This window comes from Sinocyclocheilus grahami, unplaced genomic scaffold, assembly GCF_001515645.1.
Source record: "Sinocyclocheilus grahami isolate Dianchi unplaced genomic scaffold, SAMN03320097.WGS_v1.1 scaffold1130.1, whole genome shotgun sequence".
NCBI classification, from domain to species: domain Eukaryota; kingdom Metazoa; phylum Chordata; class Actinopteri; order Cypriniformes; family Cyprinidae; genus Sinocyclocheilus; species Sinocyclocheilus grahami.
The window spans coordinates 1,882-73,970 of NW_015506309.1; the positions used below are offsets into that span (position 1 = coordinate 1,882).

Genomic DNA, 72,089 nt, shown 5'->3' on the forward strand with positions numbered 1-72,089 from the left:
CACGGTGAAAGCCGATACGGCGATCCACAGCGCGAAGTTGATGTATTCCCTCAGCGACCAGCACGGATCAGCTCCAGGCATGACGAAGCAGATATCGTCCTCTTTTGGAAGGCCAAACAAAGTAGTTTCACTTTCACAACGAAACACACAGCGCCTTCACGACAAGGCAGCAGCAACAATACTACAGCGAGAATAAAAGTTACACCTTCTTTCTTTGCGTGAACATTTGGGCGGCGTTATGCAAATCTTCCCACATCGTGACGTATACATGTGGGGGCGTGTTAGAACGAGCCGTTTTAGGTAGGCCTGGTTGACTCTTAACTTTTATAAAGAATATCTCTTTGGATTTGAGACTTTAGTCTTTGCAACTTTACAGATCTTCTTTATGCACCAAGAGCTTGTAACACTTCAAAGAGAAAGGAAAAATTGAAATAGCATCATATGACCCCTTTAAATTTAGTTGTGTCATATTTAAGGCCACAAAAAGTTTTAAATGGTACAAGAAAGTCTTAATTATGATTTCAAGAGGTCTTAAATTTGGGGAGGGAAAGACAAGAATTGCAATATGGCTTAATGTGACGATTTAACTTCAAAAGGCCATGATTTCATCGAATAAATATGAGAGCTGACTGTTTCAAAGTCAGCTGCTGCACTGCTTTGTTTACAGTCCGAGAAACCGCTATTTCTGCCGTTCATACAGCGCCATCTGCTGGCAGGGAATGAATTTGCATTTTCAACCTGTCTGCTGTTTTTGTTCAGACCAATGCGAACATCCACCCATGTTTTTATGCAGCAAACACATAGTTGTAAATGTGAACTGGTAGATCGATAAGAAGATAATGCATTATAAAAATCTAAACAATTAAGCCAGTAAAATATAGTTATATGTTATTTAATTAATATAATAATAATTAATTGATAATAATTGTTTAAACTAATATAATAGCCTAATTGATACTTTTGACTTTTGATTCAATTTCTTAAAAATGGTTTAAAGAACTTTTTGTTTTTGTGAAAAGCTGTAGGCTATCTGAATTCTTTATGCTCTATGTTGAGTATGGTTTCACTAATAATAAACATACATTTGCATAAAGCCTCCATATTTGTCCATGCCCATGTTGATTAGAGTATTAAAAACTTGAAAAGTATTAATTTAAGGTACATTTAGAACAGATAAAAATGTGTGATTAAGTTGCGATTAATTACGAGTTAACTCATAACAATCATGCTAATTGCGATTAAAAATGTTAGTCGATTGCCCTAATAATCGCATGATTGTTAAATCGTCACATTAAGCCATATCGCAATTCTTGTCTTTCCCTCCCCAAATTTAAGGAAATCATTATTAAGACTTTCTTGTACCATTTAAGACTTTTTATGGCCTTAAATATGATACAACTAAATTTAAAGGAGCCATAGAACGCAATGATACAATATTTAAACATTTTCTCTGATATCTACATAGAAGGTATGTGGCTTATGTAAGGGCAAAAAAATCTCCAGAAACGGTTTTACATGTCCATTTACAACCCCAGGATTTGTCCCTAGAATGAAATGGTCTGTTTTTACCTTATTTGGAAGGGTCATGAATAATAATGTTGAGCTCTGCTCTGATTGGCTGTTTCACAGTGCGGCTCATTTCAGTAGCTCACACAGCAGGAAGGAAACACAGGGAAAATATATATTTCAATACTTTTTCTCGCAGTTATATAGTTGGCTAATTATACTGTATATAAAATGCGGACATCAGGGAGCCGCTATTAATATGTGGGGCATTGAAACTGCTTTCGAATGCACTATCGCGTTTTACTTTCACTTTCGAGATTTGCGATCGCACGTGATCTGTGTAAAGTACAGCGGCAGTACTTACCACACATTTTACAAGATCAGATGCTTGTCAGTGGTGCTCAGGATCTGTAAATCATTCGCCATCATCCTCAGTCATCTCTCCTTACTCTGTTTATGTGGTAAGTGAAATCTTATGTACTGTAATGTAACAGGCTACCACTAGCAAGCAGCAAACCATGTCCCTTTAGTGGCTCGAGTTATTTTATTAGAACGCATTATTTGTCTTCCGTGCCTTTCTGAATACAGACACCAACCATCCCTGCACATCACATCCCCTGCACAGCCTGGAACATAAAATTTATTTCCATGATTTGCCATTTTCGCTATTATCCTCACTTGTTTCTTCACAATACCTGCAGAAGTTCTGATGATTCGGCTGTGCAGGTTTGGCTGGCAGCTGGCATAGACCATGGGCGTGTATATGCAAATGTCGGAATGGTGTTTGAGGCTCACGATATGTCATTTCCATGTACAGAACTCTTATTATTCAACTATGCCAAGGTAAATACAGTTTTCCATTCTATGGCACCTTTAAGACCTCTTAAGACTTTTAAGGACCCGCGGAAACCCTGAAACAGAAAATACGCATTAATAAAATGAGTGCCGTTAAAATTATGCAATAACAAAAAAATGTATGTCATTAACGCGTTAATTTTGACAGCCCCAAGATATTAGTCTCTCTCTCTCTCTCTCTCTCTCCATATATATATATATATATATATAAATGGCAATTTCTGTCATTTAGAAAATCACACCTTGACACAAATTCATCTTGAAAAGACTTTCATTGAGCAATCATTCACCTCCCTGCACTGCCCTGCTCCGAGTCTTACAGGCACTACAAAACACTACCTTTGACTTTACTATTTATTAATGTGAAGTCATACTTTGGGCAAAGTTTTTACCCTATGCACTGTATCAAATCTGATGCACTTGGAAGTACTGATGGCTTAAAGGGGATATATGACACCACCTCATCCCTTTATGGGACCTTATTTTTGTAATTTTGTGGAAAACTATTAGTGGTCAACAAATAGTGAGTCATAAATCATCTACTTATGTTATTCTGTATGTTATATCCTCTAATCATTTGTGTGTATACATTTCTTATAGTCTCTACCCCAGTGATACTGAGAAAAATATATACGTTCTGCATATGATAGAAAACAACTACGTAGCATTAAAATATTTAAAACTTTCATGGCACACTTAAGATTTCTGAAACAAAATCCTGTTTACATAACAAACGCATACAATATATATATTTACATTAGCCATAGGCTCAAACGAAGATACAAAACTGAAGTACAGCAAAGAGAAGTTCAATTTGAAACACCTCCATAAAACCCCAGACACTTTTGGCCACGTGACCAGTTCTACAAAATTGGAGGAAAAAGATACAGAGAACTTGATATCGGCATCTGTTTCATACAAGGCAATATCATTTCTTGTAAGTAGCTCAGATCCTCACTTTCACATCCACACTTACAGCGGACGTTCAGAAATCTGCTTTTGCAGGAATTTAATATACAAGAGAGCGAGAAAGAAAGCAAATCTCTTTGAACTATACAAATGTTCAATTATAATACCACTACTTAATTGTAGTATTAAAAAAAAATGATGAGAACTTAACCATAACAAATATCAGGAAAAAACATGAAACAAATTCAATCATTCATCTTCTAATAATGGAAAAGCAGCATGGTTCAAACAACATAAATCTACTTTAACACTGAAGTTTGTTGTATAAAAACATGCTCGCTAAAATGCCCGTACAAGAACTTTGCGTTTTTACAATATTAGGTATAATTAATCAAACAAAAATGAAGGCCGATCAATTGAAATAAGACCAATAAATACCCAGTGTGTACATTCGAGTACAGTGTATTGCGGTCAATAGCATTATTTTTAAGATAATTTATTTTGCCCAAATTTCTAAATGAATGGTGAAAACAGTATAAATAACAAAATACCAATAAATAAAAAAGATATATGGTTAGTACAAGAGCATATAAAAGACCTTCAGTAAGCAGGCTGTTTTTACTTGAACTGCTCCGGTATGTGTCCGATTTGCGACTGCATGCTGGTGGGCGGGCTGGAAATACCCTCCGACCAGTCAGACATGTTAGAATGAGGTGATGAACTGGACCACTGGTCCGGTGAACCCGGAGACGGCGTGAGGAATGGGTGGTCAGGCCCTTGGAGTTGGTGGCTGGGGGTGTTGGTGTCCATTGGGGCTGAGTGACTGTGCTGGGAAGGTGGTGTCAGGAACTGCGTTCCCGCCATGCTGGAGCCCAGAGAGGATGGGTTCAGCAGCTGGGTCTCCTGGGGGATGATGGTGTGGATGCTCTGCTGGAGCTCCGGTCCACCCAATTCGCCACCGAGTAAATTTTGGCTCACGCCGCTGGGTGGATTGGAGCTCTGGTGCTGCAGCTGGACGTTCGTCTGCTGCTGTCTCTGTTGCATGTTCTGCTGCATCATTAGATGCGGCTGTGTGGTGAGGTGAGTGTTCTGCAGGCTTTGATAGTTCATCATCTGAGACAGCGTGGCGGGACGGCCGTTGTGAAGAGACGTCATCAGGCCAGATTGGTGAAGGTTGGCCTGACCTGAGGCGTTCCTCATGGCTCCGAATTGATTTTGCAGACCCATGCTATTGTGCATCCGCCCGAGCCATTCGCATTGGCCGTTCATGATGTTAGAGCCGTTAGATCCGGTCACTGGAAGATGGGTGAGACGTGGGGGTAAAGGATCGAACTGTATATGGGCCAGTTCTTGCTTGTTGCCCATCCCCAGGTGGTTGACGCCCATGTGGGTGTCTGAGATACCCTGTAAGTGATTAAGCGACATGGAGGGTGATTGCTGGAAAGGTGATGTCATCAGGGGTGGGGAGGCGACGTCAGATATGTACCCGTGAGGTGACTCCAACGAATCGACAGGTGAGAGCACGGCTGAGCTGTCTTGTAAGTTTCCCTTTCCATCCTGTGCCTTCTTCCTTTTGACTTTCATATCTTTGCAACCGATGCCTTTTGTGCTTGGCTTGCGGGTTTTTTTACTATGTACGGAGGGCTTCATGCTACCCATGAAGGTGTTGGGGGAGCAGAGAGGCGGGGAGAGGGTGGTGCAGAGGGGGGCGCTGTGCATGGGAGGGCTGCGGACCAGGTTGTATTCGTCGTTGAGCCGCACGATGTCGTGATGCATTCTGTCCTGAGCGATATCCCGCGGGAGCCGATCCATATGGTCTGTGATCTCCCGATTAGCGAAATGCTCGAGAAGAACTTTAGCAGTCTCGTAACTTCCTTCTCTTGCCGCCAAGAATAGAGGAGTCTCCTCCTGAATGGCAAAATAGTTGGTAAGCCAAAAGCATTTTGAAAACGTCTTTGTACTTATGTTAATACGAATATTATGTGAGGTGTGTTATGTCTAAAATATCATGGCATTATTTGTGATACAAACTAAATAAAGTGCTGCTTACCTTATTGTTCTGCATATCTTTATTTGCCCCGTTCTTAAGCAATACCATCGCTGCATCTACGTTGTTCACAGCTGCTGCCCAGTGAAGTGCAGATTTACCTGTAGCACAAACAGAAACCACTTCAGCATGTGCTCCATTACATTCACTGAGGAAACAACAATAGCAATATATAGTAATAAATGTAATAGTGATAAAACAGTAACTAATCTAAAAATGTATCTAGTATACATTAACAGTAAAATATCACCATATTATACATTACCAGTGAAATGTTTGAACAAATCTACTCATTCTTACTACATTCTACATTCTTACTATTTTCCACATTTTAGAATAATAGTAAAGTCATAAAATTCTATTTCAATATATTCTAAAATGTAATTTACTCCTGTGATGACAAAGCTGAATTTTCAGCAGCCATTTTTTTCAGTATTCATTGTCACATAATTCTTCAGAAATCATTCTAATCTGCTGATTTGGTGCTCAAAAAACATAATGTGCCACCTGATTTACATTGTAAATGTAATAATAATAATTTATTATTAACATTTATTTAAAGAAATCATGGCTTAGGTTTTCTGTCTGCAAAATTATTTTTAAGCATTTAAAAATGATCCTTTAGATCAGATCATCTAGAAAGACGTTTAAACGCGTCTTTCTAGAACGTCTCACAAAAAAAGACGTTGAGAAACATTTGACTGGTAGTGTATGCTGCATTCAAGTGAATCAATGAAGTATGGCAGTGTAATAGTCATACCAGAATCATCTATGGCATTGACATCAGCATGGCAGTTGATGAGTTCCTCCACCATGCCCTCGACTGCAAGTCTTGCTGCCAGTATCAGAGGTGTGGTGCCATCATGCATGCGGGCATCCAGGTCTGTGGCACGGTTCCGTATCAAAATCTGCACAAGGACAAAAGTTAACATGTTTCAGAAAACCGAGATAATGATGCATCGATTGGTGGAAATACACAATATTAAACCTCCTACATATTACTCTGTATTCTCTTATGCAATTGTGGCTCACATACCTGGAAGACCCCTTGTGCATCTGCAGCCACAGCAGCATGTAATGGAGTCCGTCCCATATTGTCCTGGATGTTGGCATCTGCACTGGCCTCCAGGAGCCTTTTTGCAGCATCTGAGCGGGCATAGCGGGCAGCCAGGTGTAGGGAGGTCTCACCCGTACGGTCTGTCTGGTTGTGAAGGTTGGCACCTTGGTAGATGAAGTCATTGATGACGTTGGCTGAAGCATCCTCCTCTTCCTCGCTGTTTCCTGTTTCTAGTCCTCCTCCACTACAGGATGCAATCATTAGTGGAGTAAAGCCATCTAGAGAGGAAAAAGAGAGTGAAGATTTTATGTTTACATTTATGTAGCAGAAGCTTTATGCTAAGAAGACATACGTTTTTCAAATTCTAAATTCCTTTATGACCATTCTTCAGAATTAATTGTAATTCCAAGCATATATATATATTTTAAAAAAAAATCTGTTTTTCATCATTATTTCTGCTACACAATTCGAAGAGAAAACCCTGAGACAAATGAAAGAGCAAAACTTTTCCTTTGAGTAGAACTAGTGTGAGGGCAACCCAAACCTAAAAAAATGTTTTCCTCAAAGTGATGGACCAAAGTAATGACAGAGAAACAAACAAATCGAAGTTGGATTTGACACGCTGCCTTTCTGAATCGCCCCAGATCGCTTCGCTAACGGACTGTAATCAAGCATGGAGGTTTGGTAAATCTCAGGGACGCTGGCCATGCTTTGAAATTTCAACTGCTGGTAAAACAGAGTATTATCACCTCAGAGAAGCTGCTTTCTTTGCTGACTTCGACAGGGGCTTCTCGGCTTCAAAAGAATAGCTATTCCCAGATCAGTCCCGATTTGGTCGATTTTAAAACATCAATCCACACAAAGAGAGAGAAAAAAAAAGGAAAAACAGCTTGCAAAGAGATAGCAAAAGAATGGTGCCTTTGACCATCTTAAAAGTGTTGTCAGGGGTATATTGGTGCTTATAGAAAGAGAGAATGAGCATATCATAAAAAAAAAAAAATCTGTTTTTCATCATTATTTCTGCTACACAATTCGAAGAGAAAACCCTGAGACAAATGAAAGAGCAAAACTTTTCCTTTGAGTAGAACTAGTGTGAGGGCAACCCAAACCTAAAAAAATGTTTTCCTCAAAGTGATGGACCAAAGTAATGCCAGAGAAACAAACAAATCGAAGTTGGATTTGACACGCTGCCTTTCTGAATCGCCCCAGATCGCTTCGCTAACGGACTGTAATCAAGCATGGAGGTTTGGTAAATCTCAGGGACGCTGGCCATGCTTTGAAATTTCAACTGCTGGTAAAACAGAGTATTATCACCTCAGAGAAGCTGCTTTCTTTGCTGACTTCGACAGGGGCTTCTCGGCTTCAAAAGAATAGCTATTCCCAGATCAGTCCCGATTTGGTCGATTTTAAAACATCAATCCACACAAAGAGAGAGAAAAAAAAAGGAAAAACAGCTTGCAAAGAGATAGCAAAAGAATGGTGCCTTTGACCATCTTAAAAGTGTTGTCAGGGGTATATTGGTGCTTATAGAAAGAGAGAATGAGCATATCATAAAGAGTTTTAATTAACAAAACACATATACGCAGAATGATATCACAGGATGAATCAGTAAGACTGGTAAAAATGTGCTCAGTCCCCAGGGTTTACAGCTTTCAGTCAGAGCCTTTGAAGTGGATTCGTTTCCCCACAGGGCCCTGAGCATTAACGCCTACTTAGAGCTCAATTCAGTTCCTCATCCCAGCACTCGACAGCACACACACACACACACACACACACACACACACTGTGTGTAAAACCGGAGAACAGGTGTAATCCATAAGCAAAGAATGCCTTTTACGCTGGCTGAGTTCTCATAAAATCTCCTTATGTCTGTTAACTAGACAAGTAAAATGATTTCCCTGTGTAGATAAATCAAAAATAACATCAGCCAAAATATACTATTTATCTACCTAATAACTATATGGTCAATGAGGCCACATTTTTATATATTAAATTTACATATTAGATTTATATGTGACCCTGAACCGCAAAACCAGTCATAAGGGCCGAGATACAACTATTTGAAAATCTGGAATCTGAGTTATTAATTTAAATGAATAAAATGCATTATTGTATATTTTAATATTAATATTTTAATATAAATTATATAATGAAAAATGAAATTTAAATTTAAAATATTATAATTTACATTTAAATATATAACATTTTTATATTATATTGTAATTTAAAAGTCATCAATAGCCAATAACAAAACCACTACCACAAAAAATGAATACAACAATGCCTAACCTGGTCCTCGGGCATTGACATCCATGCAGTCGTTCTCTATCTCGCCCTGAGGGGGTGTGGGAGCGATGGATGGGATGCGTAGATCGGCTGCGTCCAAGTGCTGCTGCGTCCACTGCCGGTGATCTGGCTGATCGTCTAAATCAAGCATCGCCTGCTCTTCTGACTAAAAATTGAGAATGAGACATTAACAAATTGAAAACACACATTTTAATTAATTGTATTACTTAATGCAAGAATACTAATTGTAAGACGCTTCTATGTGAGTTGCTCTGCTCACCCTGAAGCGTTTCGTGTCTGATGGTTCTTCTTCTCCCCATTCATTCTGGTTGTCATCCATTAATGAAATGTCTGAACAGTTCTTAAGTGGCCTGTTTTCAAAAAAATAACCCATTAGACATGCCAAAATAACTTTTTTATCACCCAGCTAAACTACTTTAAAGACTGTTCTCCAACACCAAAAGCCATCATTGATGATCAACCTCCACCTACTTCCTAAAACTCAGTTAATTAATTTAAATGAATTCAAAACAACAGATGATCATTACTTCAAATTAAAACGTTTTCCTCCATCAGTTTGTCCCTTCAAACCCGACACCCAAAGATAACGTGACTGACCTCAGACCAACAGAGTCTTCGCCGACCGGCTCCCTCCTCTTCTTCTTGCTGGGCTCGCTGGTCTTGAAACCCTCCGGAAACCAGAGTTGACCGTGTTCGCGGCGGCGTTTACGGGAGGCGACCATTCCCACGGCGACAAAGGCCAGCAGTGCCAGTCCTGCCAGAACCACGTAGACTGGATAGAGCTCTATGGCCGGCGGTCCATCAATCTTACCTGCCACAGGAAGCACAGTTGACATGTCAAACCCACAGAAAGGACAAGAATATGTTCCTCATGCAACAATGAGGCACAAATTGCTTGAGATGGGCGGACAAACTAAAGCGAGGCACACGTTCGTATTCGTAGTAATCAGAATTGCTAACCACTCCTCATCAAAAAGAAGGAGCTGGCAAATAAGAAAAGGAGGAGGACAGAAAAAAGAAAAGAAAGAACACCTCCTCTCCCCTTTCTCAGCCCAGGGTACCAGGAGACAACTTTACCAGTTCTTCTTTAAGGGGAAAAAAGGGAGGGATTAATGAACTTCAAATTACTGCGCACACTTTAAGCTTTAAAGACGAAGGATTTATTAGGATTTTCGAGATAACAAAGACTCCCAACTTCTAGCACACTCCCGATCAATTTTTCTCCTCTCTTTTTTCATGCTCTCTCCACTAACGATTTTGAAATGATAAACTCTGCTCACCTAAACCCTTGGAGATGCATTAAGTCCTGGTACATTCAACAAGGTTAAGGTTGCAGAAGCCCCCATCATTTTAGATTCAAACCATGAATGGGCTATATGCATGTATGTGAGAGTGTCTTGTTGGGCCAAATGAGTTGACATGATTTGCATCAATTAACTATTTTTGGTGCCTGGAGCCAGTGGATCTGCCCTCAGACTGCTGCATTGATTGTTTAGTCTGTCTAATGCACAAAGAACATTTGCTTCATTGTTATAAGGAAGAAACTTCAAAGTGATCCCTGTAATCCGTGGTGGGGTTAAAGGTTGGGGGGGGGGGGTGCTGAATACATTGAGTAAGATGGGAGGCCTAGTCTTGATTAAGGGCATTATGGGAGAATGTGAGGCACACGACAATGCTCGTGCCAAACACTCACTTGTGACGGCCTCGATTACGTAAGGCATATTCAGACTGCCGCTGGAAGCCAGGGCTCCGAGGAAAGCCGCCACATCGTTTGCACTCTGGAAGCACTCAGAGGTTTGTTGGTAGCATTGGCGGTTGTCAATCTCCAAATATACCACAGAGCTGATGGAAATCAAAAGCATGATTTTTATTCAAACATATTATTAAAGCATACACAGGCTCAACTTTCACATACATACCCTTTGATCTGCATCTCGTCCAGTTCTCTGCGTTTTCTCCCTCCTTCCACCGCTATATTGTAAATGATGCTTTTTACAGAGCTCAAGACGTTGCTAGAAGCATCGCTCCAGCCATCTAGTGATCGTTTGATGTTGTGCTTTCTCAGCTCCTGCTCGTTGCCATAATATGGGTAGATCATTTCCTCTCCCTTGCTGTCGCGCCGGAAAACAACGTTGGTGTGGAGCACTCGGCTGAGCTCCCGCAGAAATCCAAAGGAGTTGTTTTGGAGCTGGTCAGGCAAAATGTGGACCACCAAAACCAGGAGTCCAGCAGCTAACTTCTCGGGTATGTTGCTGGCACAGTCCAGGCCGTCCCATTCACACTCTGCATTATTGCAGCCCTGGTCACAGTGGCCATCTGCATAGTGGTCTTTGCAATACTGGTCGTAGAGTGGACTATGAGAGAGGAAAGCAGAGTTTAGAACTAGCATTCAATCTGGATTAATGGAGCTAAAAAGCTACGGGGAAGTCGTGGCCTAATGGTTAGAGAGTCGGACTCGTAACCCAAAGCTAGAGTTCGAGTCTCAGGTCCGGCAGGAATTGTAGGTGGGCGGAGTGAATGTACAGCGCTCTCTTCCACCTTCGATACCACGACTGAGGTGCCCTTGAGTAAGGCACCGAACCCCCAACTGCTCCCCAGGCGCCGCAGCATAAATGGCTGCCCACTGCTCCGGGTGTGTGTTCACGGTGTGTGTGTGTTCACTGCTGTGTGTGTGCACTAAGGATGGGTTAAATGCGGAGCACTAATTCCTAGTATGGATAACCATACTTGGCCACATGTCACGTCACGAAAATATGGGTTTGTTAACCATCTTGGCCAAGGTACCATCTTCTGGAACTACCCCACAGTGAATTAAGGACCAGTTGCATAAACACATCCATTATGTGCAGTTAGCTAAAAGATAATCGGATAATTTTACTTTTCATTGTCTAATTAGACCAGTCTAGGACCCGTGTATAATTGAGATACTGTTACAGTTGTTATTAATATTATACAATTATGATATTAATATGATAAAATTAACATTCATTTTTCTATTTTCCATTTTCATTTTAGTTAAAGTTTCAGTAATTTTGTTGGTTGTTTTTGTTATTCTCTTTTTTCGTTAAATAAGCCTGTTTTTATTTGTATTTTACATCAAATTTAAAAAGAGAGGTTGCCTGAAATGAAATGTAAAAAAATAAATTTTATTTCAGTAAATGTTTATTTTATTTTAAGTTATGAAAATGTTTTTTTGTTTGTTTTAATCTCAAGCAGTTTATCTAATAGGCGGATTTCATCAATAACAATGTTAAATAAACTATTGCATACTGAATTATAAGCTGAAAGCTAATTACATATTTTTCTACGAAATAATGATGAGTCAAATAATGTTCACTCAGAAATTCTCTAGCTGTGTCAAAATTACAATAGAAATGTTAAATTCTTTAAAAAAAAAACGGGTAAGACTGGAATTTAAATATAATCTAATAAAAACAAATTTAGGGGAAAAAAATCATCACAAGATTCTAGTGAAAATAATACTTAAGAGCTGAGCTTCACTAGAAAATTTTCCATGACTTTTTCAGACCTGCTGAAGAGAAATGGTCTGGGAGTTTAAAAATTGTGATTTCCAATTAAAACTCCCTGAGAATTTCTCTTAAGCTTGGTCATTTTAGCTTCAAACTCTTAGCTATGATTACAAATGTGCAACTTCCCTGAAACTTGTGTAAAAATTCTCAAATAGCACTCACTTGCACTGGCCCTCCAGTCTCTGGCAGTCAAATCCGTCATAGAGGCATCCAGCATTGTGACACTGTTCATCACACTTCCCGTTATTAAAATAGCGCCAGCACTGCAGCGCGGCCGAACAGTTCTGCCACGGGGCATTGAAGTTCAGAGAGCAGTCCCCTCCATCCCAGTCGCAGGCGTAATTATTACATGTGCTGTCACAGATCTTATTGCCTTTCTTGTATTCACACTCTGCTATCTCGCATCTCACTGTCACTTCTGGAGCAGGTGTGATATATCGAGCAGGGCCACCTGGGAAGCTGTAGTCCAGGATGTGGCAGAAGAGGCCATTGAAGCCGGTAGGACAGATGCAGTGGTAGTATGGGGCCTCTGAGATATACTCGCACGTGCCTCCATTGTAGCATGGGTTGGTTGTGCAGTGACCCTCAGTGGGATACTGGCACTCAGGACCAGTGAAGGCAGGGGTGCACAGGCATTTGGGGCTCTTGTAACCAGAAATGCATGTACCGCTATTTTTACAATGGAGACTACCACAGGCATGAGCATCATACTCACAAGTTGAGCCTGTAAAACCCTAAATGAGACATACACAAGTGGTAAAATGTATGCATCGCAGTTTACTGATATATTTAGCAAATCTATAGGTAATGCATTCATTTGAACAAAAATACAGTAAAACAGTATTATTGTTAAAAAATTATTTACAATTTTAAATAACTGTTTTGTACTTTAATATATTTTGAAATGTATTTTATTCCTTTGATGGCAAAGATGAATTTTCAGCAGTCATTACTCCAGGCTTCAGTGTCACATGATCCTTCAGAAATCATTCTAATATGCTGATTTGGTGACAAGAAACACTTATTATTATTATTATCAATGTTGAAAACAGTTTTGCTGCTTAATATTTTTTATATTTTAATATTTAACAAACCACACTACATTTTTTCAGCTTTCTTTGTTGAAAAGAAAATTCAAAAGAACAGATTTTTTTTCATCACTTTGGTGCATCCTTGCTGAATTAAAGTATTATTTTAACATTAGCATGAAAATGATTTTAGAAAATGATATACAATAATTTATATAGACATATAAGAGACATATGTAATTATATAGAATATTTGTGGCCTTGTGACTAAAATGGAAAAGCTAAGGAGAAATAATTGTTTAAAATTCTAAATAATTTATTAGTATTAGTAATAATATATAATTTATTTATTTATTTACCGCATGTATGTAAATGATGTGTATAGAACCTGATTGATTAGTTCATAATCTATGTGATGGAGATGAAATAACACAGAAGAGGTATTGCAAAACAGTAAAAACGATCCAAAGCAGGTTCAGAAAACCATAGCTAAATGTATCAGAGAATATGACTAACCGGTGGACATTTGCAGATGAAGCCATGAGGAGTGTTACTAGCCACAGCGCAGGTGCCTCCATTACGGCAAGGTTTCCCCTTACAGCCATCAAACACTTTGTCACAGCGCTGACCTGTAGGGATACACAAACAAGGTAATTATTACACATTTGACAACATGATCAGAATGTAGCGGTACTCTCTAAATCAAAGCAGAATGGTCCACAGCATCCTGTGCTGTACCTGTGTATCCTGTGCGACAATCGCAGCGGTAGTTGTTAGTGAGCTGGATGCAGCTGTGCGTGCCACGGGGGTCACAAGGGTTGGACAAGCATTCATTGACATCACCCTCACAGCGTTCCCCCACATATCCGGCTAGGCAGATGCAGTGGTACCCGCCCACACGGTCCACACAGCGGCCCTGGTTAAAGCATTTGGGTTCTTGGGTGATGGGGTCGGTAAAGGGTGTGCAGTCGTCAATGTTGATTTCACAGTGCACACCTGAGAGAGAAGCGGAGTGGAAAGGTCATATAAAAGCTACCCTTACTGCAGAGAGGTAAAAATAGGCTCTGTCCAAAACCTAGTGAACTGCCTTGCTAGAATACTGCCTACGTAGACAGCTGTCCTCTAAGGTAGCATAATAGTCATAACTGACTAATTTGGAATGAAGAAACTTGGGACTTAAATAAAATAGAGTGCAACAGCTGGGTTACTGTAAAATTAGAATAAAATTACCATTCATTTTCTCCATAGTTAACAATGACTTTATAAACCTTTAAAAACTGACCTTACTATGAGTTACTATTTGTTGTAGCCATCAGTATGCATTATTTCAACTATTTATATATTTTTTTACGTGTTTAATAGCGGAATTCCTGTTGGAAAAACTACATTACCCATGATTCTGCAAAGAAATCACCACCAATCAGAGAATTTTGCAAAGTGTATTGTGCCAAAAGAGTTTTTTAAACTACTTAAATATTTGTATAGGCTATATATATGCATAATTTAAAATAAACGTAAAATATGGTTGTTTTTATATACATATTGACAACATGAGTTGTATATATATATATATATATATATATATTTATTTATTTTTTTTCATTCATAGTGCTTCATGGGATTGAAGTTCTTGTTGGCCATTCTTGCACCTTTGTCTTTTTTTCAGATTTTCAAATAGTTATTTGCTTCAATCAAGGTTTGTAATGTTGTGATTCATCCTGTAGCTGGATTGTTTAGTTTATGGCTTATAACTCTTTAACTAAGACTTAAAAAAAAAATCCTTCCGGAACCAAGGCCACTGAAAAAGCACTCTACTGACTCTAATAGAGATGGATGTTAGTTGCTAAGCTAGCAATAACATACTCTACTCTAAACATAAAAATACAGAGCAAACATAAACATTTGTTTTATTTAGATTCATTTGAGATAATTCATGATTAATTACATGGGGGAAAAAAATTAAAATTAAATAATTTAAGATCAATAGGAGTGTTCATATGATGCCTTAAAATCATAGAGCTACAGACAAAGAGAAAGGATAGTTAACTTTAATACAACGGGGTAATATAACACTGTTTGAAAGTTTCTGTCCAATTTATAAAATAAGTCCATCTATGAGATGTAATTAAGCATGACTACATCAATCAGAGAGAAACGTCTAAGCCTGCTGATAACAGTTAATACCTAATTAATGAAGCGTGGAATGGGCAAAAAGAGCAAACCAGAGGAGGAAGTGATAGCTGACCTTGTGTTCCCCGGGGACAGGAGCATTTGTAGGTATTGATCAGGTCGATGCATGTGCCTCCGTTCTGGCAGGGCTGAGACAGACACTCATTGATCTCATCAGAGCAGTTCACTCCATGATAACCTGGCACACACTTCAAGAAACGAGAGAAAGAGCGAGGCAAATTAATGCCAAACATAAAACAAGCCTGTTTCTGTTTACTTGGCAGTTTCTTCCTTCTTTACCAAACAAGCAATTCTTTTACAAAGAAGGGAGATTTAGCGGGCATTAACCTAAGTATCTTCTTCTACAGTCACTTCGGTCTCTAACCACCAGATTTTCTTTACTTACTTCACAGGAATAGCCGCCCAGGTAGTCGGTGCAGGTTGCTCCATTCTGGCAAGGATTGGGAATGCATTCATCCACCTGCTCCTCACAGTAGCTGCCTGTGTATCCGGCCTGACAGTGACAATAGTGTGTGTTTCCAGCGTCCAGACACTGGCCAGAGTTACGACACAGCCGGGCCACCTCTACACCTAAAAGCGGAAGAAGCAAACATCACAGCAGATTTGTAAAACACTGAAGAGCCCCAGCAGAAATGTGTGGTAATCTGCAAACATATTTTAGTCACATTACATACAAATAAACCTACCTTGCTGTTTGGCGGCCACCTCGCAGGAAACGCTGGGGACGTCACAGTATAAACCAGTCCAGCCCGTCTGACACTGGCAGCTGTACCTAGTGCCGCTCTGTCTGCAGATACCTCCGTTCTTACAGGGAGACGGCTTACACCAGTTCACCAGCTCCTGCAAGACAAGAATTCATCCAGTGTTCACATTTCAGACTCGTGCATCTAGTTCAAATCTCTTTAAGTGATCATAAATATTTTATTTCAATATTTTTAATATATAATAAATATTTTATTTTATTTGACATAAATTGCTGACATGAATTAGGCATAGATCATTATATCATAATCTGTCTTTAAATTATTGGCATTGGTTTTTATGGTTTATAGCTTATAACTGTTTTACGAAGACTTTTTAAAAATTCACATGCAAAAAATACTTCTGGAACCAAGGCCACTGAAAAAGTGGGTAGGCTAAATTATATTAAGCATTCTATTGACTATAACAGAGTTTGATGTTAGCATGTGATACTCTAAGCATAAAAATACAGAGCAAACATAAACAATGTCTGTTTTAATTAGACTGATTTTAGAAAATGGGAAATGTGTCTATATAATTATAATTGTAATTATATAATTTGAATTAATTATTACAATTAAATATAATTAAAATACATAATATGTAAACTTTTTATAGATTTGTACATTTTATTTATAAATGTTACTAGTATAGTTATTATAATATAAAGAAATTCAGTTAAAATTAAAGAAATTAAGATCAATCTATATTTATTGGGAGTGCGCCTATGATGCCTTAAAATCATAGTTAACTATGAAAATTATAACAGTTAACCTTGATACAATTAGGAAATATAACACACTGTTTGAAAGTTCCTGTGCATTTTCTAAAATAAAAGTCCATCTATGAGATGTGATTAAGCACGACTACTAAGATCCTAAAGTGCTGATGTGAATCAGGTATAGATCAATATATAAATTAATCCGTTTTTAAATGACTGGCATCAACTACTTAAAAGAAGTGGACTTAATAGAAATATATTCAAAACAAATTTAGTATATATCTTTTAGGGAATATTGTGTAAAATAAATGTTCATTTAATTTGAGAATTTTTCAGCAGTTTTTAGAACTATACTACAGAATCAACAAGGAAACACTATAAGCTATATATATGTATGATGGATACATACTAAGTTTTTGTCCATTTCACATTTGTTACCTGGCAGTTAAGGCCATGGTATCCCTGAGGGCAGGTGCACTTGTATGTGCCATAGCTGTCCTGACAGGTGCCTCCATTCATGCAGGGTCTGGAGTCGCACTCGTTGATGTCATGCTGGCAGTAGTTTCCAGTGAACCCCGCTGGGCACAGGCACGTGAAGCTGTTGATGCCATCCACACATGTGCCACCATTAAAACAAGAGCTGTTTGAAAAAATAAAAATAATAATACAAAAAACAAAAATAATAATTAATACATTCATTTAAAATCATTTAGTTTCTTAGGTAATATACAGTATAATGGGTTGTGATGCTTCTCTGATTGCACTGCCATATGTTTACCAGAGGGGGCACTAATGGACAACAGAGGAAGAAGTGCTACATGTGGCAGATCAGTGGACTGGCTAGACTAGCCTTTATCAATAGCCATGTTCTATGAGGCATAACGTTAAATTATCTTTGCATGTCAGAATAACATTACAATGTACACTGGCATTCAAACATGTGAAGTCCATAAGATTTTTTTTTAATGTTTTAGAATTTTTAGTAGTCATTACTCCAGTCTTCAGTGTCAAAAAACTGTTTTCATTATTATCAATGCTGAAAAATTTGAGTGATGCTTAATATTTTAGTGGAAACCATGATACATTTTTTTATGATTCTTTGACAAATATAAAGTTCAAAAGAACAGCATTTATTTGAAATAGAAATATTTTGAAATTATTTAAAAGTCTTTACTGTCACTTCTAATAAAAAGCCTTTTCCTGTCAATTTAATGCATCCTTGCTGAAAAAAAGTATTAATTTCTTTACAAAACAAAAAACGAAAAAAGAAAACTGTCTCCAAACTTCAGAGCAGTAGTGTGCTGTAGTAAGAAATGGTCACAGTGGTCAGGTGTTCTGCCATGTTGCAGTTTTTGAATACAGTACATTTAGGAATAATTTGTTTCTATCCAATGAATTTGGTATTTTATGTTCCCCTGTAGAGTTTCCCTGTTCTTTCTCCCATTTCATGTTCTGTGGTACATATCTGTTACTGATTTGTTGATATGTGTTTTTAAAAGAGTGGAGATGGGTTTGTCTTATTGCCTCTTGATTGTAACAGTTGTCGGTTGCAGCCAAAACAGTGATTTTATTTTGTCAAAGGTCAGTATTTACACTTGAGAACTGATACAAATAAGAGTGCAGCTGTTACCTCTCAGTACAGTCAGGTGTGTTGTTCTCACAGTGAATCCCACTGAATCCAGGTGGACAGGTACAGGTGTAACTGTTCACACAATCAGTGCAGTTCGCACCATGTTTACATGGGTTACTGTCACATTCATTAATGTCCTCCTCACATTTGCTGCCCCGGAAACCTGGTAGGCAGGTGCAAGTGAAGGCATTCACAGCATCTTTACAGAAGCCACCGTTACTGCAAGGGTCTAAAGGAAAAGTATGGGGTTAGACATCAACCAGACCAACTAGACTGAAATGAGGCCGAAATGGGACACTCACTGGGCTTGCAATCGTCAATGTCTGTCTCACAGTTGCGGCCCGTGTAGCCTGATTTGCAGCTGCATTTGTAGCTGCCAATAGAGTTTTGACAGACGGCATCATTTCGGCAAGGGTTTTTGACACATTCGTTGATGTCCACTTCACATGTTTGGCCTACAATTGAGGGAGAGCACGAAGTATGAATATAGTTGTGCATAATACTGAGGCTAGGACAGAATTTCTTGTTAGTTTTGTGAATTTTGTACCTTGCCATCCTTCAGGACACACACAAGAGAAGCTCTCGTAGTCTTCGGACTCCTTACATACGCCTCCATTCTTACAGGGTTTAGGGCTGCACGGGGCCAACAGGGTTTCACAGTTCTCGCCTGGAAGATAAAACATCAAAAAGAAACAAAGCATTAAAACATTACTATTGTTTTTTGCATTCAAGATGTTCTTTGGAGACGTTCATCCTCTAACTTAAGGAGACCTAAATTTAGAAGGTGACACTATGTTTCAGTACAGGTTCTGTACTGATTCCTCTTTTCTCGGTTGGAGATTAGTCTGTCAGTCCTAGCAAAGCAAAGCACATTTGGCCTATCTGTTTCCACGATGGCCGGCCCCTGCAGGAAGCCAGCAGGTTTTCCTGCCATTGTCTGGCCATTTGCGTTTCTGTGAGACAGGAAGTAGGGCCAACAGGAAACATGACAAGCTACTGTTCCCACCCTGAGACGAGTAGTTTTTGTTATTCTTGATATAACGCTGTGTGGATTTTTCCAAAAAGAAAGTCACTGGGAATTAATATGATTTCTGTTCCAGAAGCAGAACATCATTATCTGTTTTGTCAAATAACACATTGAGAGGAAAGAATGTGTCGTCTGTTGAAAACACATTTCCCTGTATTGTCAACAGAGATACTTGCAGGGCCCTTGAGGGGCCACTGTCAACAATTTGGGGCTAGATTGATGGAGGAGGGTCTGTTGTTCCTGACTTTGAAATTGTAACTTCACAAGATACAAACTGCTCATAATTTAAAGTGGTTTAAAAATAGTAAAACTAACAAAAAGTAGCAGCCACACTGAAGCTATTTAAAGACCCCATGAAAAAGGTAAAAAAGCTTAGATTTGTTTTTCAGGCTTTTAAATATTCAACTAATAAATAAATAGGTTTTATGTCTTTTTTAAGCTTTAAGGTCCTACAATTTGTCAAAAGTTACTTTAGAAGATTCAATTAAAAAAACACCCTTTAAAAGGGTTTCTTCATGAAAATGCACAAAAAATATTTACACATCATTTTGCACTTTCAGGCATATCTGAAATTTTGTTAGATAAAATCATCCTAGAATGAGAATCCTTCCTGTAATTAGCGAATCATTGTTCATGTTTGTGTCTTAAACTAAAGGGTATTGGCTATTTAAAAGAAATAGCCCACCACAACTTCCTGTTTCAATGGGAAATACATCAACACAGGAAAGAAAGCTATTGTCATAATGTCATCGTGGTCTCAAAAATATCTTGCATATACAGTATAACCAGTACTTAAAATAGTTTACATCAGGCATTTCTGTCACTCCAATCTCTTTGAAGTAAAATATGTACTTGAAATTCCACCTGAGATTTTGAGTTAATATTTCAATAATTTAACGACATGTTTGCTTGTTCACAGTTTTCTGATGTTGATTAAGGGTAAAATAATAAAATGTTCAATATTCTTTTGAGCATTTATGTATATATGTATTTATTTCTTTTACTTTTGTATGATTTAATTGATTACTGACTTTCTTTAATTCATCAACTCCTAAACTCTCAAATTGGTTTAAAAACCTATACAGTCTAGGGAACTACATGCTAGTGAAAAATATCACAATCAATGTCATGAATAAAGCTAAATTCATACCAGTGTAAGGCAGCAAACAGTTGCATTTGTATCCAGCCACGTCATCAATACAGGTTCCTTGATTCAAGCAAGGGTTGGAGGCACATTCATTGATATTTGTTTGGCAGTTGGGACCTATAATCAAACGTCAGAATCACATGGTGTATTTTGAGTGGTGGTCAAAAAGCATAGCGCATAGTTACAGTTCATTAGCAGAATGAATGATACGAACCGCTGAAGCCAGCGCGGCATGTGCAGACGTAGCCGCTGGTCATGTCCTTACAGGTGCCTCCATTCATACAGGGATTGGACTCACACTCATTGTTATTGACGTCACAGTTGACACCACTCCAGCCGGAGTCACAAATACAGTTATATCTGTAAGAAACAAGATCTGCATTTTACATTTGTTATTTCTCACTGCTGGAAGAACCAATTACAAACATCTTAAAGTGGTTTTACGTGGTTTCTGGCTGGTCCTAGCTGGTCATAAGGTGATCTAGACCAGCTGATGGCCAGCTGAACAAAACATCAGATCTTAACCTGACTTGAGCTGGTTTGCTGGTTTTAGCTGTTATATGCTCCAATCAGGATTTTTACAGACATTCATTCAGGGCCTGAATTTCATTTTTGAAAATGGGGGAATTCCCCTCTTAGGTGACTCTTGTGGGCTTTTTTTTATTATTTGCTGGGTGGAGGGGCATTTTTTAGACACTTTGCAAAAATATATTAATTATCTCACCTTAATGTTTGATCATGCAGTACATTTTTGTTTTTACAATGGGGCACAATAGCTTACACACAGTGCAAGCCTGATTTCGTGAGCTGTATGTGAGTGCGCTTTGAGTGTGCATTGCATATAGTGCAGACATGAAGTGGTGATTTGAAGCCATTTGCGCATTTTGAGAGGGAAAGAGAGAGAGGGAGTGTGCGGTGATTCACTCACACAATTTGTGAAATTACGTCCCACAGAAAGTTTTCAAATGACTTTGTAAGTTATTTAATAAAGGAATATTAATTGTACATTACTTTCAGCATTATAATTATTTTACCTGCACCGGACAGAGATTGAGACGCTGCCGCTGCATGTCATGCCAAACCTCTCACGGCAGGCGCGTCGTCAAATCGGGAGCTGATCAATCGGAGCACCCCTAGTTTGTTTGTTTGTTTTCAGTGGGATTGGACCCAATAGGCCATCTTGATGATGATGCCAAAAACCAACTTTAAACTGTAAACTTAATTTCTTTAAAAAATTGTACTGTCCCCAAACTTTCAAATGGCAGTGTATGTATGTAAATAATACACACCCATTGACTTTGTCTTCACAGTGTCCATGGATACAGGGGTTGCTAAGGCATTCGTTGAGCTGTGATTGGCAGGTGGTGTCACGATACCCCTCTCTGCACAGACATGTAAAGCCATTGACTCCATCAACGCAGGTTCCACCATTGTGACAGGGGTTGATGGCACATTCATCAATGTTAATGTTACACATTTTCCCTACAAAAAAAAAAGCAAGACAGAATTATTAAAATAGTTAGTGTCACATGTTGTGTGGTAGTCAAACTAACTCCTGAATCAACGGCATTCATTTAACCATTCCTTGTTTATCTTGAAATCCTAGCTTTTAGACTCCACTACAGCCAGCACCACCGAACGCAATGCCAGCATAAAGGCAGAGGTTTTATTTGTCACTTGTCTTTAAAGCACCGGCCAACTTCCCCCTTTTAAAAGATCGACTTTCACAAATCTTTTGCAAATCTTTTCTCCTTTCAAACTCCCAGATGTCCTGGAGATCTCTAGCTGAATGAGGGAGTGGGCCGGCTTGTGTGTCTGCTTGGCAGGCAGGGGATTGGGTGAGACTGTAAGCCAACACCACGGCCCAGGCCGAATGTGTGCTCGCTGGCCAGCTGTCTCTCCCCACCCTGCTTTGTTGCCTGTCTCACCTGCTGAACTCTTTGTTGACTCCCCATCTCTTCTACATTGATAAAGACCTGAGCTCAGTATACCACCTAGACTGCCTTAATAAAACCACATACGCAGTGGCTTTTCCAAAGCTTAAATGACTTAGTGGAGTATGTTTCATTTAAGTATCAACTTTGACATGCAGTAAGAGTTATGCAATGAATATGGTTAGTATAGTCATGGAAAAATATATATTTTTGAATTCTTATTGAAATGTTTTTGGTATCTTGGCAAATCAGAGCACAGTTTGAGACATTGTTTAAATCGCTTCTAAACATTCTAGAGGAGACACGTAGAAGAATTGAGAACAAATAATTTAGCAAACCTCTCCATTTGCTCTTTTCATTTGCTAACCTATGCAAGACTTCATGCTAGACCCCACATCCACTCTCCAAAGCCATGCCCTCCCAAGACACATCAGATGATTGTCTGAAAAACAGGTGTTCTTAAACCAGTTAAGCGCAAACCTGGTCTGGTCAGTCACTGTGTTTATTGTTTACACAACCCTGAAATTAATACTAATCCTTAGCCCTAACCTTAACCTCAGTGTAAAGTTGGTAGCACATCCTTATAGACAGCATTACTGTTTGTCCCGATCGGATCCAAATGTGATATTTCTGAACTCTAACCCGAATCCATAAAGTCTGGGCTTTTCTTGGCAGGTGACTGAGTTGATCAAAATAAAAATGGCTGTGGGGTGGGGTTTGTGCTTAAATGATAAAAAAAAAATAGGCACAATTCATGTATATTGCATAAAATCACCTTTATAATCTCATTGCTGTCTGTAAGAAAATATTGAGATTTTTTTGATCTCATTTGTTTTTTCTCTATTAGTAGGCGATACATAAACATCAGAATTAGCAGTTTTACACATATATCTCTTTCTTTAATTGTAACTACTGTGATTTGTAATCGTTAGCTATTTATGCCAAAAACCACATACACAAAACACACACACACAAACAAACAAAAAAACATTTACAGCTGCAATGGAAGTGAAGATTATCAGTGAATAATGATGTAAATTTCAGTCTGTTTTTCACACTTGTCCACTTTTTCTAGTCATTTTATATTTTATAGACCTTTCTGAAGCTTGACATCCCATGGCCACCATTAACTGTTGTTGTATGGAAAATATATTTGTAAAGATTTTATCTTGTGAAGATCTTGAAAAATGAATAGCATACGGGTTTGGAATGACAAGAAGGTGAGGAAATGATGACCAAATTTTCTTTGCTGGGTGAACTATTCAATTAAACCCTCATTTCAAATGAATGAGACTATTTTATATTTTAGCGCAGTTGCCATTTATCGACGTATGAGGCACAAGATCTAAGAACACTCACCTGTGTATCCCGGTTCACAGGCACACTCATAGCCATTTATCTTGTCAATGCATCTTCCAAAATCGCAGGGATTGCTTTGACAGTCGTCTAGGTTAACCTCACAGTTAGCACCTGTTAACACAACATGGAAGTAAAGTAAATGACCAGAAGAGCTTTTGACAAGCAGGAGTTTACATTTCTTGCCATTACTGTAAAAGTAGCACCTGTGGTTCCTTTAGGGCAGATGCATAAGTAGGCATTCTCACGGTCCTGGCAGGTGCCTCCATTTTGGCATGGCTGACTGAGACACTCATTAATGTTGATCTCACACAGACGGCCCATAAAACCCCCACGACATAAACAGGTGAAGGATGCCAGGCCATCTTTACAGGTGCCATAGTGACATGGGTTGGATAGACACTCATCTACATCTGTTTCACAATGCTGCCCTGTGTATCCTAAAAAGGAAAACATATTAATTTATTCTATTTATTATGACACACATTTCCTCACATTTATGCCCTGGAATTTCCATGTTTTTCCATGACTCAGAGATACATTTATAGCCAAATAAATATTTTAGAGCTGTAAAAATGTATAATCACAACAGAAATATGTTTTATGTATTTTTATGACTTTTTTAAAGCTGAATCAAGCAGACGGCGTCTTCATACCTTCAGCGCACTGGCAGGTGTACATGTTGGGCCCATCGATACACTTGGCCCCATTTTTACAGGGGGTGCTAGCGCACTCATCGATGTCGAACTGGCACTGACTCCCCGAGAATCCTGAGAGGGAGACGAGAGGAAAGGGGAGGAAGGTCAATACAAAGATTCCTCTGGTTTGCACCCACTTCCTCCACACTCGTATACAACATGGCCAGCGTTCATTAATACTCGGCTGTAAGCTTTCCCCCTTTCTCTCAGGTTTTCAAGCTGCTTTTCAACAAACCATCACAGTGAGAGGGGGAGAAGAGTGTAAATTTGCGGTAAAAACCTTCCAAGTCCTTCTGACCAAGGGCACCAGACAAAGAGGAACTGTCTATTCAGTGGCACACCAAGCCATGCCGGTTGCCTCCTTTGTCCCGTAGAAGTTTTCCATCACAATGTGCATTCTCCCATCCAGCCTTTGCCCCCCTCTCTGAGTCTGTCTCACCAAAAGTGCCCCACGCAACCCCTGACCTCATGCTATTCAGCAACCCCATTGCTCAGGAACCCCCAACATTTGTGCTTTCTCCCTCAGTTATTTTAATCCCTCGCTAAAGATGTCTGCTGTTCAAATATACAGTCTGAACACATTAAGGGCTACAAATCCATCAGTGTGGAGATTTATTGGACATTTATCATAGTTCTGTCATGACAACTCTTGGAGGGATTGGCATGGTAATGTACATGATTATGTTAATGTATTTGGTCTTGGCGGAATAGATCTTGGTAGCACATCCTTATAGCCAGCATTACTGTTTGTCCCGATCGGATCCAAATGTGATATTTCTGAACTCTAACCCGAATCCATAAAGTCTGGGCTTTTCTTGGCAGGTGACTGAGTTGATCAAAATAAAAATGGCTGTGGGGTGGGGTTTGTGCTTAAATGATAAAAAAAAATAGGCACAATTCATGTATATTGCATAAAATCACCTTTATAATCTCATTGCTGTCTGTAAGAAAATATTGAGATTTTTTTGATCTCATTTGTTTTTTCTCTATTAGTAGGCGATACATAAACATCAGAATTAGCAGTTTTACACATATATCTCTTTCTTTAATTGTAACTACTGTGATTTGTAATCGTTAGCTATTTATGCCAAAAACCACATACACAAAACACACACACACAAACAAACAAAAAAACATTTACAGCTGCAATGGAAGTGAAGATTATCAGTGAATAATGATGTAAATTTCAGTCTGTTTTTCACACTTGTCCACTTTTTCTAGTCATTTTATATTTTATAGACCTTTCTGAAGCTTGACATCCCATGGCCACCATTAACTGTTGTTGTATGGAAAATATATTTGTAAAGATTTTATCTTGTGAAGATCTTGAAAAATGAATAGCATACGGGTTTGGAATGACAAGAAGGTGAGGAAATGATGACCAAATTTTCTTTGCTGGGTGAACTATTCAATTAAACCCTCATTTCAAATGAATGAGACTATTTTATATTTTAGCGCAGTTGCCATTTATCGACGTATGAGGCACAAGATCTAAGAACACTCACCTGTGTATCCCGGTTCACAGGCACACTCATAGCCATTTATCTTGTCAATGCATCTTCCAAAATCGCAGGGATTGCTTTGACAGTCGTCTAGGTTAACCTCACAGTTAGCACCTGTTAACACAACATGGAAGTAAAGTAAATGACCAGAAGAGCTTTTGACAAGCAGGAGTTTACATTTCTTGCCATTACTGTAAAAGTAGCACCTGTGGTTCCTTTAGGGCAGATGCATAAGTAGGCATTCTCACGGTCCTGGCAGGTGCCTCCATTTTGGCATGGCTGACTGAGACACTCATTAATGTTGATCTCACACAGACGGCCCATAAAACCCCCACGACATAAACAGGTGAAGGATGCCAGGCCATCTTTACAGGTGCCATAGTGACATGGGTTGGATAGACACTCATCTACATCTGTTTCACAGTGCTGCCCTGTGTATCCTATAAAGGAAAACAGAATCATTTATTATATTTATTATGGCACAGTGTTTCCTCACATTGAGGCCCTGGAATTTCCATGTTTTTTCCATGACTCAGAAAAAAATTTATAGCCAAATAAATATTTTAGAGGTGCAAAAATGTTTATTCACAATGGAAATAAAATGTTTTATGTATTTATAATTTTTTATCACTTTTAAAAGCTGAATCAAGCAGACAGCGTTTTCATACCTTCAGAGCACTGACAGGTGTACATGTTGGGCCCATCAATACACTTGGCCCCATTTTTACAGGGGGTGCTAGCGCACTCGTCGATGTCGAACTGGCACTGGCTACCCGAGAATCCTGAGAGGGAGACGAGAGGAAAGGGGAGGGGGTCAATACAAAGATTCCTCTGGTTTGCACCCGCTTCATTCCTCCACACTCGTCTGTACAACATGGCCAGCGTTCATTAATAGTTGGCAGCAAGCTTTACCCCTCTCTCTCAAGTTTTCAAGCTGCTTTTCAACAAACCATCACAGTGAGAGGGGGAGAAGAGTGTAAATTTGCGGTAAAAACCTTCCAAGTCCTTCTGACCAAGGGCACCAGACAAAGAGGAACTGTCTATTCAGTGGCACGCCAAGCCATGGCGGTTGCCTCCTTTGTCCCGTAGAAGTTTTCCATCACAATGTGCATTCTCCCATCCAGCCTCTGCCCCCCTCTCTGAGTCTGTCTCACCAAAAGAGCCCCATGCAACCCCTGACCTCATGCTATTCAGCAATCCCATCGCTCAGGAACCCCCAACATTTGTGCTTTCTCCCTCAGTTATTTTAATCCCTCGCTAAAGATGTCTGCTTTTCAAATATACAGTCTGAACACATTAAGAGCTACAAATCTATCAGTGTGGAAACTTATGGGATATTCATCACAGTTAAAGCAACAATAAAACAACTAGATGTTTTGAAGAAAAATGTTGCTATGCAGTTCTTAAGATGTTGTTAGAGTGTTGCTACAGTTGGTGGTTGCTACTTTGTTTTAGGGTGGTTTTCATAGCCCACCTGAAGTCACTCTGCTTTTCTGGTCTGTAGATATGGCTTTAGTGTAAATCTGTTGGATTTATCTGGCCTTTTTATCATCCGCCAGGTTAGAATCATTACGTCTGATCACTTAGAAAAGTAATAACACATCTTGTATTATTATAATGATAATCCTGATAACAAATTCTTAACTTGCTTATGCCATTCCCTAAGACCCCCTCGGCATTGGTAATCAAGATCTGTCCCATGCATCTTCAGAATAGGAATTTCTTCCGAGCCTCTAAAATGCCACATTTCAAAAAGCACCCATTGTGGTTGCTATGGATTCAGTGTGTACACTACTGAAAAGGATCCCTGCGACGCATGCTGAAAAGGAGCTCTGATTTCCATCTGAAACAGTGAAGGGGCCTAGCTTCCACTTCTTCAGCTTACCACCTTCCAAAACTCCTTTACACCACTCTTGGAGGTCCCCGTAGGCCCCTTTCCTTGCGCAACCTCATCATGCCTAATATTGTACCTCTGCTCTACCCCCTTTCATTTATGCATGAATCCTTCTGCATCCTAAATTAATGTTGATGTGCTGTTTTTCTACAAGAAGAGCCTTTTTCACAAACCTAGATTATCAGCAAAATTAGTTTCACGTCATTGGTACTGGACAAAAGCTCAAAGTAGGGCCAAAAAGTATTCTTACAATGTGGGATAATAATTTTAAAAAATGTTAGATATCTACTATGAACAATATTTTATGTAAAAACTGAAACATGATAATGAATAAACGTTAATGAATTATCAAATTATTTAAATTAATTTAAAAATATAAATTGTATAAATATGTATATTAAAAATAGTTGAACAGAAATTGTGCACTAGAAAAATATATATTTTTTTCGGTAAAAAACACTAACTGTTATATGAAAACACTATAAATACCATAAGCAGGTTTTTGCTGTGCATAGCTGATATACATCATCTTATTCAAGCAAAAACTGTCTAACTTTCCAGAAGCTTTCATATGGATTATTCTGAGCATTTTAGCCAGGGCTGTGTAAACCTGCCTCAGGGCAGGGATTATTGTTCTCCACTCTGTTCTGTCCTGGGAGGTGATTGACCCCTGCATGCTCACCTGTGGGGCACTCGCATTGGTAGTTGTTGATCTTGTCGATGCACTTCCCATTGTTGAGGCAGGGCATGCTGGCGCACTCATCAGTATTGATCTGACAGAAGACTCCCTCGTACCCTGCCAATTAACATAGGGAAATAAGCTCCAGACTTAGCGAGAAAATTCAGCACGTCTTAACAATGTTACTAGTGCTTCTTTTGTGTATAATAAACAGAATATATTAACTTCATAAAGTCAGACATCTGTATCATTAGTTTTACAGCCAACAGAAGCAATTTATTGGATCACAGGTTGGTCATGTGAGGTAATGACATCAGCATGGGGTAATATATAGAGAGCATTTAGACACAGGCTGTGTCCTAAACCAAATGCAGCCGATCTTTTGGTTACCTTGCATACAGATGCAATGGAAGCCTCCGATTTGATCCAAACAGGTAGCGTCATTCTGGCATGGGTTGGACATGCACTCGTTTATGTCCAGTTCACATCGAGCTCCTACATATCCCTGCAGACATTTACACTGGAAGGAACCTTTTGTGTTTATACACTTTCCAGCATGTTCGCAAGGGTTTGCACCTAAAAGAGGTGAACAAAAAACACCCTTTAAACATTTACACTTAAAATATTCCATTGTAATAACTACATTTTTAAATATGACTAATGTGCAAAGTCACTAGTGTGCTTATCAAGCACCACCAATAAGGTTTACAGATACAATAAACAGCCATTCCTTACCCAGCGAGCATTCGTCAACATCTTGGTCACAGGCTGGACCAACGTAACCCAGAGGACAGGTACAGATGGCCTTGCCGTTGACTGGATTGGTGTCACAGTTGGAGCCTTTCTGACATGGGTTACTAATGCAAGCATCATCCAGGTGACACAACAGACCTAAATCACAGAGACACACAGTGAGAATTAGCTTGTGCGGGATTTTGCCATTAAACCTTGGTGAATGTCTTCTTTTTAAACAGTATGGCAGATTTGAAAGACCCTGTGAAATCAAAGCAGATGATTTATGCCACTTAGTTCATAGATACTAACTTTATATGATATATTTGCAAGTGTACTCCTAAATAATAAATACATTTTAGCAGATTAAAAAAACAAGCAAATTAATATGTCCCACCCCAACTTTTGGCTTCTTTTCAGTGGATTTGAACGAAACTCACAAAAAACCGAATGCTCAAATAACAGAATGAGTGCCTCAAACTATGATGCATTTGATTCATGAGAGAGAGAAAAATGCACACCTGTGCGCCCATGAGGGCATTCACACAGGAAGGAGGCCACCCGATCATGACATGTGGCTCCTACGTGGCAGGCTGCATCTGCGCAGTCATCGATGTTCTCACTGCAGTCGTCCCCTGTCCAGCCGTTCACACACACACAGTTGTATCCACCCTGTGTATTCAAGCATGTACCACCATTCTGGCAGGAATTGGGCATCAAATCGCACTCGTTGACGTCTTCGGTACAGAACTGACCTGAGGAATTAATATATATAGGCATTCATTTCACCACATTTCGAAACAGATGAAATGGCAATAAAAAGAGATTCTACCTATTGAAGCCTAGTTAGTCTTACTGATTAAAAAATGTCTTTCTTTGTAACTGTAAGTGAAGTGTGGGGTTTGAGTAGGCAGTTGGTACCTGTCCACTCTGGCTTGCATTGGCAATTGTAGGTGTTCACTCCATCCACACAGGTCCCTCCATTAAGGCAGCGATGGTCTGGACAGTCATCAATGTTCTCCTCACAGTTCTGACCACTAAATCCTGAAAAGAAATAAGCAGTTTCATCAAAAAATTTCTTAAAACATATAGATTTAAAAGCCAGAACTGACAACATTGTTCACATACCCATTTCACACACTGCCTGTTCAAGGTGATACTCATAAAAACTGATCTATATACAATTTTTTTTTTTTTAGAAATTAATACTTTCATTCAGCAAGTATGCATTAAACTGATCAAAAGTGACAGTAAAGGCTTTTACATTGTTACAAAAATGTATAATTCAAATAAATGCTTTTCTTTTTAACTTTCTATTCATCTAAGATTCCTGCAAGAAATATCTTACGGTTCCCACAAATATCAAGCAGCACAGTTGTTTTCAACATTGATAAAATTGATAATAATAAGAGAAGCCCCAATTCAGCATATTAGAGTGATTTCTGAAGGATCACGTGACACTGCAGACTGGAGTAATGATGCTGAAAATTCAGCTTTGCCATCACATTTTAAAATATATTGAAATAGAAAAGAGTTAATTTAAATTGTAATAATATTTCACAATATTATTTTTTACCGTATTTTTGATCAAATAAATACAGCCTTGCTGAGTATAAGAGACTTCTTTCAAAAACGTATTTGAAAATCTTACTGAACCCAAACTTTGAATGGTAGTGTACCTGTCCAATTTATTTCCACAAAGTGATTTTTGCTGTTCATGTTATCATTCCAAAAAACGTGAACATAGCCTGTATCTTTTGAGCAGTGTGAAATAAAAATCAGCAGTTAATACATACCCCCATAATGTCAAACATTCTAGACAAGGATAAATATTTGAGCAACTGTTTGCTGACAGAATTCATGTTTCCTTACAAAGAACTAAATATTTATATCAGATTGCACTGCACAGATCCTTTAATACAAACATGCAAATTTGATTGTTTCTCAGTACAAATAGAGAGATAAAATGATGTGAAACATTCGAAAACAGACGTTACTGTTGTTGCGGTCAACAGTCTTCCTTTTCTGAGAAGACTAGCAGTACCAGGATTCTGTTAGAGGCACCAACGACAACGACTCAACTGACTCTAACCACAATTTCCTACAATTTAACTCCAAAACGTGTAGTTCTGTCAGGACCACTATCGTCAGAATGATAGATACTTAGCATAAAGTTTGGTTTGGCGGTATGGTTCTGTTCTGGGCAAAAAACCTCCCTGCCCATCCATGCAGCCTGTCATGAATGAGCAGGGAGAGCAGCAATAATAACCCCCCTAGGGTTAACAGAACAGAATGCAGATATCATTAATGTACTCAATGATATTTAAGTGTAACACTTTATTCAAGATAAAGGAGTCTGATTAGCAAGGAATATCAGAAAGCTAAGTCCTGACTGTGGCGAAAGGTGGAGCTGGGGATGGAGGAGGGTAATTTGCTCCGAAGCAAGCTAAAAAGCTGCTGAATAATACTGAATACAGCTTATATAGGAATGCCGCGATAGGTGTCGTATTCCTATAGGTAGATGTGATCAGCTGAGAATCAGCTGATGCAAGCTTGACTCACGTGACCTGCCAGAACTAACGCTAAAGCTTAATTTATGGTATATTTCAGAACTGATCACATCATATAAAATGAATTCTTCCTTCAAAACCCACGAATGCATGGAATAAAAGAAGAAGTAATTTCAGTGATGTTTCCTCAACGCTGAGGTTTAGGTTATATGTTGTCTGACATGATATGAGATCCCCTTTTTAATGTGTCCAAAGTAGTAATGGAAAGCGAACACACACAGGCATTTTCATTCTCATTCTCACAGACACTGACTCTAACCCAGGGACACCAGCATAAGGATGTTGTCGTTCAGACATTTCCTCATGATAAGCGCAGATATTGTCCTGCTGGCCTGTTCACACACACACATGCAGACAGAGCTGCAGAGGGAGTGCAGATACTATGACTAAGCCGGGTTTGAATGAGGCTGAGAGAAGGGCATGCTGGGAGAGGTAGCCTATCCCATGTTCCAAAGTTATGGGAAACACTGACACTGCATTGTTATTGCAAACTCACTGAGCATCTCAGTCATCTGAAATCTCTACCTTCAGTGTTGACCCGGATAGAAGGCCGATATAATTTGTCTTACCGCTGGAACAGATGTCGTCAACAGGACACTTGTGAGTCAAAATAAGCTGAGTGGATTTCCTCTGAATGATCAAAGTTAAGAGGCTGCCATTGATCCGTCATTTAATGAATTCATTGTTACATAACTGATGTCAGTTAAAGCCCTCATCATGATTAAAAAGATTCAAGATTCAAGCCGTGTACCCCATAATCATGAGGGGTATTTAAGACAAGTCTTTGAATTGTAAGCATGGTAAACAGCTCTTAAGCCAGGAAAGGGTATATGTGACCCTGGAGCACAAAACCAGTCTTAAGTCGCTGGGGTATATTTGTAGCAATAGCCAACAATACATTGTACGGGTCAAAATCCCTGATTTTTCTTTTATGCTAAAATCATTAGGACATTAAGTAAAGATCATGTTCCATGAAGATATTTTGTACATTTACTACTGTAAATATATATCAAAACTTAATTTTTGATTAGTAATATGCATTGCTAAGAACTTCATTTGGACAACTTTAAAGGTGATTTTCTCAAAATGTTAATTTTTTTTGCACCCTCAGATTCCAGATTTTCAAATAGTTGTATCTCAGCCAAATATTGTCCTACCATCTAGCTTTCAGATGATGTATAAATCTCAATTTCGAAAAAAATTGACCCTTATGACTGGTTTTGTGGTCCAGGGTCACATATGTTAGAACAAGTCAGCAAAGAACATAATCACTTTTAAACCTAGGCAATATATCAAATATCCACATATTCATGGTGATTAAGCTGGCTAAAGTATGGCAACATTACAAATATTGTGTTGATTTGAATGTTTTTCATTAGCTCGATTTCATGCTTTTTGTCTTGATCCAAACTGTATTAGATCTGGTAGGTTTTATTCATTTCCATGAATCAGTTCAAACGGTCAATTTCAGTCATACAGTCATTGTTGGAAAGGGTTCAAATATGCAAAAGATGCTGGAAAACCAAAGAAACTGTGGGACTTGAAGGATTTTTCTGAGGAACAGCGGGCATTTTAACTGTTCAGGACAAACAAGGGACTCATGAGCAACTATCACAACATATGAAACATTGAGAAAATCAATATCATCAAAAGACTGAGCAATTTTAATATATATTTGTTTAGCTATATTGCCCTAATAAGCATCAAAACAAAGAAATAATTTTATTAAATACATGGTTTATACAAGACTTAATTCCATTATTACTTCCATTCAGTAGACATTATTTTGTTAGTCAGAAAGAAACTTTTACTAGTTCCTTACATTACTAGTTCCTTTGCTTTGCTAGTTTGGGTGCAGCATGAGGAGTTCAGTGTAACTAATGGTAATGGTAATGGTGTTTGTTGATAATGGAAATGGTTTTACTTTATAACTAACAGTAATTTAAACTAATGTAAAGAAAGAAAGTTTCAGGACTTTGTCCTGCAGGTTAACAGGCTAAGGATGCCTACCTGGCAAGCACGAGCACTCGTAGCTCGTCTCTCCCTTCTGGACGCAAGTGCCTCCGTGGTAGCATGGTGAAGGGTTACAGGGCTGATAGAGGGTCTCGCAATGTCTCCCAGTGTACTCTGCAGGGCAGTTGCAGCGATACGTGCCCACCTCGTTCTCACACACGCCACCATTCTTGCAAGGAGAGGGACTCTGGGCACACTCGTTGATGTCTTGCTTGCAGGTTTGGCCTGAGAAGAAGGGCGTGCAGTGGCAGATGTAGTCGGAATCAAAGGGACTACACTTACCGCCATTGGCACAAGGATTTGAGGCACAAGGATCAGCTTGATGGCAGTTCTTACCTAGTGATAAAGAGCGTTTTAAGGTCAGAATATGCTCACCACTGTCTGGATTTGAGATGTTAGTTCATTCTCCTCATATACGTCATTTCTAACTGGATTGTGGTCTTACCTGACCAGCCTGGTGGGCATTTACACTTGTAAGTGTGGATGCTGGTGAGTTCACACGTGCCTCCGTTTCGGCACGGGGAGCTAAGGCACACATTATTGGTGGGAGTGAGACACAGTCGGTCCGAGTAGCCCAGGCTGCAGTTGCACACAAAGTCCACCTTGTTGACAGAAGTAATCAAATGGCACACGCCGCCATTTCTGCACGGGGACTGGAAGCAAGGGTTGCGGAACTGGCACGCTGTGCCGGCAAACGGCTCAGGACACCTGTAGAGTGGGAAGCAAGCACAGGGGGAATTAGTACTGTATATACTGCACTCAGTATATGATTTACACTTCATAGTCATAAAGCCACTTCCAATGGCATTAGCCTAGTACTGGATAAAATGTCAGTATAAATCGAGGTAGCTGGACTGTAATGAAACCACTGCATTATAATTAGGTTTTCAACTTCTCTTAACAAACAGTAACTAGTAATGTTACTGTGTCGGACTTGTTGCTCATACAAATGGAGAAAGTGTCAGTCTTTTCTTTTTTTGTCGAAATTAGCCTACAAACCGCTTGTTAATAGCTGCATAAAAAGCTGGCATAGGAGAAAGCATTTTAACGGCAAAACTATTACACAAAACAGTGTTTGACACTGAATGTGTTCGAGAGTTTGAGATGGAGGGTAGTGGAATGGAAAAACAAGGTCCAGACCAAGCGGCAACCTTTCAGTCTCTCTCTTGAAACCAACACAGAAGTGACTTAAACTGCAATTCATCAACTGGCCACTAGAAAGGGAGCCAGTCCCATAGACTTTCCATGTTAAAATGCCCAACTTTACAGCAGAAAAAAATGTGTTTACAGCCTGGTACAAAAAGTGGTTTTGGTCTATATAGCTAATTTTGCCCTTTATGACAACTGTGAGGGGGGTGAATTTTTTTATAACTCATCCGTTTAAATTATATTAAGCCTTAAAGTTCTGCATAATTAAGGGTGTGGCCACTTGAGTGACAGGTGGATTGCCGCTGATGTCACCACTGTTGTGCAAGGCGGGCGTGGTTTCAGCAATCAGCTCCACCCACGTTCTGCCTTTTAGCCCATTTTCGATTATCCGGGAGTGACGCATGGTGACGCGCTGACAAGATGGCGACGGTCGTCTCTGCACACTTTGAGCTTCAAAAATGCTCTTCAGAAACCTACGGGTGACGTCACGGACACTACGTCCATGTTTTTTTACAGTCTATGGTCCAGACACACGTTTTTGAAAACTTATTTGAACACTGTGTTAACTTAGCTGTCACGTGCGGGATGCTGCAAAAGACACAAATTCAACAGTCAAATGTCCATATAGTGCATGTTTACATAGAAAAACAATGGAAAAGCATCACAGTGGAATGCAAAAACGGGTTCTGTATGAACAGCCTCACTGGCTTTAGTTTTACAATAGCAAAATTACATTGCAAAAGTGCATGACTGAACCATTGTATAATTACGAATATGTAATATAGGTAACATATCAGTTTTTTGAAATATTAAAAAAATGCTGGCTCATTATTTCTGCACTTAATTTTACATGTAGATTATCTTTGCCTAACACCTAAATTTCCCTTTTAAAAACTGCAATAATTTAATAACAGTTTTAAAATGAATTAATGTTGTGATGCCTAAAAATTCACTTGTAACATTAATAATGATTGATGTTAGTTTTTAGCATTTTATTTTTTAATTATTCAGATAAACTAGTATGTAATTTTAATATTGGCCATTTATCGGTTATCAGCCATAACATGAAAATATCACCTTATCTGTATTGGCCAGAATTTCAATATCATGCATCCTTACATATAATGTTTGCCTGAGAAACACAGACATACACACAGCAAAGCCAAAAGTGCAAGAAATACACCTTTTATTGTAATTTGAAAAAATATATATATATAAACTATATTGTGCTTTTCTGAATGTTTAAGATTTAGATTGTGGTTCACAGGTGTAATCCTGTTTCAAATGGATTTATGAAAGTCAGCCATCCATCAACGGCTCTTAGGGGAAAATTCGAGCACCTCAGCCTTTCTGAATGAATGTGAATTCATTCACTCCAAAGACAAGGCAGGGTCTATACAAAGGTCTTTGAACCCAGGCCTAACATTATCAGGACTTCAAAGCTGTCTTCCTCCACCTCAATGCCTGCTATTCTTCTACAGTACAGAGTCTCTGCAGCATCAATCAGGACCTTGGGAATACAGAGACGGCACAGCGAAAACTTTGTAAAAGAGCTGTACAGACTTCATAACAGGTTTGGCTTGAAAGTAATCTTTTTGCCGATTTTACTCAGCGACACAAAAGGGGCCCTCCCTCGACATGACTATGCTGAAATAACCTTTTGCAAAAAGCTAAACCATCCAGAGCCTCTGGAATACCGAAGCCATGTTTTTGGCCTTGGGGGAGGGGGCCGGAATATCTCAACAAATTCCCAGTGCACTGTTCTCTGATCCAAACAGGGCCCCCCTCGGTGGGTTGGATGTTTTTACTGTGTCTCTCCCAGGATTAGGATGGCCAATAACTTCAACCAAGAAAAGAAAACACAGGGGACTGAGAACCAAGCACGACAAAACCATTAAGTGCATGGTGGGAACTGCACTGCTGCCCACAATGCTACCTTTCCTCCCATTGTCCTATGGCCACTCCGGCATATTTCTGGAGGTTCGTTTAGGTTTTTGTGATTATTACAACAACTACACAAACATCTTACGCATCACCAGCACAACAACAAACTCTAAAGTTATGTAAGCGTCACAAATCTTGAAGTTGTAAAAGAGTTCAATAGAAGAGAAAAGGCTTCCAGCCTGTGAAAAAGCTATTCACATTAAAGGGTCATAGCATACATTTTTATTGTTTAATTTTCTTCACTGGGGTCCCTTTATTACATTTTTGCGCCAAAAAAACATAGGACAGGATGGAGGCAGATATGAAGCATGCAGTCGACTGTAAGAAAGGGGCAGATTTTAAGAAGACTATATTGCTGTTAACTATAATCAGTGCTGGCTACATTACTTACAAATTGTAGTCCATTATAGATTGCACATTATCATGAAAATTGTAGTTAGTAACCTAATCTATTAGAGTAGTACACATTTTAAGTTAATTATTCGGTCTACTTTTTGATTACTTTCAGATTACTTTTGACCTAATTGGTTTATCACATAGTTTTGAATTGGAATATTTTGCACCATATTAATATTAAAAATAGAAAGAGAAAGAAAAAGAAAATATATTTGATTTTTATTATCAACAACATTAAGTGCATTAAACAGTTTCCCAGACTGGGGTTTGTGAAGGAACAGCAGGGGGTTTGGGAACTGATGAAAAGCAAATGAATCACTTACAATAAAAAAATTAATACATTTTAAATCAAAACAATACTTGAACATTAGAAATAGAAACATTTTATTTGTTGACCTGCATGTCAGTGTGACCATTAACTGACATCAGATAACCGTGAACATGGAAACGTGTTAAATTACTGAAATATTTACTTAAAATCTCATGAAAACATTTTAGAACGAAATAATGTATGAATATATGTAATCATGTAATCTATAAAAAGTAACAGTAATCTAATTATAAGCATTTTAAAATGTAATATATTCTAAGTAATTTTGGAATCTGATTGCATAATCTGGATTACATGTAATCAGTTACTGCCCAGCACTGACTTTAATGGAGTTTGACTTCCCCATCCTTCCATAAAAGCCTCTTTGCCAAATGACAGATACTGTACATAAAATAGTCTGCATTGAATGTGCTGCATAAATGGCAGAATGTGTTGTATAAACTGAATGTTCTGCTTCTTTCATTTATAACTTTTATAATTTCTTATAAATATATATATATATATATTTTATAATTTGGCAGAATTAATTTATGACATATCTTATTTGTTCTCTCATGATATTGTTATTTTTCTCCAAGTCTTTTACAGCTTGGTTTTAATAAATGGTTTTGGACTAGAGAGGAAGTTATGGGTTTTCAAAGTAGGTTTCACTGTTTATCAAGCTCTTGTATCTTGCGAATTGAGATCTGATACAGAAAAATCAGGCCGATTTAACCCAGACAACGCATCGCTGTGTGCAGTTATGAGCTGGAATAATGCAACGAGGGCCTGTGTCGGCCTTCCAGAAAGGCCTCAGGGAGCAGGTGCACATGCTAATGAGGGAGCGGCAGCTGCTGGTCACAGCGCACCCAACTCTCTACTCATAAACTCCCCTCACACTTTCCCAAAGAGAATAAGAGGGCCGAGGCATCAGGCAGTTGAATGGTTTGCCCACCACAGAGCAGAGCAGACAGGCTCCATGAGAAGGCCCATTGTTCCTGCCGCCATTCAGAGCGGAGCTGACCGCAGTCTGGGTGCCTCTAACCCCTCTGAGTGTGCATTCAGCTGTTAAACCTCCTCTTCTTTCCCTTCTTTCCCTCCCTTCCATCCCATCCCTCGGTCACCTCTCTATCCCTCTTGTTCTCATCATGGCCTCCCTTTTTAATCTTCCAGCCTTCTCTTCACTTCCTTCCTACTTGGCTGCACTAGAGCTGTAGTCACACGCCTCCACCTATGCCTTTCCCTGCCTCCCGCCTTCTCCTCTCATCTTCAGCAGTTCCTGGTTTATCGGGATGATGAGGTCATTTTTGAATCACACATCTCAGCACTGGACTGAAAACAACTCCCTTTACTGTTTTTAAAAGTTACAAAGCTTTATGGGTTTTTTAAAGGGGTCCTATTATGCATTTTCACTTTTTCAACTTTAGTTAGTCTGTAATGTTGCTGTTTGAGCATAAAAAAGATCTGCAAAGTTACAAAGCTCAAAGTTCACTTCAAAAGGAGATATTTTATTGAACAGAAATCACATTTCAAAAACTACAACGAACGACTCGTTTGGACTACAACGCATATTTTCCAGGATTTGTGATATCACAAATATCGACGAATGGGACGAGACCTGGCTGAGCTGTACTAGAGAAGGCAACGAGTGTTATCACTATGTCGGAGACACGCTAGATTTCACAAGGAAGATGAACTTAAGAGTGTTTAAAATCATCCGGGTTTAAATCGTGCTCAAATTAATTTGATATTAACGCAATATTTACACTGAAGCTCGCAGTGGTAAGGGGCATAACATTTCCCGACCAGGCGCTGAGTGCTGCCAATCACAACACACACTGGCCCAGCTAACCAATCACAGCACATTTAGTATTTCAGAAGGCGGGCCTTCATTTGATACAGGAACTATTCGAGCCGTTCATGCCAGACTGGGGAGAGAGGTGTAAAAAATATTACAAATAAAATAATGTAAAATATGTGAAAAATAATGTGCTTTTCGAACAACCTAGTATGAGAGCCTGTTCTAGTACACCCCCAAAACAAAATCAAGACTTTGTAAAAGAGCATAATAGGACCCCTTTAAAGGCCTGTGTCAATATCTATTAGCATACTACTATTTAGATTAAAATATTTTATATATTATATCATATTTAACAGTATTTATTTGAAATAGAAATCTTTTGTAACATCTATATAACTTTTGTAACACCTTTTTGCTCAATTTAAGGCATCCTTGCTGAGTAAAACTTAAAAAAAAACTTTTTAACTGTAGTGTCTATATAACATATAATATTTAAAATGTTTCATACAGTATTTTTGTGAAGGAAAATTAGATAAATAACATTGCAGAAATTAAATTACCACTTATTTTACATCCAGTAAATTACAAAAAAATAGACGTGATCAGCATTTACTTTGGATGCACAATATATTGGTACAATATATTTGTTATCAGAGAGTATTAAATATATTTAATTTATCAGTATCAGGCTATTAGATATTTAATTAATTTCCCTATTTTTACATTTTGATTAAGTGAGCATTAGTTAACAGCAACGTTAAAGTTAACCTAGTTAGGGTCACTGTTGAATGAAATCTTTAGTAAGTAAAAATAAATATCAATTTTTCATATTATGCATTATAATGTTGTGATGCCTAAATTCACTTCAGTGTTTTATTTTTAATTGATTAACACAAAATAGAAAATTATTTTAATAGCGACCATTTAGCCATTTTCAGCCATAGCCAGAAAATATTTACTGATATCAACCAGAATTTCAATAACGTTGCCTCCCTAATATTTACAAAAAAAATCACAAATATATTTGAATATGTGTCAGTTGATACTGGCACTGACACAACATGTATTTATTGGCAAGCAGGCACAGTAACCATCTGATGCTGGTAAGCTCAAAATGACCTAATATTAGCTAATTAATTGATGTAGACTAGGGCTGCAACTAACGATTATTTTAATAATCGATTCGTTGTTGCAGCCCTAATGTAGACACTATAACAATCTGTAATTTTTGAAATTACATGAAATAACTATGTACAGTAGAGCAACAGTCTATTAGATTTGTACATTTCCTGAAGAAATTGTGAGTGATGCACGTGTAAAAGTCACTTGTTTGTTTTACTAGGGTGTTGCTGGTGGTTGCCAGGGGCTATGCAGTTGCTAGTTTTTTTAATTATTATTATTGTGTGGTTGACAAAAATCAGCACATCTCTTCTCAGCCATTAACACTATTTTCATTGGCAGATTTAATATTTAGAGTTAGTGGTTACTATGTTTGGGGTAGATATGCTTGCTATTAATACAATAATTAATAACGAATAACTACATACACTTTTTTGCCAGAATTAAAGGTAACACTTCAGATTAGGGAACACTATTCACTATTAATTGGTTGCTTATTAAAATGTATATTACTAGCATACTGGCTGTTTAATACTACTCACAAAGCACATTTTAATGCATGTCCATATTCTATATTCCTTAACCCTACCCAACACCTAAACATAACTGCTACAACATCTACCTTACTTACTATCAATAAGCAGCAAATTAGGAGTTTAATGAGGAAAAACTCTTAGTTAATTGTGAATATGTGTTCCCTAATCTAGTGTTACCAATTTAAACATCTGTCTAGCCCATACTGTATATTATGTGGAATGAAAAAAACTTTCCAAACACTTTCAATAGTACTCTGCAGTCTGACAAGACTAGTTCACTAAAAGCCCAAATTCTTTTGTTGTTCTTCAATTTAATTTCCCAAAACTAGTCTGATAGGATTCCATGATGGATGGACCTTTGACTCACAAGCTTTCTGAGAAAAACTATATGAACCTGGTTTAAGGGGTTGTTGTATTTCCTGTGGGGAGGAGCATGTGGCCTTGAATGTAACCGTTTACATTAAAAAATTCACCCCATTCTGTGTCCCCATCCCTGACAGCACTCCTCAATGGAGAGGCCTGGCAGGCGCACTTAACGGCACTCTGCTGAAAATCACACCACCTTTGAAAGTCTACTAGACCTGCCCGTCCTGGCAAACAGTAACACTTCTGGAGAGGGTAAATACATAGGGCACTTAGTCAGCCTTGGTGCCTGCTAGTAAAGCACACATTAGGGAATTGTGGTGAGTACACTGAGGACCTCAGTAGGAAACCCTGCCAGTTTGCTCTTTAACTTGGCAAATGCTTGTCACATTAGCAATCAAGCTACTTAAAGTGGCATTAGGCCACGAAAAAGTAGCCTACTAAGATAAAAACACATTAAAGAGGACAAAAGCATTGTGGCTGGGTCTGTTTTTCGCCGCTTATTTGGTAGATTTAAAAGCTTTTAAAGGAATATTCTTTCTCCATAGATGCATAAGTTCCTCCAATGAATGCTTTTCTCCTTTGTTTTAACAAACTGAGGGACACATCAAAATTATTTTCAATGGTAATAATTAACAGCATTTACACTGTACAAACTTATTTTTTAAAGGTTTTAAATAAAATACTTAAGTTTACTGTTTCAGTCTTTATACTTCAAAATGTCAATGTGTTACTTGCTGTTTCTTTTTTATTAAATGGGAAATTTATTTGCAATCTCTGAGTGAAAATAGTTTCTACACCAATTTTTTTCAGTGTAGTGTTCAAATGTATGATATTTAAAAAAGTACAATGTGATGATTTAAAAGTGTATTTAACTTTCACATCTCAAATCTCTTTCTCAAACTTGTTTTGCTTTGCCTATGAAACAGAATCAGTGCATTTCTTCATACTTAATGAAAGCCAGATTTATAATTATGCATTTGAAAAACTGCAGCATTCCCCAAATCTTTCTAACCTTACTTTAAAAAAATCTGTTTACAAATCTCCATCCTTAACTCAGACAGAAAAAACCCATACAAATAAATCACAGGTTCTGTAAACAGAGTTAGACCTAGTTCGTGTTTGATTCTGTGACCAGAGAATGACCCTGTACTGTTAATTCTACCTTCACTGTCCTCTCAGAAATACCTTTGTCCTCTGGAAAGTGACGAGATTCATTCTGTAGCCACCAGTAGCCCATGAAAACAGGGTTTTACTAGTGCTGCGATGCTCGTCCAGGCCAGAGCAGATGTTTTGTTGACACCTGACCCTCAGCCAGATGAAACAGGGGGTTTCCACCCACTGAGCTTCAATCTGCCATCTGCCATTGAAAGGTCACAAAGTGAAGGGGGTTGTCTCTCACAACAAAAAAGTTCAAGTCTAACTTGGAAGCCCTTTCATGGTTGAACTACAGGAATAAGACTGAATACAGAATACTGTAAATATTGACTGTAAAGACATTAAATGAACGTCCAAAACAGCACTGTGTTGTTTGGACATCATACTACAAGTGTAATTAAAGGATATTTTAATACAAGTTAAGCTCTATCAACAGTGTTTGTGCATAATGCCGACTTCATTCCTCATTTATTTTCCCTTATTTATTACAAAAAGCAAATATCACAGTTACAGTAAGGCAACTAGAATTGTATCTAGTATTTTTGTTAAAACACTTACATGAATCCTTGCATAAATGTTTATTATTTAAGCTGACAGTTGGGGGGATAATGCTGTCCTGTTCTCTATATAAATACATTTTCTTTCATTTTAAAAGGACACAAAAGCACCATAAATATATAATATATAAAGTTAATCCATATTACTCCTGTGCTAGATTCCATGTCTATCTGAAGTTGATACAATTTTTGCACAATTTTACAAAAATTTGATATGTTATTTACAGAAAATTTTAACGTTGGCCCTAGCTCATAGCCATGTAAAATAGTCATGATCCAGTTCACAAAACTGGCCTGAATGATTCTTTCATAAATCAGACTGATCCGGTTGCAGAGCTTCTCAAGTTAACAGCTCACTGGAGGGGAAGATTATCTGTAACAATTTAAATTTCTGTCTGCTTCTAACGCAAAGCTATCATATGACTTCAGAAGACTACACAAGCTGTCTGTACCCTTCTATGATACATTTATGGTGCTTTTGTGTCCTTTTAGAACCAGTACATTATGTATAAATCATTGTAAACTGATTTAAACTGTATTTACTTTTTTATATTTTACCTATTCTTTAATGTTTATTGTAATATTTAATGCCATGTTTACTTGCATTGTAAGTATCTTACTAACTTTGATTTTGCTTTTTTATTACAAAAAAACCCAAATTGAAATTACTTTGTTTCTCAGCATTATGCCTCGGATACCTTTAATAGAGCTTAGCTTGTAAGAAACCCAGAACATGCCGTTGTTTGTGTGATGGCAGCCTGTAAGATATTTTTTAGGAAGGTCATGGCACCACTAGCCTGTTTTGTCCCCTTTGGGCAGTGCAACAATAACACAAAATCTACTCTCTTTTAAACCCTAATTTCCTGTAGTCAGGAGTTTAACTTTAAGGAGTCTTTGGGTCTTGTCTGTTCTTTATGAAACAACGGCATCACTGTCATCACTGGAGGAGACCTGATCCTCCAGGCCCACATCTGTTAGTTTTCATTATGTCTGTGTTTATTTGTCCCTAGTACTGAGGGACCCTATGGGAACGACAGTTCCACTGAGGGACAGGGAGCAGCTATTAACTGACCCAATACTTTTCTAATGAGTGTTGCTCCTGGTGGTTTTATGAGGCTAGGGACTGGGTTACTGTTTTCAGATGTCCTTCACGGCACTAAGTAGTAATTTTGAGTGGAATGAAGCCAGACATTTAACAGGACGATAATTTATTTATTAAAATATCCTCGTCAACCCCTCTGACAGTGTGACAATGTGAGAGGAAACTTTCAAACATCTGCCACTGCCAGGGATGAATAGAAAAACCACAGGCATTAGCGGGTATTATGCTGTAAGTAGCAGCCATTGTACACGGTGAATTATTTACCTTGATACTGATCACTTGTAATGCTGTGTTCCACAGGCAGATGGTTCAGGTCAAAAGCATCAAACAAAAACAACACACGCCTGGTGTGTTTTGCAGCATTTTTTTGTACTTGGCCAGCTGTACATACAGAACACAATCTTGCAATAACAGAATGTACAATCAAAGTTTGCGGAATTCCTGAAAGAAATAAGGCAGAAAGAGACTATAAGAGACTACAACTTCTCTTCTTTTGGCCCTGGTGTCCATTTCCTGTATCTAAATGCAGCAAGGAACTCATCTCTAGAAAGCAAACAGAGCTTTTATTGAAACTGTCCCGCACAAACAAGTGGTCATTGAGGATTCCTGCATTAGACACACCACACATGGCCCAGGGTGTAGATTACAATCATTTTGGCTGAAATTTACAAATTTGGGATCATACATATACAGAGGGGTGACACTTTGTACTAATACAAATGCAAATTAAAGGGGTCATATGACGTTGCTAAAAAAACATTACTTTGTGTATTTGGTGTAATGCAATCCCATAGGAAAGAAAAATCAAAAGTGAGATCTCTTTAACATCTCAAATGTTTCTCCTAGACAGAAATGAGGTTACTTTAAAGCAGTGGTCACCAACCTTTTTAGGCCCAAGATCCCTGACCTCGGCCTTTATGAAAGACAAGATCTACCTATTGAAGAATTGATAGAAAAAGACATCCCAGATAGTACTTCAGATTTGAGGCCTTTTACTTAGTATTTTAATTAGTGATGTGCCGATCATAGCTGAATCAGAATTCAGATTTTCCTTTCTTTTTTTCTTTTTTTTTAACTAGCAAATTTAATTCTGATACAGATTTTTAAGCAAATGTATTTATTGGCTATTTGCTTTATAACAAAGTTTTCCTTTCTTTTTTTCTTTTTTTTTAACTAGCAAATTTAATTCTGATTTTTAAGCAAATTTATTTATTGGCTATTTGCTTTATAACAAACAAACTGGCTTTAAACTAAAATATCTAGCCATTTGAAATTAGAGGCAACCACTGCATTTTAATCATGATCTGCACGGGCAGTTGTTTTTGATTTGATTTTGATTAATTTCAGGATTTAAAACAAAAACAGAATGGTCTGACTTTAGGTGTTATTTATTTATTTGCTACATAAAACATCTGCACAAAACAAAAACACTAGGTCTGAATGAGACGCACTCTCTGACAGCAGGTGGCGCCTATGAACAGGGTTGCCAGGTTTTCGCAATAAAACTAGTCCAATCCCGTTTCGAGGGGGGTTCCCCTGTAAAATACATGTTTTATTCGGCGGGGATCTTCCAGTAAAATTTACATTCCAGGGACTAAATATCATGTTATTGGGGTCGCTTCAACCCGCGGACATGAACAACAACCCGCGGCAACAGTGTTAAAGTAGCCCAATTCCGCGGGAAAGCCACGGACTTGGCAACACTGCTTATGAACTGACCGCACTATAGCGTTTCCTTGTTTACCGCTGTAAACAAAGAAGAGTTGCGCTTTATACGGAGAAGAAAATGCCATTGCCATCGAAACTTTTATCAAGACAGTACCCTTCAGTGATACATTAATATAACCCCATAAATGTAATGCATTTTTGTACTTATTTTACAGTTTTTTTTTTTAACCCCATAAATGTAATGCATTTTTGTACTTATTTTACAGTTTGTTTTTTTTCGGGATCTACTGGGACAGTGATAAAGATCTAGGTTGGCGACCACTGCTTTAAAGGGATAGTTCATCCAAAAATGAAAATTTGATGCTTACCCCCAGGGCATCCAAGATGTAGGTGACTTTGTTTCTTCAGTAGAACACAAACAAAGATTTTTAAATTTTTAACGTTGCAGTCTGTCAGTCTTATAATGGAAGTGAATGGGAATCACGGCTTTGGGAGTAAAAAAAAAACATACACAAACAAAACCAAATTAAACCCTGCGGCTCAGGGCTCTACAGTGCGACCATTTCAGTCGCATTTGCGACTGAAAACTACTGCATGCGACTATGAAATTTTTTTTAGGAGCACCAGTGCGACTGACCCCATCATCATATTTGTGATTGCGCTGAGGGGAGCTTCAAAGATTTCTACGTGTTTTTGCAGCGTTGAGTAATGTATCACTATCTCTCAAATGGACCATTGACCCTCTCAGGACGCGCTCAGGACAGTTCAGACAGTTCAGACATTGCAGTTCATCAGAGTTCAAAAACGATATAAATACTGTTCAGTTTCTTGCACAGACCGATCGTTTCATGCCTTTACACATCAATGTATCATCACAAACCGCAGGGTTTAATTTGGTTTTGCTTGTGTATGTTTTTTTTTTTACCGTGATTCCCATTCACTTCCATTATAGGACTGACAGACTGATACGGTTTGAGTTAAAAATCTTTGTTTGTGTTCTACTGAAGAAACAAAGTCACCTACATCTTGGATGCCCTGGGGGTAATAAACATCAAATTTTCATTTTTGGGTGAACTATCCTTTTAAGATCGAATTGAGATTTTTGCTTAAGTCTCCTGCTTCTCAAACTTGTCTCCTGAGACAAAAACTCTTAACAATCTCACAATGGTCTCTTTTAAAGCTTTAGAAGAGATCTCAACAACATCACACACTATGCTCAGACATTTATCCTAGTCTAAAAACTGTGGTGGTCTGATATTTGTCTTCTTTAAAGTTTTAGAAGAGATCTCAACAGCATCGCACACTGTGCTCAGATATTTCTCCTTAGCTAAAGACTCTGGTGGTCTCATATTTGTCTCCTCCAATGTTTCAAACAAGATCTTAACAGCGTCACACACTGTGCTCAGATTTTTCTCCTTAGCTACAGACACTGGATCTCTCACATTTGTCTCTTTTAAAGCTTTAGAAGGGATCACAACAAAATCACACACTGTGCTCAGATATTTCTCCTTAGCTAAATACTCTGGATATCTCACATTTGTCTCTTTTAATGCTTTAGAAGAGATCTCAACAACATAAAACACTGTGCTCAGATTTTTATCATTAGCTAGAGACTCTGGATCGCTCACATTTGTCTCCTAAAATGTTTATATATAAGAGACAACCCTCTTCCTTATGGCTCAGTCTTGATTATTAATTGGCTAATTTGATTATTAAAACATATTATATGGTATGTATTTGGGTTGTACTGTTCTGGAACAGTGTTGTAAATAAAACTTAACCACTGATTGTGTCCTCTTTTGAAAGGCCAAACAAAGTAGTTTGGCTTTCGCAACGAAACACACAGCGTCTCCACGACATGGTGGCGGTGCCAACAATACTACAGCGAGAATCAAAGTTACGCCTTCTTTCTTTGCATAAACATTTGGGTGGTGTTATGCAAATCTTCCCACACAGTGACATAGGTATGTGGGGGCGTGTTTAAACGAGGCATTTTAGGAGGGCGTGGCTGAGCGTTAATAATCGCATGTGATATTTAATGTGCATCTTGTCAGTAAAGCCGGTTCTGTAATCAGCGGTAAATCTCCATCACGTGCGTGCTTTCACATGGAGCAGCATTTACTACACAGAGCCGTTGTTCACTGACAAGCTGCGCTAAAACATGTTCATATATGATGATATGAGCGTTCACTTTTATAAAGAATATCTCTTTGGGTTTGAGACTTTAATCTTTACGGATCTTCTGTATGCACAAACAGCTTTTAACACTCCAAAGACAATAGAAAACATGAAATTGCATCATGACCCTTTTAAAATGTATCGTGCATATACTACTAAATATATAATTTGATATTTATCTCAAATTCTTATGTCAATAACAAATCATTTTTACTGACATAGTCATTTTTTAAATAAATGATAAATTTTTTCCATGAAGGATGCATTAAATTGATCAAAAGTGATGGCAAAGACATTTATAATGTTACAGAAAATTTCTATTTCAAATAAATGCTGTTCTTTTGAACTTTCTAATCATCAAATAATCTTGACAAATATGTATAACTGTTTCCACAAAAACATTAAGCAGCAAATTTTTTTAATAATGATAATAATAAGAAACTGTGTATTTATATTGTAGTAATATTTCACAATATCACTGTTTTCACAGTATCTTTGATCAAATAAATGCAGACTTGATTAGCATAACCCAGAAGATCCTAGAAATGACACTAGTAACTGCCTAGCAGCATCCTGACAGCCACTCAGAACACCTTAGTAACGTTTAGAAACACTCACTTTAGCAACCATGTAGAAAATAATGAAGAAATGTTGCAGAAATGTTACTGCAAGTTTTGAAAAGTCTTGTTGAAAAACAGTTATAAATGAGGATGTCAAAAACATTGTCCATGCTTAGCAACAGTTGACTTAGTCCATATATTTCAAGGCCGCTACCCTGACAAGATGTTATTATCCCAAACTACAAACACTAGAACTGCAATTGTGTAAATAAGCTCCAAGTGTGAAATGAATTATTAGCTTGATATATGTTAGTAATGAATTAAAACAAGGTGTATCACACTACATCAGGCTTTTCCGCTCCTGTGTTCAAATCTTTATGACTCTTTTGGGACCCAATCGGAAGACACTGAGCTCTTTTTGCACACTGCATCAACGGCCGCCCATCGAAGACTTAGGCGGAAGGTCTCAAAGTTCACATGTGAACTTGTCCTCATCTCCCTCCAGTCTTGCATCTCTCATCTCCTTGTCGAACACTAATCCTTTCGATTCAAATCTGCCGTTCCTCATACATACAAGGAATTCAGATGTGGAAGCTGGTTTGTATTACTGTCAGTTGGACTTCTGGCCTTGCCAAAGCATCAAAGCTCTCTCCCCCCTTTATGAGTCTGTCATAGTGCCAGATTTGAGTGTTTGGTATTCCTGGCATGGAATGTCAAGTAGAATGAACACATCTTCCCAAAACAATATAAGACTAGCTGAACAGCACTTGATTTAAAATGATCGACCTGCAGTTTTACAATTACTGCACTGTAATAAAATGGTTTGTCAATTAATCTAATGTACTTCATATTTTAACTTATTTTAATCAAGTAAACAAGACTAAATTAAACCAAAAAAGTATTTTTAAGGTTCAGATTTAAAGAAATAAAATAAGTAATCAAATTAAATAAACTTGCACATTTTCACTTTTTATAATGTGTTTGTTTTTACTTATTTTCTTGCTTTACCTTTTGCCTGGATAAATCTACATGAACTAAACCTTTTAATAATTTTCATCATCAAATAACAAGTGTGTTTTAGGAGCCCATGCACAGTTAACATATTTGGTCAGGTAACACAAAATGTGTCTCTTATGGAACAGTTAACTAGCTTTATGTAATACATATTTAAACATTACTAATACTATTTATTCATTATTACAAATAATTAATGTGAACTTTTTATATTATTTAGAAATGTTACTCAATATGACTGAATCAACTGAACCTACATTCAGTCATGTTTAAGAACATGTTTTGAAGAATATTTCAACTCTAATGAAGTCAAAAGGGGTGCAAACCCCGTTGACTTTCATTTACAAACAAAAAAACACTGAGACATGTTTCAAAATATCTTCTTTTGTGCTCCACAGAAGAAAAAGTCATACAGGTTTGGAGCAACATGAGGGGGAATAAATAACGACATAACTGAATTTGTTGGGAGCACTATCTCTTTAAGGGAACAACTGCACATTTTCACTATTTACAGTGTGTTGACTAAAAGCACAAAGTATGTCACAAAGCATTTGAGGCATTCACAATTAGGGATGCAACGATTATAGATTTTGTTGGTGCAATTATTGTCTGAGGAATAATCACGGTTTTACGATTATGGCGATTATTATGCATTTATTCATTTCACAACATTACTAATGTATAAAACCACATGAACACTCTTTAGATATTAAAGTGTTATTTTTTTTGCTGGCTTTTGAAACAGAAATAACACAGTAACCAACAATACAGCACAAAATAATAATAAACAAATGACAAAGAAAAGTCCATCTCTCCTATTGGAATTTTAAAAAGGTGACCTCTGCTCTGTAAACATCCATGACAGTATTTCTCTTTTGAAAATAACAAATGGAAATAGATCACAAAAGTATTTAATGTTTTCAGTTTGTACATTCTTTACATTTCTTTTGGACCTAGGGTAGAGAATTTGGAAACAGGGTGAAAAAAAATCTTATGAATAATACTACAACAGGGATAGTAAATAACAAAGTTAATGAAGTATTATTAATATATATTAACTTTATCCCACAGGGGAAACTGTTACTAATGTTGGAAATAAACTGAAATATTATTGTAATCAACTGTCATCCATACATATTCATTTTAATAATCTTTATAATAATTCATATGATTTTACATGTGGCCTGAGAAAATCATGTCTATTATTTTGGTTTGTGAGATTGGAGATCGCGCTGCGCATGTATACAAACATTCAGGAGGACACAAACTTCTTGAGAACGCTGCCCCGCGACTTTTATTAATAAAATAGATTAAATAGCCTACTGGAGAGACGCACAGATGCAGGTAGGCAACTGTCACCTCTCTCACTCTCTCTCTCTCTCGATCGAATAATTAATTTAAGTAGCTAAATATTATAATTAATTAATTCAAATAAATGTGATCTTACCACACTATTTCATCTCTTTCTGATCTGAAGCGGGCAGAATGCTGAGCTAACGAGCCGTAACTTCGCGTCAGGTTTTTCTTGCCTTCACGTCGTGCATTAAAATTGTTCAATGTACAGCTAGCCATGCATTATCCCTAATGTGTTTGCTCTTTAGCAGCAGTTTTTACGGCAATATTTAAATGACACCCACGCATTTGATTAGAGGGACAGCGTGGCCAAAACTGACCTACGAACTCACTTTTTGCCAAAGTTTGCCAGACATGTTGCAGGACCACCAGTTTGCATTTGTTTGTCCACCAGTTGCATTTGAACAATAGATAAATGGTACTAGACATAGTAATGTGCCATCCTGAGCCGGAGAGCGGCCTTCGTTTGTATCTCCATGTTTAATTAGAGGAGTCTGAGTATGATAGGGCACAATGGTGGCTTTGTGGCCCGACTGAGGCAGGGAGGCTGCCAGACAGAATTAAGATGTGGCCCACCGCCAGCGCGGCTCCATGTGCTCGCAGTACACTGAGGGAGGCCAAAAACAGAGCCGCCACCATCCCGCTTCAAATGAGCCCTGCCAGTGTGCTCCTCCATAGCCACCCTGATAAACTCATTGATAGCCGGAGAAAGACAATGCAACCCTGGCCAAATGCTTGCAACCCAATCCCGCATTCACATCAATGCTGAAGTAAAAAGCACAGAAGGCCAAAGAGAGTTAACCCTATTAGAAAATCAACCAACACAATAAGAGTAAAGAAGCAGTCAACCATCGTGTTTGGGCACAGTAGAGAAATGAGAGTTATGTGATGCTATGTGCACGGAGGCAACCTGTTTGCTCTTGATTTTCCACTGGTGCAATGCTACCAATTATGAAAACATCCAGTCCAATTACACTCTACTGCCATCTGTCCTTCTAATGTAAATCACAGAGAGTGAATGGGCATTCAAAATAGGACAAAACACCCGCACAGGGGCAGGGCGTGCAGGGAGGGGGGGGGCCTCAGGCATTCTGGGAAGCCTCAAACAGATTAGTCACACAGAATTAATCTAGACTGGAGAACAATGGTCGCCGAGCTTCTGGCAAACCCCAGCTGTCGTTCCATAAAAGAAAAGCGAAATACGATTTAGGGCTCTGGGTGTCTCCAAGACTTGGGCTGGAGAAGTGGCCCGTACTCACGGCCAGCCGGAGGGGGGTGATGCCCTAGACCCTCTTCATCAGAGGTTGTGTATGTCGTTCATTAGCTGAGGCCATGTTCTTCAAGGAGAGAAGCACACTTAGCTTTTATTTGCAAGGTTGGGATTCAAATTGATCGCATGTGTTCTAGTATGCAACAGTTTTTATACTGCATTGCTGAAAATTGTAAACTTTTGGAACTGGATCACAAAGAAATCTCATATCAATGATGTGTGCAATTCAGAAACATTGTGTTAAATTCCTCCAGGGTATTGACATGGTTCAGAAACAGCAATTATATATGTTTGAGTTCTAATTACTTACCTGCATTCTCCTCTCCCATCTGCAGTAGGTTCACATGTACCACCGTTTTGGCATTTTTCTGAACATTCCAGGCCTAGAAACATAGGAAACAGGGTAATACATTTCTACTGAGTGTTGCATGATTTGATCCCATCTCAAAACTAATATATATTGCCAAAGGTGATATCATCCTTAATTTGAAAAGACAACTTTTTTTAAAAAGATTTTTTTAAGACAAGATTTTTAAAAATATTAATGATAATATTACACATTCTTAACTTTTCAATTTGTTTCCAAACTGTGCAAAAGTTGGTAAGATACTGAGCAGAACCCAGAAAGAAAGTGTGACTCCTAACACCTTAAAGCGATGTTTGTGGACAGAGGGACTTGACAGCACACTGCTTCTTCATTCTGCAGCTGTTCTGGGGAATGTACTATGGCAAGCTCTTTTACCATGTATTCCTTAAAACCAATTAATATCTGTTAGGTTACTTTTACTTATTGTCTATACTGGTACTTATATTTAATTACTAGTAAGCAATCCAAAGTGACTAGTATATATATTTTTATTTCAGTAATACCTATTCTTTATATGCTATAGTACATTTTACAATAGTGACTGTCTATTTCATTAGCCACTAGAACTATTTATTATCTTAGTAGCTAAATTGTTTTTTTTTTTACGCGTCACATACAATGCCTGATCAGGACTTACTATGAAAATGAAAAAATACTTATAATAATTAGAGCCCGACCGATATATCATTTATCCGACATTATTGGACAATATAAGCCTGTCGCCGATATATTGTATCGGTGAATATGCCGCCGATATGACTTTTTTTTTTTACAGAACATATAACGCAGATTAAATGCTTCTGAATGGTGTTATTACTTAGTTTGTCCAGCAGAGCGCAAACAATGGAAGACTCCATTGTTTGCTACTGGCGACCCAGGTCAGTGTAGTGTAGCGATGCGCGGATGAGCTCAAACTTCACCCGAGTCCGCTGCTTCAAATTATCCGCCCGCCACCCACCCCCACCTATATTTGATCGTCACATTACAATGATTCTAATTCTTAGTTTTGCATGATGATATGATGAATGGATGGCTCATTTTTAACAGCAGGTTCAGTGACGTTAGAGACTAGAGCTGATCTGCGCATCACGGCATGCGTCTGCGGCGCATTAAAGCCTGTGTTACGGCCACCGGAGCTGATCGCAGCTGGCCCAGAACTCATGCTTATCACATCAGTCACATCACATCGTGCGGTGCGCGACCGGTGTATGTTGTCTACACTGGATGCAGTAAACTGATGCCTCGTTCTATTTATGACGTGCTGACACAAAGTTCAAATGATTTTCCACGGTCACTTTGTCGTGACCTGTTGTGGCGCGGACACGGTGTCAGCATAGTTTATCAGTACAGTCAGTAACGTAGCAGATTGAAAAGTTAGTATCTTTCTGCAGTCCAATAGAATGCTGTGGCATGACCTTAAAAAGGCGGTTCATGCTCGAAAACCCTCCAATGTGGCTGAATTACAACAATTCTGCATAGATGAGTGGACCAAAATTCCTCCACAGCGCTGTAACAGACTCATTGCAAGTTATCGCAAAGGCTTGATTGCAGTTGTTGCTGCCAAGTGTGGCCCAACCAGTTATTAGGTTTTTCACACAGGCCCATGTAGTTTTGGATTTGGTTTTCCCTTAATAATAAAAACCTTCATTTAAAAACTGCATGTTGTGTTCACTTAATTGAGTTATCTTTTACTAATATTTAAATTTGTTTGATGATCTGAAACATTAAAGTGTGACAAACATGCAAAAAAATAAGAAATCAGGAAGGGGGCCAACACTTTTTCACACCACTATATATACAGTACCAGTCAAAAGTTTAAACACACGAATAGGAAGTGTGTCCAAACTTTTTACTATACTTTACTATAATATAGCCTACATATAAAGAATATTGGCCGATATATCGGTTTCTGTCTTTTTCTACTCCCTAATATCGGTATTGGCATCGGCCCCCAAAAAACCCATATCGGTCAGGCTCTAGTAATAATTGGAATATACTAATTCTAATAAATAAATTAGTACTAGGGGAGCTTAAAAAATACTGCAATTTGAATAGTTACTAGAATAAAAGCGGTACCAGCAACAATTGGAATGCATACTAGTCAGGCGTGAATAGATGTGAGTAAAAATGAAATGGGTACTTGTCACTATTTGGTAAGTGACTAAAAGCAACAGAATAAGTATTAGTATGTAAAGAATAGAAAACTGTCAGAGTCTGTCACCAGTGGAATACGTATCAATACTTACTAAAGAAATTGCAGAAGACACTACTCACTATTAGATTACTTAAAAATAAGCAGGCTACTTGTAACTAAACTAGATACAAGTTGCAAGGAATACAACGGCTTGCCATAAATGCAGCTACGTTGGGTAGCATCTCACTGCAAAAGTGTTGAAACTTCAGTCAAACTGCGCTAGAGCAACATTTGCCACTATTACACTGTAGGAATACTAGTAGCTTATCGAAACCGCCATATGTGTTGCGACTGATTCAAAAACCCATTCTGATGCGTTCAAATATGAAACGTAGCCAACTTTTAGTGTACTAAAAAGGTGAATATGTATATTTTGCTTTGGAGTAAAACTAGCGACAAGTTAGCAGTCTCAGTCCAACATAGTTTTGATAAATAATTTGTGATACAGTTACAGGTAACGAAGTTAAACTTCAATCTACAGAATATCAAACGATTTATCACGTCTGCTATTTCTGCCGTTGAAAATACTGACTTCAGTGCGCAACAAGTGATTTCTCGGACACGGTGTTCAATTTTACAATAAATGTCGGAAATAAACGAAGACTATTATTAGCAATCATGTTATTAATGTTAGTGACAGTAGAAATTGCGACTGGCGGCTAATGAAGAAAGCATCTTCCAATGAAACGTACCTTGCGTCCAAGTAAGGAGTGATATCAGAAGAATTAGTTTCACGAGGAAAAGATGCATTCCTTCTTATGGATAGTTGTGGGATTCCACGCAGGCTTAACATATATCCAACATTGGTCTGTTCAAGGAAAGGAAATTAATCACGTAAGAATAAAAAATAGATCCAGAAACAGCACTTGTGGCTTGTCCTCGCGCACTCGGGTGCTGCTCGTGCAGTCTCAGCTGAGTGAATGAGATCATGTACTCAAGGCTTCATTCTTCTGCTCTCATCCAGACGCTCCTTCCACCACAGCGCTTCACGAGCTGGAGCCTAGCTAATCATTTACTTGACAAACTTTGTGAAATGGCAGTGGGAAAAACACGCCTCCTCCTTTCAACTCGGTTGGGGATTTCAAAGCATGTAAGCGGGAAAATTTCAGCACCAATTACTCGATGCCGTTTAAACTACAATAACATTTCAGTCATAAAACTAAACTAAACCATTTCATTTTTTTCTGCTTGTTTTATTAATGGTTCAAAGTAAATGCAGACAGTTCAAGTGCTATTTTTAAGATAACTAATGACATTTTGACAATTAATAAGACTACAGTAACATAGCCTACATAACCTAATTTTTATCCATCATGTGCAGATACAGTTTAAGGCTACATATTTTCCTCAGTTTGATTTGCATGAGTGATGCTTGTTACTGATAAACTGCGCTTGGGGTTGAAAATAGTTGCAAACAGTTTGCAGCATGCTGTGGTTTGGGGGTTGACACATTTGTATTCTGTTCTGATTCAGTTTTGAGTCAGACTGTTATGTTCAGAAAGTTGTAAACCACTTTTAGGGTCCAAAATGAACCAAAAATGCTCCAAACATTCTTACATAAAATCTATATAATATATAACATAGTTATATTTTATATTATATTCTTCATCTGTCCAGTTTGGGAATTATTGCCTCTGCAAACACTGTAGTTGCTTTGTAGTGTGCAACCATCCTAGAGGTGACTGTTGGTAAACAGAGAACCACCAGAGAGCCATTTGATGTGAAATTAATTTCAATTTACTGATTCAGTTTAAGCCTTTAAAGGGGTCATGTTGCTAAAAAGAACATTATTTTGTGTATTTGGTGTAATGAAATGTATTTATGCGGTTTAAGGTTAAAAAAACACTATTTTCCACATACTGTACATTATTGTTTCTCCTCTATGCCCCACCTTTCTGAAACGTGTCGATTTTTACAAAATCTCATCGGTCTGAAAAGCGAGGTGTGCTGTGATTGGCCAGCTATCCAGCGCGTTGTGATTGGCAGAATACCTCAAGCGTGTGACGGAAATGTTACGCCCCTCACCATACTGTGATGATGCCCTGTCCGGCCGGAGCAATGATCCAAAAACATGAAAACCCATTATAAACGAGGCATTCGTTGCATCCAGTGGGGACATAATTATGAATTATAATGACTTATACTGTCTTTTTACGCGTTGCCTTGCATCGCGCCGCGTAAACATAAAACCATGTCTGCATTTGTGATCGGAGAAATGACAAACAACAAGCCCTACTCTACACTGCCCAAAAAACTCGCTTTAAATATAAAAAATATAAAATGTAAAAACTCTTTAAATATAAAAAACGTACTTACAGCCTGCGTGTCAGAACATCCGGTATTGTAGTCTACTCTACCATTATCAGGAAACGGTCCTCCATAAAATGTGCTGCACACATCTGAATATTTGGGTTGAAGTGTTCTGGAACAGTGTTGTAAATACAACTTAACCACTGATTTCTAGTCGTGTCCATTTTTGGAAGACCAAACAAAGTAGTTTCGCTTTCACAACGAAACACAGCGTCACACACGGTGGCCTAGAGTGAGCGGCGGCGGTCTAAAGTGAGCAGAGGCCGGGGGCTAGCGTGAGGAACGGCCGGAGGGCTAGAGTGAGCAGAGGTGGCGGGCATGAGAATGGCGTGGCCGGTGGATTCGACGAAGGAGCGTCCGGAGGGCTTGCGGCAACCACATGTGACGACCCCGGGCTGGACTCCGCTTCGTTCACGGTGAAAGCCGATCCGGCGAAGAAGTTGAAGTATTTCCTCAGCGCCCAGCACGGATCAGCTCCAGGCATGACAAAGCAGATATCGTCCTCTTTTGGAAGGCCAAGCAAAGTAGTTTCGCTTTCACAATGAAACACACAGCGCCTTCACGACATGGCGGCGGCAGCAACAATACTACAGCGAGAATTAAAGTTACGCCTCCTTTCTTTGCGTGAACATTTGGGCGGCGTTATGCAAATCTTCCCACACAGTGACGTAGACATGTGAGGGTGTGTTAGAACGACCCGTTTTAGGTAGGTGTGGCTGACTCTTAACTTTTATAAAGAATATCTCTTTGGATTTGAGACTTTAGTCTTTGCAACTTTACAGATCTTCTTTATGCACCAAGAGCTTGTAACACTCCAAAGAGAAAGGAAAAATTGAAATCGCATCATATGACCCTTTTAACATAAATGCAGGGTGCATAGTTTATATGCCCTAATCATGACAAGGTACAAATGCTTGTGGAAATCTGTTCATGGTTCAAATATTGCCCTTAAAGTTTGTTTTTGATACTGGCCAATATTATAAGCATGAAAATAGCAACAAAATTCAAAAGGGAAAAGGTCTTAATTTGATTAAGAGGTGAGAACTCTAGTCAGTTCCTAATTTCAACTCCATACAAAATTAGGCCACTGCTATCTATTTTTTTAATAGGATTGTGCAATACAAAGTAAGAACATGCAGTGATGAATCACAACACACAAAGGTTCTTCACGTTCTCACTTTCTCTAAACACAACTGGAAAGTCCCTGTGCTCCATAGCTGTTAACCACAGGAGGAATATAGAAGATCTTTGGAGTATCAGGGAAAGAAAAAACAGACATGCTTTGCAGTTATGCTGCAATTATATGTGACAGAATCAACTCCAGACACTGATTAAAGCAACACTGTTCAGACTGTGAATGATCTAGGCTTGTAGTAAGCCTGCTTGAGACCATATACAGCATTAAGCACATCCGAGTTAACTACATTTAATCTCGGCCAATGAGCACTCAAGTTATGACAGGTTAGGAAAAGGCACTAGAAGCAGCAGTTATGAAGGGAAGGACGCATTTGCAATGTTGCATTAGTCATACACATTTACATTGATCAACATTTACTGTTTTTTTTTCTCCAGAGTACCAGATAATGTGTAGTTCTTCAAAAAAGAAATATCAGAGAATGAATGTATTGCTATTAAATGAATAGACAAACCACTCATATTAAAACAAATGGAGGAAATGTTAACATTGTCTGATTATTTACTCTTAAATGTGAACTTGCATTAGCTGGACTTTGATAAACAGTTTTACAGTTTTTCCCCATTCGAGTAGATAAGAGATGTATTTAAATGACTGGAACCAAGATGGCCACCAACTGGCTTGCCTTTAAAAGGGACTTTTATTATTATTATTATTGTGTAAGGTGTGGTGAAGCCTGTCAGTGTGAGTAATCATCATTCTTCTTAAGAATTCAAGTGAAAACAAACTGTCAAAAACACCACTGCTGGGCTAGATTTTAAAAGTTTGTGGTTTGTACAGTTTCTTAGCAATGATATTCACTGCACTGCACACTTGGAAAAGAGATTTAAAATGGAAAAATAATGCCTAATTGTCTATGCAACTATTGCCACTGGATCCAAAAAACTTGATCCTCTAGTCCAATAGGCAAAGAAACTAGTTGGTGTACCATTGTAAATGCATCATCCTGATGCCCAAAGGCCCAAAGCAGTGAAAAGAAACATCCTCATTGATCATTATCATTAATTAATAGTTTACTTGCTGATACAGTACAGTACAATATGAAGAGCACATCTGCGATAATCTCCTGCAAAAATGAAAAAGATGTCAATAACTTAAGTATGCAAGAACGTGCAATAAAAGAAGACAGATAGCTTCAAACTAAAAAAGAAGAGACTATTACTGTTACTCAAATAGAAATAGTCCTTGCAACATGTTGGTAAAATGTAAATGAAAATAAAGCAAGTGCAATGTTTAGTCAACAGACCAAATTATATAAAAAATTGGTTAATAAAACAAGGTCAACTCACTCATGAAAATTCATAACTATTTTATTATTCATATGGATTCATACAATCTCATTCATACATTTCCATATAATTTACTACTACGATCTACGGCACACTTGCGGTTAGGTTTAGCGGTGGGTATAAGAGTGGACCTTCATGCTTGCTTACATTTTTTTCAAATTAAAATTCATACGGATTTGCCACCAATTCACCAAAACATCAAATATTTGCATTTTCTCGTGAGATCAGGTTGAACAAGCCACATTCTTAAATATTTGTCCTGTTTAGCATTTACACAACAGCTTGAAAATAATGGTCATATAATGTTCTAAGGTTGTATTTTCTGTACAAAATATTTTGAGAATTTTGAGACCAAAACATTCTTCAAAATATCTTCTTTGGTGTTCCACAGAAGAAAGATTATGTAGTAAATTATGACAGAATTTTCATTTTTGTGTGAACTATTCCTTTAACCATATTATTAGCACAGTAAAATTAGATGTATAAACATATAACATATAAAACTGTAAAACACTTTGAATTTAAACTTAAGCACTGAGGAGGCATTACTAGTGTGGTTGAGAAGCCATTGCAATGGTCAAAGATAGATAATGGAAAGAACACTTATTGTGAATGTCCTGCAAAAATAAATAAATAAACACTGGGAGAAAATATGAGACAAGTTCACATTTCGAAAATTCATAAACTGTTCTAAAGTTGTACTCATGAGAAAGGAAATGTGAACAGTTTTTCCTTCTTGGAGCATAATAACACGTAAGAAGACTGATATATTTTTTGAGTTAGTAAGCAAAGGGTGTGACTTGCATATTTTAGCACCCGCAGGCTGCGTTTTGTGTTTCAAAACCTTGTGGTATTCCATAAATCTTTGTATGTGTATATTTGCGTATTTGTGTCTGTATGTCAAAAGGCTTCAGGTAAGGTGAGGGTGTGCGGGAAATGTCTCAAGATGTAGTGTGACCTGAGGGCCAGGGAAAACTAAGAGGCTGTAATGGAGGTGCTCACGATAAGGAGATATTTGGAGTTTTGTGTAGACGTGCAGAAACACTTCCCACACTTAAAGCTGGCATCAAAAGCATGAGAACTGACATCCTATCTGGCACCTGCATGTGCTTGCAGTGTTTGACTTTTGTTTGCGTTTCAATTTGTGTATTTAATTTTGTCAAGTAAGCACTTTGTCTTAAGTCCATGTGTTTCTAAATGACTCCTACTCCAGCCAGCTCCCTTTTAAAGAATCCATTCCATAAGTGACTCATTAAATCTTATGAATCACTTCAGAGAACGCAGGCAAACCTTGTTTCCTTATTGAATCAAATTCAGGGAACAGTTAAAGGGATAGTTCATCCAACAATGAAAACTTTTGTCATCATTTATTCACTCTCAAGTTGTTCCAAACCTGTACGAGTTTCTTTCTTCTGTTGAACACAAAAGAAGATATTTTACAGAATGTTGGTAACCAAACAGCTGACGGTAGCCATTGACTTCCATAGTATTTTTTTTCTCCAATCAATAGCTAATGATGACAGAATTTTCATTTTTGGGTGAACGAAAACACTTCAAAATCACCAGGAAGTCATGAAACACCAATAACCCCAAATTCCTGAATTAAATGTGCTCCTTGAGTCTATTAAAAAGCATTTGTGGTGTTTTTCATAACAGATATGTCATGTTAAAAAGAACAGTATATTCTCCTGTGAGTAGAGTCTGTTGTTATGGACTTGTGTGCTTATCTGTGGGGGGTCGAGTGAAACCCACAAACCACAACATTCCAGTTGCCACTGTGCGCTACTACGGTTTAATATGACTAAAGACCCACTAATTGGATATTTATGGAGGTTTTATGTGTCAGGATAATCCATCAAGGCTTTTAGATGTGAAAGTGACACTAGCAAGCAGCTCAAATGGTATGAAATCGCCCACTTGAAAACATTCAAAATATTTTTCCTCTCAATAGCACTCCAAAAATATCTGACAGTATGCTTTATGACTTACAATACTTGTTTGTAAACATATAAAGTTATGTACTTTATATACATATATATATATATATTATATACACATACTGTATATATATATATATATATATATATATATATATAAAACCACTACAAACCCCTAAACCAGTGCAGGTTTCATTTTATGGACGTACATTCTTATTCACACTATACTGGGCTTTACTGATAGACAAGTGAATATGGAAGTAACATACTGCAAAGTAATTATCATATCGTAGTGTAAAGAAAACTCTCGTGTGGAGTACTGTTCATAAGAGGTTTCCCACAAGTTTCCCACAATTGTTTTGGGACCCATATTGTTTATTAGCAACAATGATATATTATTAATAAAGACATTAAACTGTCAATCGGGGAAGTTTTATACAGTAAAAGTAATGTTAAAGGTGATATGTTTCCATAGTGATTTTGATGCATAAACTTGATTGTTTAAAAGAAAGAAAACCCCATCTTCTAAAAATAATGAAAATACATATTGTGGTGTTGATAAACAATATAATTTAATTTAATTTTTTTCAATGAATGAATGAATGAATTTATTTATTTATTCAATCATTCATTCCATAAAATGGAAGTTAATAGTAACCAACTTTCTTCAAAATATTTTCTTTTGTGTTCCACAAGTCATACAGGTTTGGAGCAATGTGAGGCTGATTGTGAGAATATTTTCATTTTGCATATTAATTGCACAGAAACAACATTTAAAGGAGACACAGTATTCCCCTTTTTACAATATGTAATATAAGTCTCTGGTGTCCCCAAAATGTGTCTGTGAAATTTCAGCTCAAAATACCCTACAGAATCTTTATTATATCATTTTGAAAATGCCCATTTTGAGTGGAAGCAGAAGCATGCTGTTTTTCGGGCCTGTCTCTTTAAATGCAGATGAGCTGCTGCTCCCCGCCCCCTTTTCCAGAATAGAGCTGCGCAATTACAGCTTGTACCTGCTAAAAACATCTGTTTTGGTTCTGATTATCATGTTTATCGTGCTGAAATCATGCGTTTTAAACAATAGATTAAACTTCTGATATAAGGTTTTCTGAGTGCACACGTACAGAAAGCGGCTGTCACAGCGTGTGAGTACTAAACTAAGTTCTCATTCACACACAAGTTTACGTTATAAACACACATGAGTTACAAAAACAGTCGGTTATGTCTGTGAAGGTAACAGCTGGGAAATAAATTGCATGTTTATTTTGGATCTGTGTGGCAGCAGCAATATACAGTAAATAAATCATTAAATCCACTGCTCTCTTGTCTCCTCTGAGGCTGGGACTCTATACAGTGTTCTGTGCTCGTCTGTGCAGCCAAAGATAGAACAGTTAGCATGTTTTGCTCAAACTTTCGCCATGGCATTAGAGATGGTACTCTGGTACAATCAAAATGATGGTGCTGTGGGTGAAAACTTACAGATTAAGGGGCAGTAATATTATAATGAAATCCCTTTGCGATGTCACTAGGGGAGCGAAATCAGACGTGCTCGTTTTTGCAGAGGCTTGCAGAAAAATGCTTACCAAAACAAAGTTACTGGGTTAATCTTTTTCACGTTTCCTTGGTTGGTAGATGCACCAGGGACCTGATTATAGCACTTAAAACCTGGAAAAGTCAGAGTTTCATGATATGTCACCTTTAATATAAGATTTAATGGAAAATGATTTAATGGAAGAATGGAAGAAAAATTAGAGATAGACATATAAAACTGTAAAACACTTGAGGAGGCAAAAGTGTGGTTGAGAAGCCATCGAAATGGTCAAAGACAGATCATGGACAGAGCACTGTGGGAATGTCCTGCATAAAGAAAACACTGGGACAAAGATATCAGACCAGTTCACAGTTCATTTCCACTCGTCTCTATGTTTTCATAAATAAACTGATAATTTTTGATGCTTAGCAGACATATTTTATGTGAGTGATTGTACATGTGCATACACTGTGGCTGCAGTGGGTGATTAGAGTTGATCCTCATAAACAGTCTATAAAGGATTTAGTGTTTGGTCTTGTGCATTCCTGCAGCTCTAGCACACCTGATTCAATTCATCAGCTTGTTAGTATTAGTAGTGTGTGTATGTGTGTGTGTGTGTGTGAGAGAGAGAGAGAGAGAGAGAGAGAGAGAGAGAGAGAGAGAGAGCGAGAGAGAGAGAGATTAGTGAGGCACCTATAATGTGCCATATAGGGGGATCAGCAGGCATGGATTGAGAGACCTTGGTTTAAACTGACAGACAGATGGGGCACCTGTCCAGTGAAGGTCTCTCTTGCTGTGTTCACACTCTGGCAAAATGCTACTAATCACCAAACACTTCACAGAGGGTTAGAGGTGCTAATAGCTTTTGGATGTGCCAAATACTTTATTACTGTGTGTGCCAAAAAACAGGACGTTATTTTCAGTATTTACTTAAACTCAATACTTTCCATTGCAGGAATCTCAAAGGTCCTGTTACAGAGGTAATTATGGATCACACACCTTCAGTCTTCTGACTGAGAAATCTGACGCATACTGATGTCTGCTGAACAGGAGAAGGGCCATAAAAATGATTATTTTACGTTATTGTCTAGCTTCAACATGGAAGTCCTATTGGTTTTAGGAGAAGTTTCTCTACCATGCACTACCATTCAAATGTTTGTGGTGGTTTAGAATACTCACCAAGGTTGCATTTATTTGATCAAAAATAATAATATTATGAAATATAATACAAATTTTAAATAACTGTTTTTATTTGAATATATTTTAAAATGCAATTTATTACTATAATGTCAAAGCTGAATTTTCAGCAGCCATCACTCCAGTCTTCATTGTCGCATGATCCTTCAAAAATCGTTAATATGTCTATCTAATAGTATATATGCTGATTTGGTGCTTAAGAAACGAATTTCATTATTATCAGTGTTGAAAACAGTTTGCTTAATATTTTTGAGGAGATTGTGATACATTATTTTTCAGGAGTTTTTTGATAAATGGAAAGCTAAAAAGAACAGCATTTATTTGAAATAGAAATCTTTTGTAACAATGTAAAAGTCTTTACAGTCACGTTTGTTCTAATGCATCCTTGCTGAATAAAAGTATTAATTTCTTTAAAAAACAATCTTACTGACCCCAGACTTGTGAACATTAGCATGCAGTCTAAATCATTTTGTACCAGGTTTATCTGATGTCTCCTGTTTTACTGAATGAATCCTGCCATTGTAGCTTCAAGGCTGTCTGTGGGATCTGCATATAAGGATTTCTGGTGTTGCTGGAGGACAGCCCACCAAAAATTACTACAATGTCCTATTGTGGTTCTATTGTAGTCTAATAGCTTCCTTAGTGAATCAGCGATTGATTTATGCATCCTGCTCCTCTGGATTCTTCTCACAATAGATGTCTGGCTTCTTACTGTTTGAAATATGAGAATATTTTAAGACATGGGCTTCTGGTAGATATAGAACTCACGTGTTGCAAAAGGGAATATAAGAGTGAAGCAAATGTTAAAATTCAAATTTAGAATTCAAAAGCCCAACATTTCAACCCAAAAAGCTTGTGATATGTTTACCGGCTGGTTACACTAAAGGCTTGTCTGTTTTAGAGAGGCCACAGCTGCTTCCCAGCATTGTACAGAGATACAGCGTGTGGACAGACACCCAGTGCGCATGTAATGCACCATAGAGCTGTAACTGCAGGACAGTTCCCTTACAGGCTTGGTTTTTGACTACATAATCACAAACAGGAAGTTGCTTTGGGCCAGTCACGCAGAGGTACTTCCCCCTTTTGTTTGTTGGAGGTTGTGTGAAAGTTTGTGGTAGAGACCCCATGTCGCCCCATTTCTCTTAACTCTCACCAATCCCTGTGTGCATGCTTGATCATTTAAAGACCAAAATGTGAGGTCGACATACCTCATGTTTTGATCTGTAAATGTATGATAGTATTTTTTTCAGATATATTTCCACCTGTCACCATGTTGAGTAAAAACTAGGACTATCAGTAATTCAGAAGACCAAAAAGAATGAAACAATGCTACAGTACAACCCTGTTTTGTTTGATGTTTATTGTTTGTAAAGTACTTTACCACATAAATAATTATATTATATGTGACCCTGGAGCACAAAACCAGTCATAAGGGTCAATTTTTTGAAATTGAGATTTATACATATTCTGAAATCTGAATAAATAAGCTTTCCATTGATGTATGGTTTGTTAGGATAGGGCAATATTTGGCCGAGATACAAATATTGAAAATCTGGAATCTGAGGGTGCAAAAAAAATCAAAATGTTGAGAAAATCGCCTTTAAAGTTGTCCAAATGAAGTTCTTAGCAATGCATATTTCTAATCAAAAATTAAGTTTTTATATATTTACGGTAGGATCTTTACAAAATATCTTCATGGAACATGATCTGTATTTAATGTCCTAATGATTTTTTGGCAAAAGAAAAATCAATAATTTTGACCCATACAATATATTTTTGGGCTATTGCTACAAATATACCCCAGCGACTTAAGATTGGTTTTGTGATCCAGTGTCACATATTTTATATTTTTCTATCTGTCCTTCTTCCTGTAGAGTTCAGCTCCAATCAAGTTCAACTGTCTATGAACTCCAAAACCCTTATGATCTGACTCAGTTGTGTTTGGTTAGAGAACTAAACACTGCAGGCAGGTAGATCTCCAGGAGCGGCGCTAAAGAACAGAAATGATGGGTGCAGTAGCTCATGAGAATTAACATCACTCTGGCTCTGATGTCCAACTGAAACCAAAACATCTGATTTACTGTAAATTATAACAGAGAAAAAAGCAGCTGAAAGAAACTGTTGTTTCTTAAAACTCAGAACATAAGTTATGCTATGGTCCCACTTTATATTAGGTGTCGCTAGCTACTATGTACTTATGTCAATAATAATAATAATAATAATAATAATAATACAATTTAGTTATTGTGTTCATGCTGTATTGCTAAACATTTTTGCTGCTATTGAGGTGGGATATTGGTAAGGTTAAGGACAATTTTTGTAGTGTGGTTAGGTTTAAGGGTGGGTTAAAAGAATAGTTCACCCAAAAATTAAAATTTGCTGAAAATTTGCTCACCCTCAAGCTATCCAAAGTATAGATGAGTTTGTTTCTTCATCATAACACATTTGGAGAAATGTATCATTACATCACATGCTCATCAGTGGATCCTCTGCAGTGAATGGGTGCCGTCAGAATGAGAGTCCAAACAGCTGATAAAAACATGTTTGTTTTGTGAAGTGAAAAGCTGCGTGTTTGTAATAAACAAATCCATCAAGCCATTTTTAACTTCAGATGTTGCTTCTGGCTAAAATATGAGTCCTCTATCCATAATTTTGCCTTCTCCAGTGAAAAAGTATGAACAATGAAAAAAGTATGAAAAATGGTCTAAAACAGTTCTAAACCAATATGACAGTGGTTCCTGATGTGAGAGGACAACAGGGGATGGACATTTTCACTGGAGGAAGCATTATTATGCATTTTGGATCCATATTTTGAAGCAGAAGCAACAGTATGAAGTTAAAATGCCTTAATGATGGAATTGTTTCTTACAAAAATGCAGCTTTTCACCTCACAGGACATGAATTGATGGACTGGAGTCGTGTAGATTACTTGTGGATTATTGTGATGTTTTTATCAGCTGTATGGACTCTCATTCTGACGGCACCCATTCACTGCAGAGAATCCATTGGTGAGTGATGTAATGATACATTTCTCCAAATCTATTCTTATGAAGAAACAAAACTCATCTACATCTTGAGTGGCCTGAGGGTCACTAAATGTTTTTTTGGGTGAACTATTCCTTTAAGGGGTAGGAGAGATTCAACTGTCTAATTATAGATATAATAACAGAAATGAATTACAGATGTAGATATCATAATTACATGCAACTATTTTTAAAAGTAAGTACAATGTAAAAAAAAAAAAAAAAGTACTCATTAAAAACATTGTATTTAATTAATTTGAACATTAGTTCATAGTAAAGACACTTAAAATTTAATAATCCAATTTACAATTATACCCCCATTCCTCATTATTTCTTTGAATTCCCTAGACATCATAAGTGATGTAAAATTCAATTCTACATTAGAATTAAGTGGCGATGTTTCACTCTGCTTTTTGTACGTCACAGGAGCCTGAAGGATTACTGATCCGAGAGAACACTTTGGCCCCATGCAGTCTGGAACTCTGGGTAAATAACTACAGTTCATTCATGGGAATGAGGCTTAAATAAAGTTCCACCGCTGGGACTGTGACACATGGCCCCATAACAGAGATGACATTCAAATGGCCCTATCTTTAGCTCGTTTTCCCCATTGACTTCAGCTGAATTCGATTTCACTGTAATTGATGCAGTTTGACTTATTGCTCTCTTTGTATAAATAACAAATAACATATGTTAACATACACAGTTGTCTATAAACTTCGCTAACCCCTATGTGTTATTATGCAAGATAATGTTACTGCAATTCAAATGTTGTTGATGTAGTTCGCTGTTAGCTAAACAGGATCAATCATATCTGTTTTATCCAAAACATGTCATTGGTCCAGGAGGAATCAATGACGCAACTTCTGCTTCTTTCTTTCTCTGGAGACTGTTATTACTCACTACAGCGGGATCAAAGTTGCCCGTGTCTCACTAGATGATAAGACTGATGTCATGGTTCAAAAAAAAGCACAGCATACGTTAAATGTTACTGTTGAATTTTCTTTGAAGTCCTCTCTGTTTACTTAAGTCCCTGTTATCTAATTTGGTCTTATCACACCTTTCTCAGATATTCCTATGGCGGTGCAGCTTGACACTTTCGCAGGCTCCTCAAATGTCCGTGAAGATGCTGGACAAACAATGTCAATTTTAGTTTTTGACACCATTCAGGCCTGTTCTTGTTCATCCGGAGTAGGTGTGAAGTCTTGTGAAGGAAATGTTGTTGAGATGGGAAACCACAAAGGAAAAAATCTTTAATAAAGAATGTGGGAGGGAGTGTGACTGTGAGAAAGGTGGACGGAAACATAGGGCTAATTTACGTTTACTAATCCTGCGTAATCATTCTGTTTTACAACATCTTCTATTCAATGTCCATGTAAAGAGCCTCTGTTTGTGAAGGTCTACCACTTTCTCATTGAACACCTTTAGGAAAAAGGGTCATTGGGGTTCTTTACTCAACTCCAAAGAACTCTTTATGCCAAAACGTTCTATATAAAAACAAAGAAACGTTTTGAGTTCTTTAGGGGTAAAAAATCTAGTAAATTATTAAATAAATTAGATAACACTTTCCATTCAATTAAACAATGCGTTCCTGTGCAATGCATGTGATTATTAACATTTATTCTTGTGATAAAATATCTATTGATATTACATATTTAATTCATATATACCCTGAAATATTCTGTCACTGAAACAACAAACAAAAGTAAATGTAATAAAACATTATTATTCCATGTTTGGAACCTCTATTTATTTTTTTACTTTTTTTTATTTTAACATTGAAATAAAGAAAAATACAATTTTGAAAAGTAAACAAAGACAAAACTATGCAAAATTAAAATGTCAGGATTTCAGATTCTGCACTATTTCTAAACCATTATCAAATATATATATATATATATATATATATATATATATATATTGTATATTCAAACAGGAATACAGATATTTTCATATAAATCAAAAACTCATTATATTTCAAACTATTTGAATGGAAATATTAAATAAGTAATAAATAAGTATTATTTGAGTAGTTTTCAACATTTCTAAAAAAAAATCACATTCAACTGTGATGACACATAGTTCATCAAAAACTGTACTCAAATGAATCCAGTTAATATCTGGAATAATACTGACATTTTCACAAAAATACACTATTTCTAAACCATTATCAAATATATATATATAAATATATAGCACAAGATGCAATTTGGATCATTTCAAATCTTAATGGAGTACATGATCATCAGGTTTAGACAAATCTGTGGACATCATACAGCTTGAATTCTGCTGTTATTAAAGCAAATGAAACATAAGACATTATGAAACTGTGGATTTTTCAATTCAACTTTTTTCAACAGGTTGTTATATGCTGATAATATCATTTGGAATATAACAGGAAAGAACTAATGCTAAATAATAACTTTTTCAGTCTCTTCAATTTGAGCCACTTTTGGACCCCATTGTATCAAAGAAGGGTTTAATAGAAAATTCCTAATGCGTGACATTTCAGCTCTTTTAAAGGTCACATATTTTACACCTTTCTGGAGTTTTATTTTAAGTCTTGATGTCCTTAAGAATATATATTTGTGGTATAAGTACCAAAAACCAACTCAATATATTTTTACAGCTACTAAACGACCAGGACAGAAACGATCGTCAAAAATGCTCGCGTTTGCAGTGCACACTTCTTATCAGAAAAGGTTCAATAAAGTATTGTCTTTTATTGTTATGGGCGCGTCTACAGATTTCTTGCCGTATGTCTATGTTTCTTGCGTCTAACGACTATGTCGTGTATGAAATCATGTCTGTGTGCATGTGTGTAAAACAACAAACTGACGATTTATATATAAACATTTGTAATTGTATATACATTGTTGTGATTAATTGTGGCTGGAACAATAATGTAGCTGTAAAAATAGTTTCCTGCTGAATTGAAATGTATATACATCTTCATCTTTACTATACACTATACACATTAGATGTGATCCACCTCATAGTAACAATCCTGTCAGATCGTCCATCCTTTGAGTGAGAGTGTAACGTTACAGGTTGGCCGATCTGGTTTTGTGGTTAAAGTTAACCTTTTTGACATGTTTCCATGTTGTCGTTGCTCAGCAATAGCATGGATGCGATGTTGTCTGGGGGTTTGGCAAAAGGAGAGTGGGACGGTGGGCAGTGCTCGGGGTGGTGACTGAAGGCGGTGACTGTAGTTCTGATGTCAACTTTTTACGGAAGTCACAACGGTTCGTGAAAAATCACAGCTACTTTATGCAGGCTGTGTGCATTTTACTGTGGACTGACTGTTTTGAAACTTATATGGTAGTTAAATAGCCCCTAGACCTCAGTTATCGTGAAAAAAGCCAGTAAATTTCAGTTTTGACAATATGGGACCTTTAAGTTAACATAATCTTAATGACGTGAACATAATTTTAATGACATGACTGATAGACAGAGAGAAACAACATCTGCATCAGCTCCCAGTAGGATCACTAACCTGAACAAAACAAACAAACAAAGTGTTTCTGTTAGAGCTGCTTCCTATTTGCTGACTTAGCTGTGTGTGTGTGTGTGTGTGTGTGTGTGTGTGTCTTTGTAAATTGTTCTCACATTTGCCTCACCTGTCACCTACCCACATACACATTCACAGCAAATGACTCGTCTGTGAAACAAAGAAGGCAAGCTAGAGGCAGCAAATAGTGTTTATTATCCAACCTGATATCTCTTTTCACAGCTTAGTTCAACTAGTTCTGCAACTGAGCCAAATTCCTCCAGAGCCTGGGAACTAAGAGGCATTAGTGGAAAATGACAACTAGCCAACCTTTGTATTTACAGTAAACACCCAAAAGCCCGGAGATGACTTCTCTGTGAATGCGTGTTGTGGTTTCAATAGTCAAGAGATAATGTCAAACTATATGTAAAACTCTGTTTTTAAAAATGGTCCCATCGGAACAGACCTTGTAAAATGCAAATTCATGCAGAAAAATACATGTACCAAAGAACTTTCTCTGTGCCTTATGCTTCAACAAGTTTTCGATGAAAATTACCAGGAATATTTCTAAATCTTATTTCTGAGACTTTTAAAACTGGGACAGCAGTGGAATGCCAGAGAATTCACAGAATGACATTTTACATTGTTTACTTGTTAACATTAATGACATACTGCAAAAGAAAGGAAAAAAAACTGTGACAATGTTTCAGGTGTTACAGGATGGCATATTAGATGCATGTAATGTTAATATGCCAATTTATCAAGCCAACAAAATCAGCTTTTTGTCCTGATAATCACCATAGTATTAATGGTGGCAATGCAGAAAGCTGCATGATGAATCAGAGTTAGCGGTCATAAGCGGCCTGTCCACAAAACATGGCCTATTCTCATATGTAGATGGTGCAAAGGTCATACACACAAGATAAAACACCATCAGGGTAACACACACAACACTAAAATAATGGAATAAACATTCACTAAATAAAATAAATTTAACACCAT

At 37.7% G+C, this 72,089-nt stretch overlaps 1 protein-coding gene across 2 annotated transcripts; it reads right to left on the minus strand.

Moving 5' to 3' along the window:
* Positions 1 to 2,753: 2,753 nt before the first annotated feature.
* On the minus strand, positions 2,754 to 56,125 carry LOC107567148 (neurogenic locus notch homolog protein 1-like). 2 transcript variants are annotated; one of them, XM_016252778.1, is made up of 34 exons: positions 55,805 to 56,125; positions 52,862 to 52,934; positions 34,519 to 34,781; positions 34,071 to 34,409; positions 30,412 to 30,534; positions 30,012 to 30,245; positions 29,494 to 29,649; positions 29,149 to 29,334; positions 28,762 to 28,875; positions 24,642 to 24,755; positions 24,192 to 24,425; positions 23,989 to 24,099; positions 21,985 to 22,177; positions 20,910 to 21,055; positions 20,699 to 20,812; positions 19,069 to 19,188; positions 18,824 to 18,976; positions 18,522 to 18,750; positions 17,330 to 17,531; positions 16,116 to 16,269; positions 15,815 to 15,999; positions 15,485 to 15,617; positions 13,978 to 14,235; positions 13,756 to 13,868; positions 12,374 to 12,945; positions 10,601 to 11,035; positions 10,375 to 10,523; positions 9,279 to 9,492; positions 8,941 to 9,031; positions 8,664 to 8,826; positions 6,354 to 6,652; positions 6,078 to 6,225; positions 5,321 to 5,418; positions 2,754 to 5,178 (listed from the first exon to the last, which is right to left on the minus strand). In XM_016252778.1, exons 1-34 carry the CDS (start codon positions 55,860 to 55,862, stop codon positions 3,889 to 3,891), a joined length of 7,464 nt encoding a protein of 2,487 aa, XP_016108264.1. In that variant the 5' UTR covers positions 55,863 to 56,125; the 3' UTR covers positions 2,754 to 3,888. The 2 variants fall into 2 exon arrangements, with proteins under 2 accessions (XP_016108264.1, XP_016108263.1); XM_016252777.1 differs by lacking the exons at positions 23,989 to 24,099; positions 24,192 to 24,425; positions 24,642 to 24,755 and adding exons at positions 26,189 to 26,299; positions 26,392 to 26,625; positions 26,854 to 26,967.
* Positions 56,126 to 72,089: the final 15,964 nt, after the last annotated feature.

Coding starts and splice junctions, on each gene's coding strand:
- LOC107567148 (XM_016252778.1), bottom strand. CDS start 55,862: ATGCATCTTTTCCTCGTGAAACTAATTCTTCTGATATCACTCCTTACT. Junction 30,535..34,070: donor CGAGTGCTCGTGCTTGCCAG/GTAGGCATCCTT, acceptor ATTTCTTTTCAG/GATTTAGTGGTCAGAACTGT. Junction 24,426..24,641: donor CACCTGCCAGTGCGCTGAAG/GTATGAAGACGC, acceptor TTTCCTTTTTAG/GATACACAGGGCAGCATTGT.